This window comes from Mus caroli, unplaced genomic scaffold, assembly GCF_978045245.1.
Source record: "Mus caroli unplaced genomic scaffold, Mus_caroli_1 scaffold_17, whole genome shotgun sequence".
NCBI classification, from domain to species: Eukaryota; Metazoa; Chordata; class Mammalia; order Rodentia; family Muridae; genus Mus; species Mus caroli.
Genome location: NW_028227272.1, coordinates 90,269,959 through 90,342,047, shown reverse-complemented (window position 1 = coordinate 90,342,047; position 72,089 = coordinate 90,269,959). Strand labels below are relative to the sequence as shown.

At 46.2% G+C, this 72,089-nt stretch overlaps 2 long non-coding RNA genes across 2 annotated transcripts; one reads left to right on the top strand and one right to left on the bottom strand.

Annotated features, from left to right (window-relative positions):
• Positions 1–2,272: 2,272 nt before the first annotated feature.
• LOC110311855 (uncharacterized) lies at positions 2,273–4,636 on the bottom strand. Its single transcript, XR_003835163.2, has 2 exons — positions 4,385–4,636; positions 2,273–4,129 (listed from the first exon to the last, which is right to left on the bottom strand). It is a non-coding gene; the product is annotated as an uncharacterized LOC110311855 (long non-coding RNA).
• Positions 4,637–18,810: 14,174 nt separating this feature from the next.
• LOC110311805 (uncharacterized) lies at positions 18,811–57,762 on the top strand. Its single transcript, XR_002379996.3, has 4 exons — positions 18,811–19,055; positions 37,413–37,553; positions 55,604–55,695; positions 57,658–57,762. It is a non-coding gene; the product is annotated as an uncharacterized LOC110311805 (long non-coding RNA).
• Positions 57,763–72,089: the final 14,327 nt, after the last annotated feature.

Genomic DNA, 72,089 nt, shown 5'->3' with positions numbered 1-72,089 from the left:
ATTCTTACAAAGTTGACATTTTAGGTAAAAATTGATTATGTAGGACTAATTTCATATTCTTCAGCCTAAAACACATACAGTGTGATTATGTTTTTCCTTCACAAACAGCAATAGCATGCCACTGTACCATTATATGAAATGTATCATGAATAAAAATACCTACGCTAAATGCCTGGCAAGCTAACTTGTAGAGCAGTCAAGTCCATGAAAGTCATTTTGCTGTGTAGAGAGTGGGTTAATTCTCTGAGGGGACTGAGATATAGGTTGCCGTGGACTAAGTTGATTTCTCCCAAAACTTTATATCAAAGCCCCAGCTCTTGCATGGCAGGGCCTACGGATGAGGCTTTCAGGGGTTTATTGGCTTAGTGAGTGGTAAGGGCTTAATGAGTCCTAGAGAGATGTGTCTTTACAGGAAGAACAGTCTCTACGTGGGTGTGTCCTGAAGAAAGGACCCGAAAGGACACAACAAGAAAGTGACCCTTCACACAGCAGGAGAAACCCTGCTGGATCGTGACCCTGGGTGACAGCCCGCAGAGCTGCAAGAAAGCAAACATCTGTGGTTTAAGTCCATAGTATTTTGTAATACAGCTAGAGCTGACTAAGGCGTGAGACGGAAAGATGTCGCCACCGTGGTAACGCCTGGGATTTGTGAATCCATGGCCTCCAGATGAGTAACTGCAAAGGCATTATAGCTGAGAGGCTGGAATGAGCGTCCTGTTAGAACACAGAGCAAAGGCTGCTGGGTTTAGTGGCTCGTGAACAGTCGTCCCAGCTGTGACGGTCACTTTCCTGCTGCTATGAGAAAACACCTGACCGACTAAAGCAACTTCAGGCTGGAAGGGTTTCTTCTGCTCAGGGTCTGAGGTGCAGACTGTGACAGTGGGGAAGCCATGGAGCAGGCACACCAGGTCTCTGCTCACAGTGCACCTGGCGTCAGGATGCAGAGGGGACTGAAGTCTGGCTCTCAGTTTACCCTCTCCTTTTCACATAGCCTGCGACCCTGGCTCCCATTCGGGGTGGACCTTGCCTGTTCACGCAAAGCATTCAGGAAACACATTATAGACACAGCTGGGGATGTGTTTTGTGGTGATTCTAAATCCGGTCTGGCTGACAGTGAAGTTATCCGTCACCACACAGCGCCCATGTTGACCGATGAGAGTGCAAAGCCAGACTTTGGCCAAGCTCAAAAGCTACTTTAGGAATGTGATTTGGCTTCTGCTGTTATCCTAACAACTCTGTTTGTTGTATAGAATCTACCACAAAATGGCACCAGCCTCCAGTGTTTGTATTCAGGCAGAGAGCAGGAGAACTAGGCCACTGGGAATGGAGACTCTGGGGTGTCCCAGATCCATCTGTCCAGCCTAGTGCTCAGCGCAGGTGTATAGTGTAGGCAGCAGAGAGGTAGTGAACGTTTTTAAACAACCAAGGAACACTGGGCAAAGGCATTACTCTCAGTGGATTTAGAGAGAGAATGCCATGTGGTACCGTTCAAGCATGGCCTTGAAGAGGACATATTTGGAATGGTGAGACAGCCTAAGTGACTTCATGCGGTCCCTTCAGCAGCATCTGCTCTGACTGTGATGATGTGAACGACCTAAGATGGGTCTCAGATTTACCTGGTTCCCTGCAGAGAAGAGGCAAAGAACTTGGCCTCAAGTAGTCACGTGTATGTGCATGTGTGTGCATGCGTAGTATGTGTGTGTGTGTGTGTGTTTGTGTGTGTGCTTGCGTCTATTCTCAGTCACAGTAATCTACATTGTCCTCAAGATTAATCCGTGGTGTGGTCTGGAGAAGTAGGTTAAGTGGAAACTGCTTGCCACTCAAGCATGCAGGCTTTAGTGCAGATGCCCTGAACTTGTCCATGCCATGATAACCTCCCTATAATTCTAGCTCCCAGAAAGAAAAGACAGAGTCCTTGGAGCAAACTGGCTAGCTAGAACAACCATACTAACTAGCCCTGTGGTCAATGGAGAGACCCTGCCTTGAAGAATAAGGTAAAGAGGTCAAAGGAGACTCCCACATCAGCACTGGCCTCCACATATGTGTGCTCCCATGTGTACACACACACCTGCACACCTGTGTGCACGCACACACAAATGAACATGTTTACATATACACAGAGACCTGCACACTCGGATAGTAAGCAACAGTACCGTGTCAGAAAGCGCTTGGGGTGGAGGGATGCGGACACTTACTCTCTTAAACACTTAGGACTCTGTCAGCTAAAAATGGTGTGCCAGGAGGAGGAGTTAAAGTCATACTTGCAAATAAGTACACAATGAATCCTCTTTAATAAAATGGCATATTTGTCATGAAGCACATAGCCCAAGTTGGAGTAAATTGTAAAGTTGTCCCAGGCTATGGTTGCCTGCATCAAAAGGAAATCTCAGTGAGGGAGTGCTCAGCTCGGACTGGCCTTGGACATGTCTGTAGGGGATTGTCTTAATTATTGACTGGCACAACAACTGTGTAAGGGACACCACTCCTCGGCCCTTCAAGCCTGTGCTCAGTGCTGTCTATTTGAAGTCTGAGCCTATTACCTTTCTCTGGCAGGTTCCTGAGTGAATAGGTAGCATGGTTTGCAGTAGGCCCTTGTAGAGGCTACACTTTCAGTGCATGAGTGTTCATATGTGCACGTTAGTGTGTGGACAGGCAAACGTATGTGTGTGCACACATGCATTTGTGCATGTGGAGGTTAGAGGTCAACCTTGGGTATTATTCCTCAGGCTCTGTCCACTGCCTTTGAGATGGGGTTTTCACTGGTCTAGAGCTTGCTGATTTAGCAAGGCTGGTCAGTCAGCCCCAGGGATCTGTCTCCTTTCTCTCCAGTGCTTGGATCACATGTATGCCTTTTAATGTGGGTTCCAGAGACAGAGCTCAGGGCCTCAATGAGCACTTGCTGACTGGGCTCCCTGCCCAGCCTCCCCAAACACACTCAGCTTACCTCACCTCCACCCCCCACCACGACCTCCCCACTGCAGCTGGAGTTCCATTGGCTTACTATGTTGGAAGGCAGCGCTTATCCACGAGAAGCACCCTCCAAGGACACCCCAGCATGTGTGAACAGCGTCCTTCTCTCATCTTCCCTTGCGAGGCGAAGGCTATTAATTACACTAAGTGACAAAGACTCTCCGTGTTGTATGATTGACACAAGGATGAATCTTTGTTACTGATTGCAAATAATAGGACCGCAGTCACGTAGGTTACGTAGAGTCAGGTGAGGAGCGTGTGCTCACAACCAGGTCGTGGGCAGGCAGTATCCTCTTCCATCTCTGCCTGAGCGAGTGGCTGCGGGAGACAGAGCAGGCATTATCTTGCCACATTCCTTCCCTAAAAAACAGCCTCTGTCCTACTTTGCTTGTTCGCTCCTGGCACGGGGACAACCTGTCTCTTTACATTAGTTTAGATCTGTAAAGAAACAGTCATTTAGAAGGAAAATAGTCGGAAAATTCGGGCAACGTTCCATCTTTAAAGTCGTAGCTGAATGATTGCTTTCTTATTGTGTGACTCCAGGGCTGCTAAAATCCCCCGTGTCTGTACACATGTTTCTCTTTTCCTATCTTGGATTTGGGTTTTCCTTCTGCTTAAAACACAGGTATGTGCCAGAATGAAAACTGTTAAAAAGGGAAGGTTTTCAAGGACTCCTAAAAATAGGATCTGCTGCCAAACACACAGCCCCCCAATATGTAAATGGTCAAAAGGGAAGCAATGGAAAGCATATGTTACCGACATTCCCCTTAGAAAAAACAAGAGTCTGAGCTTGGCCTCCCGGCCCTGGCACCCTTGAACCTGTGGTTTCCATTTAAGCCTTATCCCAAGTCTGCAGCAATCATTCTCGGCATAGCTGACTTCTATCTTTTAATCGAGGCCGTAAAAAGCTACCAGGAATAGTTTTATTCTCCAAATGGGAACGAGTTATTTCATCACATCAGGCTGGGATTTGACACAAACCTTTCAAATAATTATCAAGGCTCAAAGGGGATCAAACACCCACAGCGCCCAGGCCTAGGTGGCTGCCTTGTAGACCCAGGGCAAAGGAGTGGGCTGGGAAGGTAGTCCAGGACGGATGAAGTAAGAAGCTATTTTTTGTTTGCCTTCTGTGGCAATGAGGAATCACCCCATCTTCTTCCTGGAAATAGAGCTCAGAGTGTACATACATTCATTAAACTCAAAGTGCTCAACGGTAGTGAGGTTTTGCTAGGAACTCCTTCCGTGGCTATCCTAGGATGGACTGTGTCCTCTAGTCTTACAATTTCGAAAAGGCATCCTATGAAGAACCCACGAGAGAGTGAGCCTCTCCAATGCCTCCTTTTGTTTTCTGAAGAAAAGCTTTTCTGACTAGCAGGACTTATATTATTCATCTTGTTGACAAAGGTCCACAAACCTGCTGAGAGAGTGCATCCGTGGAGCGGAGTGCTCCTGTGGGGCTGAAGTCCTGTCCCTTGTCCCCTGGAGACCTCTCCTCCTTCCAGCAGGCTGTGGAACAGAGCTGGTCCCCCAGAGAGATGTCTAATCTTTCAGCTGTGGAGCTATCTTGCTTTCCCAGTTCTGGTTAAATTTTGTCTTCCGTATCTTGGTATTTCCATGATAGGCCACGGAAAAAGAAACTTGGAGAATGTTTCCCCTTTGCTGTTAAAAGTTGTGACCTTTGCTCACATTTGCCAGAGAAAGTGCTTATAGCACCAATTAACATGAATTATTAACTCTCGGATTAATAATTGATTAGCAAGCTAAAGGCCCGGGGCACCTGCCACATCACACTATCGAGAGAGGAACCTACGAAACAATTTAGATACAATTAGAACAGTTCAGGCAGGGCTTGGCTTAAGTAATGACATTTTGGCTTTTTAAAGGATTGCTTATTTCTCCTCTACTGTCATGTGGCCGGAGAGTCAAAAGTCACAAATAATTCATAGACTGACTCATGTGGATGTTGCCTTTAAAATTTTCATTTAACAAGTATCTCTGTACCTCTTTCACTGTATTAACCTCTGTTTAAAAGGGCTCATATGGATTCTGCTTCATGATTATTGCTGGAACTAGTGTGTGTATGCACATGTGTGTGTCTGGCGTGGTGTGTGTGCACATGTGTATGTGTGTATGGTATGTGCAGGTTCATATGTGTGTGTGTAGCAGCCGTGAATCTCAGCTATTCCTCAGGAAACATGTAGCTGGTTTTATAAAGACAGACTCCATCATTGGCCTGGAGCAGCATACCTCAGAGATCTGTCAGTCTCTGCCTTCCCAGTACTGGGATACAAGCATGTGTACCCCACCGCACCCAGGGTTTTGACATGGGTTCCGAGCATGGAATGCAGTTGCTCATGCTTGCTGGGCGAGGACTTTACTGACCAAGCCTCCAGAACCATGTCTACAAAGGCATTCTTTTAATGAGTCTTAACAACTTCAGAGGCCCCAGCGTATACTTTGCTGGACGGACCCAGGGACCATGGACCGAACTGTCTAAACTGCAGGCATTTCTTCTCGGTTCTGGAGGCCAGATGCAGATTTTGGTTACTTTTGGTCTGTGAGGGAGGGGTCAGCCATGGACCTCTCTGCCCATGGGTGATCTGCTCATGGCCTCTCCTTCAGGCTCTCTCCAACCTTTTAAAAAGACCATGTTAAACATTTGTATTAATTGTTTCGGAATCTTATACAATGTATCTTGGTCATAGTCACTCCCCTCTCTCAGCTCCTCCCAGATCCACCCTTAATTTCCCCCAGTTTCCAGTCAGCTCCTGACCCACAGCAGTATAGGACTGGTCAGAGGCTGTGGCTGAGGGTGGCAGTACCAGGGAGAACCTGTGGGGAGGGTAGATGCTGAGTTCCCCCATCACATGCCTCACTCATAGGATCCACTGCAGCATTCCAAACACAGCTCTGTAGGGAGTTTGATGCTAGCCTCTGTGTGTGTGTGTGCGCGCGCGTGTGTGTGCACGCACACGTGTGCACACGTGCACACGAGTCTAAGGTCAGGGTTTCATCAGCACTGGCTCCATTGAGGGATAGGAGCAGGAACATGTTCCAGGCTTCGCCCTTGGCTTCTGGAGCTGCTGCCAGTCTCACAGAGGGTTTGGCCCACAGTATAAGCCACTCCATTGCGCATGGTCCTTGGGTACATCCAACCAAGTACAAGCAGAGTCCTCTGAAGTTTTTATCATTTCCTGACAGACACACCCTCCCTGTGACGTAAAGGCTGAGGCAGGTGAGCCACTCCAGTCCCCTTTCTGTTTGTGATGGAGGTAAGTGTCAAGGCTACAACCTTTGTGAGTTGTCCTTATGGCACCAAAAGCCAAGAGGGACTGGTGAAGCCCAGCAGCCCCACCCAGGGACGAAGGTCATTGAGGAGCCATTTGTTACAGCAGAGAGTTTCTGAGAAGAGGAATTAAACCACCTAATCCCATTTCCTCTGATGACAAGTAATGATCACAGGGCCCCAACTTCTGGAAAGTGTGATCCCTCAGCATGTTCCCACAGAGATAAACAAAGTTAAGGAAGAGGTTATAAATGGAGCCTGAGCCCGGAGGCCATGACTAGTGACTCAGGTTCTGCCCCTCTCTCTAAGCAGGTCCCCAGCCCTCCCTGATTCTGCCTCAGCAGCTCTGGAAGGCAGATGGTGGTAAAGCAAGGGTTTCCTCCCCTTTGTCCCTGAAGTGTTGTAGGAAGCTGAGATTAATGGATGCCAAAAAAAGTTTACAAAAAATGCACTCCTGGGTAATGGCATTGCTTGGTGGCAGAATGTGTGCCTGGTGTGACTGAGGCCTTAGGTCTGAATCTTAGCATCAAACAGAAAAAGATGAAAAAAAAAAAAAAAAGATCATTCTTGGGGGCTGACACGTGATGTGCTGTTTCCTTAGAAGAAAGGTTTTGTTTTTATTTCTGACATCTTTTATTGATGTCTGCTGATGACATAGCCTATGGAGTTTGGCCTACAGGTAGCTCAGTTGTGTGTCTCGCCTTGGCCTGTATTTAGGGAGAACCATTCTCTGTAAAATGTCAGAGGAGTTTGTTTCCATTCATAAAGGCCCCCGGGCATCTCCTGTTGCCTCCTTCCCCGTGTGGGTGAATGCTGCTGCTTAAGACTCAGGAGTTAGAGCCCAGAACCAGACACACCCTCACAAGAGGTATTCTAGGTATTGTATGGTAGACAGTTGTGAGGTCCCTGGGTTGGGTCAGAGAGGAATGAGGCCAGAGGGCACACATTTGAGAGAGGTGGGAACCACTATCCCCAGTAGACTTAAAGGGTTCAGGGGTAATAAGGTAAAATAAGACAAACTCCTTCACATCTCATGTACTGAGGAAGCTGAAGTCATAATGAGTAAGGAGGGACACTGCCAAGGTTAAGGCCAGGCAAACTGGAGTTGGGGGACTATGAAGCCATCTGCCAAGCTCACCGCTTGGGCTCCTCAGTGTGGCTGATGATACAGAGATTCCTGGAAACCTGGCCCCTAAGGATGTATCTGCATTTCACACTCACATGTTTAGAGCTTTGAGATAACATTTTCGAAGAGTCAGGAGGTGAGAGAAGATATAAATTTCCTGCCTCTGTATACACTTACACAGGGCTCTAGGCAAGAGTTGCTTTGGGCTGTGGGGACATCAGATGGAGCTGTTACTGATGGGGGTTGACTGGAGATCTCTCTGGTTGCTCTATGGAAGGCTGACAGTAGAAGGAGGATTCTGGAGGTCTGCTGTGTGTGGGGAGGGGGTTCCATCCATGCCCCGAATTTATTCAGTGGCTACAGGGTCTTGGGAAGTCACCTTCCCCAGTTTGCTTTCTTCTGCTCATGTTTAGCTTAAGAGACTATGATTGCTCTCAGGGTAAATATGATCAGTGAACTTTGGAATAGTTTATAGGTGACTTTAAAAATAATTATTGTTTGGTATTTTAAAAGGAAGAAGACAGGAGCGGGGAGGAAGAGAGTTCTGAATTACTTCAGTGAAAATTTACTTTGACACGGAGATCTTTTAAAAATTATTTGGAGCCGGGTGTGGTGGCACACGCCTTTAATCCCAGCACTTGGGAGGTAGAGGCAGGCGGATTTCTGAGTTCGAGACCAGCCTGGTCTACAGCGTGAGTTCCAGGACAGCCAAGGCTATACAGAGAAACCCTGTCTCGAAAAACCAAAATAAATAAATAAATAAATAAATAAAAATTATTTGGGCGAATTTTGAGCACTCTGGAAAAACAGGTAATATTCATTTTTAAATGACATTTATTTTTATTTTCTGTGTTGCATGTATGTCTGCATAGCATGTGCCTTCCTGGTACCTCTGGAAGCCAAAAGAAGGCCTCAGCTATCCTGGAACTTGAGTTACAGATGGTTGTGAGCCACCACATACGAATGTTGGGAACTGAACCTGGGTCCTCAGGAAGACTGGCCAGTGTCTTAACTGCTGAGTCATCTCTCCAGCCTTGCGCAGGTAGATCTTATAATCTGTTTCTCAAACACAGAGGATAGAGACACAGTGACCACACAATCGCCGACTTGACTTCTGTCTGACAAGCCAGGTTCCTATCCCGGGAGACTTAAGTCTTGGTGTTGGCTGAGTCCCTCCTCAGAAGTGTCGACATTCACTTTAAAACTGCAGAACTGTGCAATATGCTTTAACCACAAACCATCACAGAGCCTGGCAGAGCAGATGCTCCGGGAGAGGATGTCTTTGAAAGACTAAGACAAACATTAAATTAATCAGCCAATGATCTTGGGGGGGAAATGGTCACTAATTTCAAATTTTTCATCTCTGGAAAAATCAATTATTATTCTGTTTATTTGTCACTGTTTCCAGCCATTTCACCGGATGACAGGGGTTCAAACAAGAACATTGTTATAAAAGAGGTTAGGCATGCTGGATTCTGTCCCTGGACTTTCCACCTCGCAGCTACCTGGGGTTTAGGAGACAGATTAACGGCTGTGGGGGCAAAGGCTGGGCTTGTGTTTCTTTGTTCTTCCCTCTGCTGATTGCTTTGGACTCTGTAAGATTTTGAATATTTAGTTAAGTACCAGTTAATGCCTGTTATTCCCTGGGCAGGATTTTGGAGGCATGTATATGAAGTGAATACTCTCCTGAAGCAAGTTGGGGCTTGGAACTTTTTTCCTTACCCCCCCCCCCCAAAGATCCTCAGAATGTTGCTTCACTCTCAGGTAAAGCTCTCCGAGATCAGAGAAGAAGATTAAAGACATTCTGCTGATATGTTTAATGGCCCCAGTGGCCCTGACTCACAGTCAAAGCTCTGTACGAACATTGTTCCCCGCTCCGCTCCCTGTTGGATGACTCTTGTCCTTTTGAAACACTTGGTGATTTGGGGTTCCCATGACAGAGATCTAGACAGGTTTAGCAATAATAGCCCACACAGACTGCTCTCCCATTTGGTTGCATGCATTTATAATGTGTGTGAATATGCAAACTACTGTAAAATGTAAGGCTTATGTACATCCTTACATAAATTATTATAAAGTCACAGGCATTGTTCCATTATGTTCATTACCTGGGGATATTGTCTTTAAAGTATGTATGTAAAATTACACGTATAAATATGTATCATATATAGCCTAATATACACAGTGTTAAGCAAGGCAGTCTGGGAAAATGTGAAGATAAATTTACTATAGACTGCAGTCTGTAAGTATACCATATGGCAAGTACATTTGTATTGTAAAACATCTAGTATATCACAAATAAATGATTTCTAAATGAAGCCTCAGATGACACATGCATTTGTAAATCCTTACTTCATTTAGATATTTACAAAGTCATACCTATTTACTACCACACATTTAAATAACACAGAATCTTATTTAAAAAATAGCAAAATAATTAAAAAAACAAAAACAAAAACAAAAACCCAAACCAAACCCTTTCTTCCATAGATTTTACCTTACAGGGGACACAAGTTTTAAACGTGGGTGAGTTCTCTTCCTAAATTTGTTGTTTCCCGGACAGCACGGAGGCAAGGCCCATGCGTCAGCTGCTCTAGCATCCCTGTGATCAAACCCCTGGGAAAATTTATTTTGCCCATGGCTCTGGGGACTGTATTGTGTCCCATGGACTTGGGCAGGATGTCATGATGGTGGGAATAGTGGCAGAGAAGGATTTTAATCCCATAGTACACAGGAAAAAAAAAAGGCCAACTAGAAAGGGGACATAGTTAATGCTCTGAGACACCCCTCCCACTAGTGTTCTGTTCCTTCCAACTAGGTTCTACTCCCATCTTGTATTCATACCACAACAACATGCATATAAATGTATATGTGTATATGGACATATATGTATATGCTCATATACACATATATATGTGTATACACATATATGTGTATATATATATATATGTATATGTATATATATGTGTATAGTGGGTATCTTGTATCATTACTTTATTCTTCTAAATGATTTCAAATGATTCCTATTATCCCACATTATGAATGAGTTAGAATTTATTGCCCATTCATTTCTTGGTGGCATTTGCCAGTTGGTTGGATGCTCATTTTTGCATTATCCTTTAAACGGATTCCCAGTGGGTAAGAATCTGTGTTGGTGGGCATGTTCACCTTGTAAGCGAGGTTCTGTGACTGGCCTTTGAAGCTTTCAGTATAGAGGCATCAGGCAGGGCTCACTTGGACTGGGAAGTTTCTGGAAGCAGACTGTAGGGAGCTTCTTTACCATCTAGAAGAGAGATGCTTGGGACTTGAACTAGGACTACTGTAGAGTTCAGCGTACAAAGGCAAAGTTTGTTTTGGACTTCTGGTTTTGAGGGAATGGGCCCTGTCGAAGCCCATCATGGTTTTAGTGTTGGGTCCAGTAAACCTTTCCACAATGTGACCAGGGAGCAAATGAGAGAAAGAGGAAGAAACAGAGACCAGAGTTTGCTCAAGGACCTCCTCCAATGACCTATGAACCTCCCCAATGACCTATGAACCTCCCCCAATGACCTATGAACCTCTCCTCAATGACCTATGAACCTCCCCCAATGACCTATGAACCTCTCCCCAATGACCTATGAACCTCCCCCCAATGACCTGAGGGCAGATGCAGAACTGCACATCCAAGGCCAGCCTGGGCTACAAAGTGAAATCCTGCTGAAGCAACAGTAATCAGTTATTAGAAATCTCCCATTCTAACAGCTCAGAAATCAGACGGGTAATTTCTTGTTCTCGGTGAGTCCCATGGTACACCAAGAAAGCGAAAACACACATGCTTTGAGTTCAGTGAGAGAAACTGAGACTGAGCACTCTATAGAGAGGCTCTACTTGTGAGTGTGATCATCTTTTTAAAATGTGTTGGATTATTTGGCAAATGCTGACGTGGCTTCAAGATGGAGTGATGCCACGTCATGATCCGACAAGACTTCTCTGTGCTCTGCTTTTGAAAAGATGAACCACAAACCAAGGTTTGGAGACTTTAGACACATAACATTGCCAGGTAATTAGAATTGACTGGCCCTCCTGAGTGTCTATAACACCAAGGTCAGAAATCTTGTCAGCCAGCTAGCTACTTCTCTAAACCCCTCCAAATCATTTGTCAGACACACCTGGGGCACTCTCACGCCTTCAATACTGAACCTTGTACTCCCAGTTGAACAGAGCCTGCAGATGTGGTGGCCTCATGGCAGCTGCTGTTCCATGCTTAAGTATCCACAGATCCTAAGAATTAAAAATTCCAGCACTGAGTGGGGAAAGGCTCCAAACACCCCAGCCACAGCAGAGAGCAATAATGAGAACTGATGTTACTGAGGGAGGGAGAGCCACTTTGCTTTGAGGAGGTGGCCATTTTATATTACCCATGATCCCTTGCATTCACATGGGCAACACTAATGGGACTTAGTACGTTATTAAGAGACTTGAAGTTGGGAGGGAGATGGGGATGCTGTGGGAAGGGAGTGGAGAGATGAAGATGGCCAAGATATATTCTAAACATGTTTTGAAAAGAAATCCCCCTTCCCACTAGATAAACAGACTTGGTAATATGTTCTACCAAGCAGGGTTTTACCACTTTGCTGTCTGGAAGGGTCATGTCTGTTTCATGCATGTGCACTGGTCAGGTCATGTTAGCCCATGGTCACTAGCTTTTCCAACCAGCCTTGTTCCTCCAGGGGAGGGTTCTGGAAATTCTGCATTTGAGGAGTCCAGATTTAAGAAGGCAAAAGTGCCCCAGTCATAATAGATTTATCTCCTCTAAGTTTATTATTTTGGGGACAGTGACACTGTCAGAAGATCGACAGCCCTCTGATTCCATTTGTCCCGTAGCTGCGCATTGGTGACCAGCCAGCTTGGCAGTAAGTCGGCAATGTTTAATAAGATTGTACTCTGTGATTGAAACAAATGCCTCTCCTTTTGTCATCAGAAGTGGGAGCGCTACGCATTTGTTTTAGTAATACACGAGCTGACATCATTAATAATCCGGGCTTGTGACTGGCGCTTGTTGAATACAATAGATGAATGAAAAATTTAATTTTTTAGTAGATCATAAGAGATGTGCCAATATATCAAAAATAATTTAGGCCGACTACCTTCGAGGTGGCAGGCATCCCATTGTCTCTGCTTTTTAAGGCTGGCTCACTTTCTCCAGCAATCAAGGGAATCTTCATCAGCCCCTGAAGATGAATTACAGACTCCTGCCTTCCTGTTCTTCCACTAGGCCACAGGTGAAGAGCACTTTCTCTTATTTGATTATCTACAGTCTTTTCTTCCCAGGACTGTAGTAATGCTGACTGGGTGTGCTTTGGGTTTCTCTCTCAAACTCAACACTGAAATCTCAGGCTCATAGCAGTGAGCTTCTCGCTGGTGTTAGGTCTGGGTGGCGCTTCTAAGAACTTCATCTGTCCTTGACCTTGAATGGAAAATCACCTTCATAAAGGTCAGAGAGCATGTTTGACCTCTGCCCTTTGGTCCCCATCAATTGGTGTAGCTGGAGTTCATAGATGTATCTAAGGGGCTCCTTTAACTTCCAACAGTCATGGAATAATTGAACGTATGAGTAGGGTACAGTGGGATAACACTGTACGTGCTTACAACGTGCCATGACCCTGTTGGAGCAATTAGCATTTGTTCATGCCGAGGACCTTGGACCTTGTTTACTTGCAGTTCCAGATGTGCGTTTTTCCTGTTCCAGGTCTGTATTGACCTTCTTATTTATGTTCCCCTAAATGCCACTCAAGGACACCTTTGACAAAGAACAGACGATAACTCAAGGGCCCCCACATCTCGCTTCTTGCACCTTCTTCTTCTTCTTGCACAGTCTGAAGAGCTCTACTTATTCCAACAGATTTTTCCTCAATCATACTTACATTTCTTTTCTTAGCATTCATCTCTGCTTGGGGTATTTGAACACCTGCTCTCAGTGTTTATTTTCTTTGGATACATTAATTATGCTTGAGAGGAGATACTATACCTCTGCCCACCTGAAGCACAGAAATACCTGTCCAGGCTGTCTGGACAGACCCAATAAGTAGGGAGAGGAAGCTTGGCCCGTTGTACTGCAGGCTTCAGCTGACCTGGACTTTCCAGAGTGTCTTTTGGTGAGAGACATTCGGTGTCCCATGTGTTGTAACCTTTTCTTACATGAGTTGTCTCTGGAATGACAGAACAGTGCTAAGGACACTTCTGGGGTCACAGCATAAGGAAAAGGTTGCTTATGGGTTTTGCTATAAAAGGGATGCTAGAAAAAAAACGCATAAAAAGATGGACACTTCTGTCTACTGTGCCTGGAGAGCAGGTGTCTCTAAGTGTCAGGAAGACAGTGCACATGAACAGTCGTGATGCAGAACTGTCAGAGTGTCTGTTCATTACTCTTGGCTGAAGTTTATTTTTCCCTTAGAAAATATTTCTTTTACCCTGAAATCTCTACATGGAATCCCACCATCTAGAGATGATCTACAATCCATAGGGCCAACCATCTGTCTCTGCCCCATCCTCAGCAGGGTCTAAGGATACATTCTGTTTCTCTCTTCTAGGGGAACAGCTGGAGGTTGCAAACATGGCTGAGAAGGAACTGGCAGCTGAGACCCATCTCAGGAGGTAGCCTCAGATCTGCAGTCGCCTCCCTCTCTCTCCTGGGTGATGCTCTTGTTTCTGTGGGACCTGCAGTTAGCCTGGAGACAGCGGATTCTGATGATGGGTCCTTATGCTTTGCTTCACTATTGGCTGGGCAACTCTTGGCAAACCATAGAAGGTCTGCCCCTGCTTGGGAGTTTGCCTGGCAGTGGGTCATGGGAGATAAGGTTTGCCTCAAGGGAGGTGGTGAGAGGCAAAAATATCATTAGATAAACACATTAAAAACAGGGTGCCTGATTTAGAATGCCCAGAGGAACCACATGCTGAAAAAGAAAGAAATGGAGCTTGTTAATGCAGGAGGAACACATGGGCATCACCGGTGCCCTTAAGCAAAGCGGTAAGGAAGACGGGGAACTTCAGAGACCTTTGCGGTTCAGTCTGTTCTTGGCCTGAGGTGTTCTTGACTGACATAAATGAGAAAATTGTTACAGAGTCAAAACAGGACAGACAGTGTGGGTGGGTGGGGACCCCCCCGCAATGATGACAAGATGAAATAGTTTCAAGGTCCTCTAAGGACTTCCAAGATACAGGAACAGAGGTAGGGGTGGGGTCAGGTGATAAAAGGCACAGAGAGGATGAGCCCAGGATGGTTTGTCACTCACAGTGAGGACTGTGCTCTGGTATGGTTCAGCCATCTCTCTCAGTCTGGTCATGAAGGAGCGTCACCCTCTGAGGTGGGTGAGGGAGCTACACAGAGCAGGACAGGGTCATGGCTGAGTGGCTTTGGGTTGCGTTGCCATCCACCGACAGCAAATGACAGAGCTTTAGAAAGGAAACTTCTCCTGCATGACCTCTACAGAGGACGCAGCATCAGACATTCAGCCCCAAGCCCTGCAGGGTGGAAGGAAATGAGCTCTGGGAGGGAGGCTTCCCAGCTAAAGACTTCAGTGGGGAGAGGGAAGAGTCAGAGAGGCCACTTATAGATTTGCCCAGATGTGAACTTACAGAAATGCCCTGCCAGGCAAGATGTCCCAACTGATATAATGGCATGACTATTTATATTATATTTACATCATATTATGTCATATTAGTTATATCTAATATATACAATTATAATATTATATTGTGAGAGTAACCAATTGATTTCTGATTGGAGTTGAGCCTGCTCAAGAAGAGTGATCCTATCCCTGGTACAGAAAACTAGGTCAAGAGCTCATGGCCAGGAAGGTCATAGGCCTTAGTGGGGGACCAATTATTTTTGTTTTAATAAATGAATGCTTCCTAAACAGGAAGTTACTTCTTTCACATTGTCTGACTTCTAACTCAAAGGGCAGATGGGAAATAAACCACCCAGTGTGATGTGGTGGAAGAGCTCAGAGCCAAGAACTGTGGACAGAGCTGTAAGCTGGGCCATCTGGGGCTTGAACCAGTACCTCATGGTGACTCTCATATGGCTGATTCTGATGGTCAGAAATGCCCAGAGGTCTAAACACACCCTTAGGAATATCAGGTTGCATATCTAGAGATGATTATGAGGGTTCTGATCAAGTGAAAGGATTATTCATTGACGAATTCAAAATTTGGGAGGTGCGGATCTGTGGATGATGGGGCCTGGGGGCAGGAGGTGCATCTCAGGAATCAGGGCATGGGCTCCCTCGAGCTCTTTAATGTCAGCATCTCAGAATCTCTTTCTGCCACAGACACATGATCACCACAGTCCCCTTCTGCCTGCATGTCAGCACCACAGAAGGCCTGCTCTCTTGCCCACCTGTCATGGAGTCTTTGGAAAGAGCCATCAAGCCACGGTGTCTCTGGTAGGAGAAATCATCATCGGAAATGTCTGGACAATAACTTCTCTTGGAGAAGGGAAGGGAAGGTCTAGCCCAAAGTGATTTTTAGGAGTTTGACCTGTTCCTAGTATCTAGCCTCTGTTGGCTCCAAAATCACGTGTCTTACCTGCCTGTGTTGCTATAAAAACAGAACACCACAGACTGGGAAATCCACAAGGAAAGAAATTAACCTTACAGTACTTAGATCTGGGAGTTCAAAACCAAGACACCTCCAATATCTGCCTAGTATCTTATCCACTCCTGCAAGATGGCTGTAGAGGGAGGGCAGTTACCTCAGGACAGCAGGTGCCAGGTGAGGCAGAGCTCATTTTGTGTGAGATGCCTGAGGCAGTAGAAATCAATTTGCAACAGTGTTCTTTTCTAAAACCCCAGGATCCTACTGCCTGGTACTAGGTTCTGCTTTCCAGTGGTCAGAGTGAGATTATGTTTCCAATAGACCATGTTTGAAGGGAAAGTTCCAACCATCACACCATGCAACACTGACCTAATAGTCAAAGGTGCATGGGAGTTTGTTTTAGTTAAGAATCACAGCATGAAACAAATCACATGTATCCAATATGGCAGCCCCTCTGCTTCTTCTATAAAAAGCCCTTTGTATTGGTATAAGGAGGAGATGGGTCTCGGGCTCATGGTGATGAGAAGTTTCTCTGTCAGTATAACAGTGAGTCGTCTTCCTTCCTGTACTTGGCAAAGCCAATTTTGGTGACAACCAACAGGTACAGCTGGTTCAAATAGGCTTCTCTGTAGGGGGTTGGCTTGATGCTGCTCTGTATTCAAAGGCAAATGCTGGCACCCAAGATCTGGTTGCCCCTGACTAAGATCCTCACTTATTATCACAAAAGATACAATGCAGCTGTCTTAGTCAGGGTTTCTACTCCTGCACAAACATCATGACCAAGAAGCAAGTTGGGGAGGAAAGGGTATATTCAGCTTACACTTCCACATTGCTGTTCATCACCAAAGGAAGTCAGGATTGGAACTCAAGCAGGTCAGGAAGCAGGAGCTGATGCAGAGGCCATGGAGGGATGTTCCTTACTGGCTTGCTTCCCCTGGCTTGCTCAGCCTGCTCTCTTATAGAACCTAGAACTACCAGCCCAGAGATGGCACCACCCACAAGGGACCCTCCCCACTTGATCACTAATTGAGAAAAATGCCTTAAAGCTGGCTCTCATGGAAGCATTTACTCACCTGAAGCTCCTTTCTCTGTGATAACTCCAGCCTGTGTCAAGTTGACACACAATACTAGCCAGTACCCTAACCTTGTTCCCCAAGTTAATTGGTCAATAAGAGGCTAAATGCCATAATTGGGCAGGATTGGGCAGTAGATGGAGGTAGGCAGATTTTCAGTTACCTGGCTGGGGGTTGGGGTGGGGTCGCAGGTAGAGTTGGGAGAAAAAGAAGATAGGAGAGGATGAGAATAGGAAGCCGCCATGAGAGGAGATGCATAGTGGGCATGTGGCTAGGAGAAACAGCAAGTAGCAAGGGTCATGTGGCTGGGACGTAAGATAGAATAGCTTAAAACCTGCCCAATCAGGTTATAGCATGTAAATAAAATTTACATTTTATTTAAATTACATTTTATTTATACTGGATTGTGTATCTTTTATATTGACTAGCTAGAATATTCAATTTATTTTGCACTTCTCTGCCTCAGTTGGTCCTTTCTATTAGAGAGTGAGAGTTGAGGGAAGGGGAAGATGTTCTCAGAGGCCTAAAGTTACTACGGAGGAAAGGGTGTCATGTTGGTAGGGGCCAGCCCGGGCAGAGGGCATGACCCAGCAGTTCAGATGGGAGGGTGCCATCAGAGGGTGGCCACAGAGCTCCTTGCAGAGCTTGCCCAGAACACAACACATGTTCAGAGAAGGCGCATGGGTTTCTGAGTCAGAGGTGCTCATTTTCCCCCCGAGGACTTGAAAGCGTTCCTGTTCTTTGCTTGCTTATTTTTTTCCTAGATTCTGTTGGGTATAAAGGGGTCAGGAATGTGGCCAGTGTGATGTTGGTCCCTTTTTCAGATCTGAAGGAATGGGGAGACTAGCGAGGAGGACCCTGGATGGAGGCTGTGGCTGCAGGGAGAGGAGGAGAGCCTGACAACTGAAGACACGGAGGAAACAAGCATCCTGGCCTTTGCCTCCAATTCTCCAATCTCTACATGGCACATGGGTTGAAGGAAACTGCATTAGCACTAACCTTTCACAGTTAGGAGAGCGTCTGCTGGCAGGCCCTTGGTGGCAACTGTGTGATTGACAGTTTCGTAAGTGATGGCTGCTTTCTTCTTGGTTTTAAAGTAATCAAGTATACAAGTGTCTTAGTTATTCTGTCTGAAAGTCCTTCCTATTTCTTTTCCTCCACGTGAATGACCTGGTAGGGTAGGAGCCCTGGGAATCCGTCAGCTGCGTCTATGTACACAGGCCAGTGGTTATTTCTCACTACTGTTTAAGGCAGACTTTTTATGGACAGAACAGGAAATATATTGATCTCTTCCCCCAGAGCCATATATTTTAATATAGTTTAACATACTGAGTTGCTAAGGTTTTGTCTCCTGGGTCAGAGTTCAAATCCTAATTCCATTGCTTGCATTTCTAAATTTCTTGGGCAATTTTTAGCACAAGCCAATTAAAAAAAAAAAAAAAAAGCTTTGTGCTGAGGTTGACAGCTGTTCAGGTGTTCCCCTTCAGTGATATGAAAATGGTTGGTGCCCTTACCCCATGTGTCAGAGAATTAAACTGTGTACACATGTTTAAAAAAAATCATAGCAATCTTTGTATGGTTGATGGCTGTTATGGTTGACCTTACCAGACAGGTGGCCGTGTGTGGGGTCAAACACTAGTCCAGATGTTGGGTCTATTCCTGATGAAGGTTCTGGGCCTGCAGGTCACTAAGCAATAACTTTGGAGGACACTGGAGTAATTTAGAATGCTAATTTCATTTGGTTCCCTTTAAAGCAGCCAAGTGGCAGCCCTGGAATTGTAATGTTTGTTGAAATTATCTGAGCGCTGTGTCCTGTGTCCGTGGCAGTGTTTATTTGACCGCTGGTCATGTTATTGATTTTTGATTAAGCCCAGAAGGCCACCTCTGTACAAACAAACATGTTCTGGAGGCAAGAGAAGTTGAGTACTTGTGGAGAATCTTCTCGAGGGAGGATTCTCGTTAATTCCAGGTCAGGAAGAGACCAGAACAACCCCAGCGTTCTGGGCATGAACAGAGAGCCAAGGTGGTAAGCAGATAGCATGGGGGGGAATATGACAGAGGTATGTATAGAGGGACAGAGTCACCACAGACCAGAAGAGGAATGTTCTGGGGGAACATGGCTTAAAATTAGCTCCATGTGTAGGGATCACTGAAGGAGCCTTCTGGAAAGACAGGTAGTGATGAGACATGTCTGGGTGGGAGACAAGGATGAGCAGATTCTGGTGGCCTGCATTATAGTCGGGGCCTCATGCATCCTGGGGGGACCAGAAAGCCTCCCTATAGGAAGGAGATGTTATAGGATTTTAGTGGGGAGCAGACAGAATGTGAGCAGAGATTAAAGAATAAATAAGAGGCAGATAAGGGAATTCGTCAAGGAAGGATAAAAAGAACCTGAACTAATGTCAGGTTCATGGAATGAGAGGGCTGGGGAAGGGGCATGGCAGAATGATATTTCTGAGCTATGTGAGCAGGTTTTGATCCACGGTGAGAGTGCCCCATAGTATCAACGCGACCAACAGGACAGATCAGCAACACATCCAAGACGGAGGGGACTGAGTGGGGAACGAGAAAGGTCATCTGGTGGACCATCTTGGAGGCCTTTAGTGGAGGTGGGCAGAGGCAGGAGGGTCCAGAGACTGAAGGTGGGCAGGAAAATCAAGGACCCTATCAGGAGGATGAGCTTCAGACAGTGGGCGGGGCCACAGTGGGCGGGGCCACAAAGGGCAAGTGTATCACAGGGTTCAATAAACAGCTTTCTCTGGGCTTTCCAAGATTACAATTTACCATGCACCTTTATAAAAAGGAGTTACTGGAAGAAGGTGATATCATTTCGTGGAAAATACAAGCTGGGGGTCCGTAGACTGTAAATTTGACAAGGTTGGGAATCTGTGATCATGATGAACGAGATGGAGCTTGTGGTTGGATTCGAAGGTTCTCTGGCCTCGGGAACTTTGGCCAAGGCAGTTTCATGGGTTGGTAATGGTGATTTAGGAGAAGGAGGGGAGGGAGAGCTGGAGGGGAGCCTAAGTTACAGCTTCAAGACAATGCACTGGGAAGGGAAGGCTAAGCGGTTACCTTAGGCTAGGTGGGTGGGAGTAGTCTAGGGAGCCATATTTTTTAGAGTAGGCAGATTGCTCATATGTGATCATTTAGGGAGCAGAGCTGGGGTGGGGGTAAGGAAAGATCTGGATGTCTGTTGATGGTATGGAGGAGTCCTTGCATAGGTAGGGAGGACTCTCCCTTAGAGGAGGAATTATGGGAGCAGAAGACCTAAGCAGAGTCACAGTGTCCCAGGTGCTGTGGACAAGCTGGCTCCTCCAGGTCCCCTGCTCCTTCCACATGGGACTGTCCCCTGAGGACCCTCTCAGCCTACAAAGGAGAGTGAGAAAGGTCCCGAAATGCAAATACAGCAGGGTCCTGGAGCCGGCTTGTCCACAGGATTGCCCAAAGAGCATAAAGTTATGTGGATGGTGGTGTGAGAGATAGCAGGTAAAGAGGCTCTGAAGTCAGCTTGAGGGCCATGGAGCCTCAGGGTCGGGCAAAGGTCAAGTCCAGCTCTTCACTGGGGAGGCGGCTCTTAGCTGCAGGGTGGGTGCCACTCCCACCCAGCCAGTTCTCACAGGGATAGAGGTGGACCACAGGAGACCCCAGTGTTGGCTAAGGCAGGGGTGGGAGTTGCTTTTGGCCCATAGTCATGGACACTGATGGTTTAAGATTTGGTAGACGGAACACAGGAAGGGTCCCAAGAAAAACAGGCCCCAAGTGAGCAATGAGACCACAGTGCTCTGTAAGGAGACGGGGATAACGAATGGCTGGGGTTGCAGTCTAGAGCCTTCTTTCTCATTAGAGTAGAACATTCCCAGGGACCGTACTGTAGGTGTGCGACAGGTCCCCAGAAGCACAGGACGTGAGTGGTGGCGAAACTGTATCATAATGTTCAACATGCAGAAAGACATCATTAAGTTGGTCTTTCAAAAGCATAGTGAGATGGTGGTTAGTTCATTGGAATTTAAACAATCTTATTTAATTCATTGATATGTATAAGTAAACATATGTATTCTGTACTGTATAATATTCTATTTAATATGTGGCTCAATGGCATTCTAGTGACATGCATTACACTCTCAGTGGTTGGCTTTTGTGTGTGCAAATGTATGAGTGTGTGTGTGTGTGTGTGTGTGCAAATGTGTGTGTGTGTGTGTATAGGTGCATATATACCTATGGATGTATATATAGGGACAGTGGGGTGGCTCAGTGGGTTAAGGTGCTTGCTGCTAAGTTCCATCCCCAGGACCCACATGGTAGAAGCAGAGAACTGACACTCTCACAGGTTGTCCTCGCATGCACAACACCATGGCTATGTGTGTGTGTGTGTGTGCGTGTGTAATTTTACAATTAAAAAAAAAACCTATACTTTGTATCATTACTTACCTATCTCTACTTAATAGCTTCAGTTTTCATGATAAGAGGAAAAAACTTTCTTGAAATGTGTGTTAAGATATTATGGGATGGATCTTCACATAAAGCTAGATTATCTCAAGAACTATCATTTTAAAGTAAAAGTTTGGGTAGAAGTTTATTTGCAATCCATTATATGCAATCACTAAGTCAGAAGTTTTTTTTTTTTTTAACCTGAACTCTAAGACTATGTTATTATGCAAAGACCTTGAAAGACCAAGAAATGACATAAAATTGATGATATAATTTCCTAAATGACCAGCCATCACTTCTCTAAGAAATGCTATCTTCATTTGTAACTCTCAGGATACTCTGAAATTTATAATACAAATAAGATTTCTGCGGTATCAAGTCCACAACCCACACATAACAGCCCAGTATATCTTCATTAACAAGAAACATTCCTATTGATTTCATTTTGCGATGTTTCATATTACACATAACAAATATGTATGGTCACCTAAACGAATTATTGCAATCCAATTTGAAATGATTGCAGGACATTATTGTGTTATCTTGAGGGTGCTTTAGTCTCTGGGTGTCAAAACTGTTTTTATTTAATGGGATAACATGGCAAAGTTAATCAGAGGAGGTGAACCTCCGTGGAGCTGAAGGTCACATGCATTTACTCTCGCTTGGAAATGGAGGAGCTTCGAGCCTGAACCCTGGCGGGGGAGGGTGAAGGGTGAAGGAGGAGCAGTGCGGGTTTAATGACTGCCTTTCCTCGGTCTCGGCAGCATCACTTGGCTCGTGGGCCTTTTCAATAACTGGATTTTTGATTAAAAAATTTCCTGCAAAGAAAATAAAATTAAACAGGCAATACAAACATAATCAGAAATCAATAATGCAGTTAACATTTCTATTGTGTGTTATTGAGCGGCTTGGCCCGGCCAGCTTTGCATCCAGACAAGAACATGCCCAGAGTTCCTGAACATCTACAGGGCGAGTGTGAGGAACTGTGAGGACAGAGTCCTCTTCGCAAAATTGTGTTTCCAAGAAAAACAGTGCTTCTCATAAAGTGAGCTGTGTCCCTGCGGGGAGGGAAGCAGGGGTAGCGACTTCTCTTTGGCTGAACTAACCTGCTTGCTTTTGATGAACACACCAAAGATGCAGAAAGATGCAGGGAGTGGAGTTCCAAACTCACTCTCCCAGTGATTTCCTGTTGCAGAAGCTTCTGTGAGGCTAGGCCTTTCCTTGCCTTACGGAGTTTGCTGGCCCACTGGGGGTTTGTTTCTTGGTTTCTTTTTCTTGTTTTGATCAATCTTTGACTCTGAGGCACAGGAGAGCAGAGTGAAAGGTACTCAGGTGAGAGGAAGTGTTGGCCATAAGTTTATCTCTCTCTGCTTCCAACATTCTTCCACAGTGTCAGGTCAACATGAACTGAGATCACTGGAAAGCCCCTTCTGTGATTCCAAGTTCTGAAATCATGAAAATCTACTTATGAGTTCAAACACAGGGAAGGAAGAGATCCGGGGGCCAGAGGCAAGAATTCAGAGCTGGGTCAGAACTAGATCAAATAAGGAATTTGGCATACACAAAGCAGTAGGGCAGTGTCCAATCAAAAGGTTTAAGGAGACCATTAAGGATTAAGTAAAGGCCATTATTGTGTCACATTCAATCTTAGGTAAGAAAGAATTAATGCACAGGCCTCTACAGTCTGTGGCTTCAAGACAAAATGCACCAGCCAGACACAAACCAAGGCCCCACATCAAGCAACAGTATAGTATAGAAACAAATGAAAAATAGCCTAGAGCTGGTGGATTCCCTGGGATCAGCAGAAGCCGAGGTTGAACTTCCTTCAGAGGGGTCACTTCAAGGGCCAACACAAGCTACAGGCAGGTTCGCATCTTACTTACTGTGCACAGACATGCTTATGACAGAAATATAGGAGGGTGTCTTAGTTAAGTTCTGTTGCTGTGAAGAGACACCATGACCCAAGCAACCCTTATAAAAGACAACATTTAATTGGGGCTGGCTTACCATTGTTAGAGGTTTAGTCCATTATAATCATGGCAAAAGACATGGCAGCATGCAGGCAGATATGGCACTGGAGAAGGAGCTGAGAGTTCTATATCTTGATCCACAGGTAACAGAAGGAGGCTGTGTCTCACTGGGCCATTCTTCTATGTGGGAGTCTTCCTCAAAGACCACTCCCACAGTGACACACTTCCTCCAACAAGGCCACACCTACTCCAACAAGGCCATACCTCCTAATAGTGCAACTCCTTATGGCCAAGCATTCAAACACATGAATCTTTGGGGGCCATGCCTAGTCACACAACCACAGAGTAAATTACAGCCCTCAAGAAAGATAGGTAAATCCTGCACCAAGTGAGAGGAGAATTCACAAGAACTGTAGATGAAGGTTATGTCCAAGGAATCTGAAAATGGGAGTGTTTAGATGTTCAACATGATCAAATGAGGAATATAGTTCACTATGCAAAGTGAAGGGAAACAGGTAGACTTGGAAACAGAGAAGCTATGACTGCAACAGGGAAGGGCAGGCTTGGAAATGAAGCTGAGAATCCCACTGAAGATGTAACTCAGAGGGGTAAAAGGGACAGAGAGGAGTTCCAGAGGGGCACCAAGGGAAAAACAGGAGGAAAACAATATTTAAAAAATATTACTGAAGAACTTCCATAATTGAAAAACAAAAATCAATGTTCAGTTGAGCCCTAAACTCAGACAGGGACACAGGCCATTGACCCCTGACACAGTCCTGTGAAGCCGTGACATGAGAAGTCTTTAATCCCAGCATTCAGGAAGCAGAGGCAGGTGGATTTCTCTGAATTCAAGGTCAGTCTGGTCTACAGAGTGGATTCTAGAACAGCCATGGCTGTTACACAGAACAATTCTATCTCATAAAAATTATTATTATTATTAATAGATTAATTTTAAAAATACCTGAGTATTTTTAAACAGTAGCAACATTACACTTATGAAATAGTAATGAAAACAATTTTATGGTTAGAATGGCCACAACATGAACTGTATTAAAGAGTCACAGCACTCAGAAGGTTGAGAACCGTTAGTGTAGGCTCTGGGAGGGGGAGAGGAGTGTGCTGTGTTTGATACTTTGTTATTACAGTGGTAAAATAACAGACAGAAGCAACTTAAGGGAAAAAGAGCACATTCTGGCTCAAGGTTCGAGGGGCTACAGTTCACCATGACAGGAAGCTGCTGCGCTAGCTGGTAACATTGTGTCTGCAATCAGGACTGCTGGTGCTCGGCTCACTCTGCTTTTTATTTGGTTCAGGATCCCAGTGCATGGCCTGGTGCTGTCCACATTCAGTGTGGCTCTTTCTACCTCTGTAAACCCAATCTATAACTTCCCTTACATATATGTCCAAATGTGTGCCTCCTAGGTGAACCTATATCCTACCAAGTTGACCTCATTCTGTGTTCATGTCAATGTGTCTATGTGTATGTGTGTTGGTATGTGTACGTATATCAGTTCATGTGTGTATGTCAGGGTATGTGTACATTAGCATGCTTATATGCCATAATGTGTATATGTCAGTTCATACCTTAGTGTGTATGTTTGAGTGTATGCATGTCAGCATGTGTTTGTATTTGTGTGTGTGTATGCGTGCACATATTTCAGTTTGTATGTGTTAAAGTCTGTACACATGTATGTGCATGTCAGGATGTATGTATTTGGGTAGGTACATGCTATCATGAGTACATGTCAGTTCATGTGTTAGTGTGTGGGCATGTCAACATGTTTGGGTGTGTACACGAGTTACATATACATGCCAGTTAATACATTGGTGTGTGTGCACATCAGCTCCTGGAGGACACTGTGCCAGAAGAGCTGCAGTCACAGTCCACTCCGTTGGACAGCAGAGGCTCAGCTGAGGATGCATGTGGACAGCCACACCTTCCTGTAGTTGCTTTGGACTTTGACTGGCACCCTACACTCAGAGGCCCTGGCATTTTGAACATCATGAGTACGGTGAGGCATTACAGGTTCTGTAGAGTACTTGCATTGTACTCTCTTCCATTGGACTGACGAGGTTTCTATAGCCTTTACCAGAAAGCATAGTCCAGCCTCTCCCTTCTTCAAGGTTTTCCTTGGCGTAGATGAGGAGACTATTTCCAGACAGTGGAGACAACAGAGGTGTGTTCTTGGGTGCCCAGACACCTTTCTGACAGCTGTTGATGGTGCAGTGTGGACCCAGAATGCAAACTACACACACACACACACACACACACACACACACACACACACACACGGAAAGGATACAGCCCTCTTTTGTGTGGGTTCCTGGTATTAGTCTCAGTGCTGGCTCCCTGTCTAGCAGTTGAGTTGGTGGCTGTTGGAGCAGCCATAGCCTTCACAGCTACCACTGCTGATTGCAGACAGCTGCTGCCAGGTGAGTGAGCCCTCTGCCCCACAGCCGGTTCTATGGGGCAGAACAGAGTTGGGCTATGTACATGGACTAAACTGCCTCCACATCTCTGGACTTAAAGAAGAATGAATCTTGCTCATGTCATTGTCACAGGAGGTAAAGATTTCCATTAACCCAAAGGCCTGATGAGATTTTAGTCCCAGACCACGAGGCCATGCACTTTGTGTTGGCTTCCTCTAGGGAGAGGTATGGTGTCTGTTGCATAACAAAGGTCAGACAAGGTCATCAACATTACCAAAAGGTAACATGGAGGTGATACCCTGAGTGCTGCATCACTCCTCCAGGGCAATTGTGGTGACCTAAAGGGAGGGGTCCAGGGCTCCTCAGGAGGTTCCCATGGCAACCCGATGCATGACTGAGGCTGGATGCTCTCATTCTGCTGTAGGAATACATTCTGTTTTTTTTCCTCTTGTCTTCTCTGAACAGGTGCCTGTCTCCTCCAGGGCCACTCAACACATCCAAGACTGTGACACAGATAGGCTAGCCTCCTTCTCCCTCTTTCCACCCTGTCTTTAGGACCATCTCCAGACATCGAAGGGCATTATTATCACGGATAAGAACACAGATGCTGGGGCTGGAGAGATGGCACAGAGGTTAAGAGCTGGCACTAATCTTTCAGAGGACTGGAGTTTGGTTCCCATTCCCATGTTGGGCAGATCATGACAGCCTGTGACTACAGCTTCAGAGGGCCTAGAACCTTCTTCTGGAGACCCTGCATGCACTGCCTTCATGTGCTCCTTTCCCTAAGACACAGACGTAAGCACACAATCAAAAATTAATAACGAAAAAAAAAAAAAACACAGTCACTGGTTCTGTGTGGCTTCCCAGGGGAGGAGCCTCTGGGCTTCAGTCCATATCTGTGAAATGGGTTAATGAGAACACCTTTGTCCTGGACACTGAAAAGGTCAGAATAATGAAGCTAGCCTGCACAGTGTCAACCTCAAGCATTGTGGCTGTCACCACTAATGACCGATTGATTACATAATCTCATGGGGGAAGACCAAAGGGGCTATCTTAGTCCACCTTTCTCACGCCACGATGGGAGAGTCTAGTTGATCTAAGTGAGAACGATGTTCCACTTTGTTTTTGAAAGACTCTCAGCGAGTGCCAGGCTGAGGTGCCATGGAAGCCCCAGACTCCAGACTCCCAACTGGTTATTCCTGTGTCAAGATTAGGAAGTTGTGACCCTTTATCTAAACAAAGTTGGGTCTGAAAGCATCTACTATGTTACCATGTTGTTCCCAGAAACCAAGATCAATAATTGTGAACTGCAGCAAAATGCCACAAGAAAGCAGATTCCACAATCCCAACCACAGGCCGTGGGAGGCCCTGGCTCTCCCTGCCTAGCACAGCCAGGGCTGGGAAAAGATACCTCAGGGGTTTTCCCCCTCATCCCTCAGATAAGGGAGAGAAAGATAACAGATCTTCAGTCAAACCAGAATGGTAAATCCACATGTACTGCTCACACACCGTTCTGAGATGTTTATATGTTTTTAAGTTCATTCAATTACTAGGTAACACTTTGTAGGTAGGTTGAATTATTAAACCCATTTTTTTATGGAATGCTGAGACATGGAGGTTTTTTTAATTTTAAAAAAGTTTTAAATTTATTTTTACTCCATGCACATTGGTGTTTTGCCTGCATGTATGTCTGTGTGAGGGTGTGGGATCCTCTGGAACTGGACTTACAGACAGTTGTGAACCATCCTGTGGGTGCTGGGAACTAAACTTAGATCCTCTCAAAGAGGAGCCAGTGTGCTTGGCTGTAGAGCTGTTTCTCCAGTCCCGAGACCTGGAGTTTTTCTTTATAAGTTCTGACCAGGCAGGAAAGGGGAACTTGTCGACTTTGGACTTTCACACGCAGCATCTTTAGCTAGAGATGTTAGAACTCTGGGTTCTAATTGTCTTAATGTTGGCACATTTAGCTTCTTGATGCTGTGTGCTTAAGGTAGAGACCCTAAGCTAGCCGTCCCGGCAAGCTTCAGACGTGTGCTGGGTGGTCTTAGATGTCTGGTTACCACAGCCAAGAGTGACCTGAGCAGAGAGACTGAGGGATTACCTAGATTCGACTGCCCGGTGGGCACATGTGTGGGGATTGCCTTGACTGCTAATTGATGCAGGAGGAGGGGTCATCCCGCTGGGGCAGCGGTGGGCCTGGGCATATGAGCTTTATAAGGAAACAGGCCAAGCATGTGCCTGGGGGCAGCCAGCAAGCAGTGGTTCCGGATGGTTCCTTCTGTACTTCCTTGGCTGAGAGCGAGCTTCCTGCTTGGAGGCGATGGTACACAGAGCACAGTAGCAAGGGATCCTGCCTTCAAGTTCCACTTGAGTTCCTGCCCTCACTCCTGTCAGTGATGGATTGTGACCCGGAAGGGTACGCCAAATAAATCCCCTTGTCTTCCTTCGGGTCGTAATATTTACCAAGTCACAGAAACGAATCTAGGACAGCAAGCAAGACCAGTATGTCACCCTCTGCCAGGCAAGATGTAGAACGCCAGCCGAGACTCTCCCCCTCCCCCTGGCTCACCGGGAGATGTTAGTGTTCTTTACCTATCTTTCTCTTTCTCAGGCCTTCCTAACAGTCTCTGGTGACAACAGGACAGGAACATCACAGCTGTTTATGTGCTATGATTTCCTGTGTGTGCACACAGGAATAAGACCCTCTTGCCTTGCCCACAAACCACTCTTCACTCTTGGGATGACCTTGCTCCAGCTGGGATCAGAAGTTCTAGAGCATTCTGGGTATGAAATCAAGGCCTGTGGGGGAAATTTCAGCACCCAGTGTCTGCCCAGGTGTGCTTAGTGTCATCCCCATAAGCGCTGACGTCACGGTCCCCCGCGTCCTGACTCCTATAAAGATGTTGAATAAGCTCTGAGGTTTCCTACCCACTGAAATTTGGTTCTCTCCTTCCACCATGTGGGGTCTGGGGTTGAGCTCAGGTCATCAGGATTTGGTGTAGTTAGCTTTACCCACTGAGCCATCTTGCCACTCCTATTGGTATTTATTCATTTATGTTATTAATGACAAGTCATTTATATACCCAAGGTATCAAATGCTGGATGCAATGTCCATGGTTAATCATGAGACATTATAAATTATTTTTCAATAATTTGGGCAAAAGTAGAAACTGAGATTTAATATTTTTTTCATATATATTTTTAAATGTCTTATATGTTTGTAAAATATATAAGGAACTTGTGGAACTGAAGAGTAAAGGGGGGTTAAATATGAACTTTCCTACAGAAGACAAAATGGGTAGCAAGCACAGGCGAAAGCTCCCAACTTCATCACCACCGGGAAAATGCAAACTGCGACCATCAGATGCCACCTCTCAAACATAAGGATGATGAAATGCAGAAGTCAAGTGGGTGAAGCTGTGCCCTCTTACAGAATTAGATAAAGACATTGTGAACACCGGGTGTGGGGGCTTCTTAGAAAGCTAAAAGTAGGATTGCCGAATGATCCAGCAAGCTCACTTCTGGATAGAGCAAAGGAAGTGAAGTCACAGGCAACGGCTTTATGCTTGTAGGTTGCAGTGTTATAATTGGTAGCAATTTGCCTGAGATGTACCAACTGATCCAGATGAAGAAATCAGGCTACACACGTACAATAGAAGGGAATGTGCTTCAGCCTTGTAAGAGGCAGTCCTGACGTCGAAGAGTGAACAAGGAAGACAAATGTGCCCCTTAGGGAAAGAGACACATACAGGTTTGTCTAGGGGACTAGAATATTCTTTCTTGTGGAAAGAAAGGCCATATCCCAGGAGAGCTGATGACCAGGATGTGAAACGACATCTGGTGACCCCGCAGCTGTGCATTGTCCAATCCAAAGCAATAAAAGGATCGAGAAATGTGAGCCAGTACTCTTTAAAATAAAAATAAAAACAAAACCATTCTACTATAATGAACTCACAAATGAAACATCACACAGCTAGGTTAAAATAGACAGACTCGGGCCTCGTCCCCGACTCTGCCTTTTAATGAGCTTCTCCACAGCTAGAAGGGTTTTCTGTGCCAGGGAGTGTTTCTTAGGGCTTTGCACTTTTACGATTAATTACATTTTTATACATGGGTATACCACAAAAAACAGTCAAGATAGAAAAAAATTAGCTCTCTTCAAGGACATGTGTGTCCTTTGCCTGAATTCTGTCCCTTTGGTTGTCCTTTATACATGCTATATGTACCCATATGTACATTCATTTACATGTATGGATATATATTATAGTCTAGGATCTTCATATGAGGGAGATTTTTTTCTTTCTGAGGTTGGGTCACCTTGCTTATATAGATTCTAAGTCCATTCATATTTTTGCAAATAAATTTCCTTGCATATCTCACTGTTCTCTTTGTGCATTCTAAGAACAGGGTAGGGATTACAGAAGGTACATCCAGTTGACTGCCACACCCCTAGGCTTGTGCATCCTCAGCTGTCCCGCCTATTCTGGACCCCAACTCTTGATTCACCTGGAAATAGTTTCTTTTAGAAGTTCACAGGAGTGGTGGTGCACGCCTTTAATCCCGGCAGTTGGGAGGCAGAGGCAGGCGGATTTTTGAGTTCAAGGCCAGCCTGGTCTACAAAGTGAGTTCCAGGACAGCCAGGGCTACACAGAGAAACCCTGTCTCGAAAAACAAAACAAAACAAAACAAAACAAAACAAAAGCTCACTGTTCTATCTTCTGTGAACACTTTAGAGGAAAGACTTCTGGCAATGGCTGTGTTGTGGGTGAGTGCCAAGCTCCCCAGAATGTCAGACATATGGCACATAGTCAATGGAACAGCACAGAAACAGTGAATGTCATAACGGATAGCTGGTTCTATCAGAGACTCCAAATAGGACATCTTTGCTTACTGCCAGAGAGACTTTTGCTGGTGTCTTGAGGACATGAAGGAACCACGAAGATGGTCTTCAATGCATGGATAACAAGGGATGGTGTGTTGTGTGTTCCTATGCCGGTACTTATTAAAAGAAGAAAGATGACTGCTTCCTGGGGAAGAGAAGGAAGATTAGTCAACATGACATGGTTCATTTCATCCTTTGTATGGGAAGACAGGAGGAGGAAGCTGGCCTGAAGGACTGCATCAGACCCCCCACTTCGAAGCTTCCACTGCTCTTCAGCTTGAAGACATTCAATTGCCCATCTTCGGAATATGCAGAGTGCCTGACTTGCAACTGATCCTGAGTTTCAAATCAATAGGGTTTAATATTTCCCCAGCAGCCGTAGGCTGAAATCAATGCCGCTGCTGCTCTCCAGGAGAATAGACGGGTAGGAAACAAAGGAATTGGAGGCGGCCTTCCAAGGTTGAAGTAAGTATGCTGTGCAAACGCTTGTGTACAGGGAAGTAGACGGCAGTTCAGCCTGTCTCCCAAAGCCTTTCCTCCAACTTTAGGCTTAGGTCTTTGGGGCTCCAGGGAATGGTTTCAGGTGGCCACAGAAGGAAGAGATAGATGAGCATCTGAGCATAAACTAGAAGCCTGTATTGGTCAGTTCTCACAGAATAACAAACACCCCATGTTTGCATAGTTTAAACATCTAGCCATTTTTTTGTCTCACCCTTGAGTCTATAGGTCTGGGCCAGCCTTGGGTGTCACTACTCACCTCAGATGAGTTTATTTCTGTGTGTAGTCAGATACCGGGTCAGCCTGGGACTGACAGGCTGGCATCATCTAGGATGGTGAGTGTCTGCTCCACATGGTCTCTCATACTCCATCCGAGTAGCCTGGGGGTGTTGCCATGGAGACTGAGTTGGCTGGAAGAGTTAGAGGTAGAACCATGCAGAGACTTTTAGTGCCTAGGTTCCAACTTGACACACTGACTCTTAGTGCATAAGTGTGTGTGTGTGTGTGTGTGTGTGTGTGTGTGTGTGCATGTGTATGCATGTGCATGTATGCACACCTGTGTGCATGTGTGCACACCTGTGTACATGTGTGTGCCTGTGTGTAGGTGCATGTGTGTGTATATGTGTGCGCGTATATGTGTGCATGCATAAGAGAAAGAGAGACAGACTGACAGACAGACAGACACAGACAAAGACACTGAGACAGGAACAGAGACAGAGGCAGAGAGGACTAGGACAGAGAGAGAGAGAGAGGGAGAGAGAGAGAGGGAGGGATGGAGGGAGGGAGAGAGAGAGAGAGAGAGAGAGAGAGAGAGAGAGAGAGAGAGAGAAAGAGAGAGCAGATACCGTATACCTGCATGCACATGTGTGTCTATGACCTCAGCTGTTTGCTCCAGAGATGAAGAGCTGACAACACAGTCCCGTTGTGATGGGTGTGTGTGTGTGTGTGTGTGTGAATATTTGGAGGAGGGGAGGAGCCCAGCTGCTTTGTGGCCTGTCACTCATTATCTCACCATCAATCAACTTCCCCGTGGGCATCAGGCATATGGAAGTCATTCACTTTTGAAGCATTTATCTGATTTATTTAGCGGTGTCCCATTGGTTTGGAGGACATGGCTTGGAATAGAGGTGCCCAGTGGTGAACCTTTCGGGGCTGTGGGTGTGGGTGAAGAGGGGAGTGGGAGAGAGTGCCTGCATCCCAATACAGTTCTGGAGGACTGCCAGACACATTCCACATGGCTCTGGGTGGGCATCTGGCTGTGTGAAGCCACTGACCCCACTCGGCAGGGATGGACAAGGGGCAGCCCCCTGTAGCAGGTTCTCAGTCTCCGGCCTCCCATGCTGGATATGGTGGAGGAGCTGAGAACACAAGAGGGGCCCTGGGGTGACTCTTGGCCCCGGAGATATGGGAAGAGAGGGCAGGGAAAGAGGGGGCACTGGGTGGTTCCCACGCAGGTAAGAGTGTTTTGTCTGGTCTGTGGCTGGAGCACAGGAAGGCCTGATGCGAGGTTAGAAGTGGCTCGTTAGAAGAAGGCCTATCCCACTGTCCAAGTATGGTGGGCCTTGATGAACAGAGACAGTCTATGGTTTTAGAGCTTTATTGTAGAAAGGCAGGGGGAAAGAGAGAAGATAGAAAAGAGAGAGACTGGCCATGGCCATGTGGAGAGAGGGGGGAAGGGAAAGTGGAGAGAGGAGGAGCTAGAGAGTAAGAAAGGTGAAAGCTTAGAGAGAGAGAGAGAGAGAGAGAGAGAGAGAGAGAGAGAGAGAGGAGAGAGCGATGTGGGGCCAAGCAGCCCCTCTTACAGTGGGCTTGTTATCTTGCTTTTGCTAGGTAACTGTGTGGAGGAGTCTAGCCAGAATGCCAGAAGCTTGGGACATTGTCTGTGTGACTGATAGCCACAGACCTCCCCTGTGGGGGCTGTGGGGGCAGTGACTTCGACAGGAGCCAGGGGTCCAGGAGACATGATCGAACACCTTCTGTTCCATGTAGGTGGAAATCACCACCCACTGGGTCCCACTGGGTCCCACCAGGGTTCAAGGCCTCAGCTGGACTGGAGACCAGGCTGTCTGTGCATTAGTCCATTGCCCCACAGAACCTTACAAAAGAGGTTCATTTTAAGTCATGCAAATATGTGTATGTGTACAAAGGATAACATGTGTCTATGGAGTCTAGAGGAGGGTGTCAGGTTCCTGGGCATGCATGCGTGAACAGAACTCTGCAGGTGATCCTAATGCCAAGAGCTGTCTTCCGAATCCCTTTCCCACCCTTTCACAAGAAGGGAACAAGAAAATATAAAGTCCTTCCTGCCCCTCCCACCTCCCTGCCCACTTCTGCCCTCTGAGACAAGGTCTGAAGAAGAAACTCAGAGCTGCACATCTTCTGTGTGACATGACATACCACTGAGTGAGTTCGTAAGCTCGTCACCTCAGGTTAAGGGGTACCTTACATTATGACAAGGCTGAGGGTTGGGTCATGCCACAGCTCTGCGCCCTGGAAGCTGATACTACTGAATATGAACAGTATGTTTAAGAGTTGCCTAGGGATTCCCCTGCTTATGGATACTGTGGGGGGACAAGTCTGCTTAACTAATGGCTCTAGGTCTGGGGGTTAGCCCACACTAACCAATCAATCCAGCAGGGTTAGCCACACCGCCTGGTGGACTCATGAGCTTCAGGGGCATACTGGCTGGTTTTGTGTGTCATCTTGACACAGGCTGGCGATTTCACAGAGAAAGGAGCTTCAGTTGGGGAAGGGCCTCCATGAGATCCAGCTGTAAGGCATTTTCTCAATTAGTGATCAATGGGGGCGGGCCCCTTGTGGGTGGTGCCATCCCTGGGCTGGTAGTCCTGGATTCTATAAGAGAGCAGGCTGAGCAAGCCAGTAAGTAACATCCCTTCATGGCCTCTGCATCAGCTCCTGCTTCCTGACCTGCTTGAGTTCCAGTCCTGACTTCCAATGGTGATGAACAGCAATGTGGAAGTGTAAGCCGAATAGTCCCTTTCCTCCCCAACTTGCTTTTTTGGTCATGATGTTTGTGCAGGAATAGCAACCCTGACTAAGACAAGGGGTATGAGCTGGGTTTTCCTCAGAGAGATGAGGAGTTCTAGGTGGCCACCACATAGCTTTACCTCACCTTGCTGTGTGGATTATGAACCCATGCCAGACCTGAGCTTCCTCCAGTCACTCTTCAGAGTACCTGGGACCCAAAGTGTCCTTGACCTAGCTGGGCAGTGAGCAGAGAGAAGCACAAAGACATCCTGGAGCTCTCCAGGGCAGAGCCCACTCTGACCTACCTACCTCCCTTCTCAGTCGCTGACATTGCTGACTCTGAATCTAGGTGGCTGGCTGAGGTCTGTTCGGCAGATAGACCTTAAAATGACTTCATGCCATATCCTGTGCCGTATCCTCTTTTTCAACCCTGATTTGCCTCTAAGAAGTAAACGAAGATGACAGCGAATACAGCACCCTCTCGATTAGGCTGTGGTCAAGCTACCATATGTGAGCCAAGACTCTGGACATGTGACAGTGAGCAGGGCTGTGCCACAGAAAACTGGGGTCAACAAGGAAGGAGGAGGGCAGAGATTCAGCTGTCAGATGTGGCATGCGCGTGACGTCACCAGGGCTGTGCCTGAGCTCCCGAGGGACTGACTGGATGCCCAGCCTCCAGCAATGCAGGATGCTAACTGCTTTGAGAGTCCTTCCTTGACCAGCCTCCAAAACAACGAATCCAGTTGTCCTCCTCCATTCTGTGGCATCTACTACAACCTGTTTAATGCATTTTACTTAAAGTCTCTCATGTCCCGATCAAGCTCCTTTGTGAAGCCCAGTATTAGATGGTCAATCCCATTGTCTCAGTACAGCTCCTCCATATATATGTATATGTATATTTATATACATATAAATTATATATTTATATATATAGTATATATAATATATATTATATATATATATAATATTTATATAGTATCTTGAAATTATAATTGGACAAGGCCTCTATTGAGGTCTATTAAGGTCTTAGCTCTTTTTATTGTTGTTGTGACCAAATGCCTGATAAGAAGTGACCAAGCCAGCTCAGTCAGTCAACAGGGTCTCAAGGGAAGGAGTGAGGATTGAAAAAGAAGAAAAACAATTAGACAAAATTATAACCTGACTCCAGCCAGCACTGAGACTGAAACGGCTTTATTTCTCTCTAGCCTGCTTTTATATCATTCTAGGTATACCCAAAAAAACCATGGTCAGTTTTTAGATCAAAGACAAAGTAATCAAGCGAAGTAGTAAACAAGGAGATCACACAGGCAGTAATTCAGCAAAGCAGTAAACAAAGCCCCATGGTCTCTGTTTCTGATATCTGAGCCTACTTCCTTGTCCAAGCCCAGTGACAAATGCCAATGCCCTCAGCAAAGAAACAACTCAATGGAGGGGTCTTTGGGGTTCAGTAGGAAGGATACAGTCCATTATGGTGGGGAAATCGTGCAGCAGGAGGGGAGGCAGCTGGCCATGTTGTATGCCCAGTCTGGAAGCAGAGTGAGCCCTAGGCCTGGCCATGCTATACAACCTTAGTGCTTGCACTCAGTGACCCACTTCCTCCAGGAAGGCTCCATCTTCTAATTTTCCCCAGCTCTAGCTAAGGACTATGCTTTCAGGAGCACAATCCCTGGAGGATATTTCACATTCAAACCCTAATGGCACATATTCCAGATTTATGAGTAGCAGTCCCATGGCCAACACATGTCGACGCAGAAAAATACGTCCACCCCATACTCACACAAAACCAGGTCTCACTTTGTTAAGGAATGCACTTCCAAACACTCCAGCCTGGGTGCCCGTCAGTACTTCACGAAGCAGAACTCTGTCATCCACGTGAGGTCACACTGCTGCTCTTGAACTTTCTCTGTGCTTCTGGAGTGCCCACCATCTTCACAGAGCAATGATTGCGTTTCCTCATTCCTCAGGTCTTAGCTCTCTCAGTGCTCCATGGTGGGCACTGGCCTTTCCTGCGTGCATCTGTTTCTGGTTATTTCATGACAATAGGTGAGCACACTTCCTTATAAAAAGGGGGAGGCTCATTTGGGTTCACGTTTCCAGAGGCTAAGGTCTAGAAGTGTGTCCATGGCCACCTTGCTGACAGAGTCCTAGTGATACCATGTCACTTGTTTAGAAGCAAGAACACTTGTGTCTATGTGAGTCACTTTGAGCTCCTCTCTGCCCTCCTCGCTCCAGCTGTCTTTCCACTTACCTAAACCTGATCACCTCCCAGAGGGAATACATTTTTTTTCAATGCTTAGAGATGACACCCAGGGGTTGTAAATGCCAGACAAGCACTTACCACTGGGCTACACTCCCAGCTGTGCTGGCTGGTCTCATCAACTTAACGCAACCGGGGGTGGCCTAGGAAGAGGAACTCTTGAGCGATTGCCTCCGTCAGATTGGCACATGGACATGTGGATGGGCAGCTTTTTGTGTGATAAGATTGACTTGGGAAGGCTGAGACCCTGTGGGCAGTGCCTCTGCTGGGCAGGTTGTTCTGGATGGTGCAAGAGAGCAGGGTAAGCGAGGCCTGCAAGCTGTGTCCCTCCATGATCTCTGTGACAGTTCCTGCTTCTAGGATCCCGCCTTAAGCTCCTGCTTGGACTTCTCTTCATGGACAGTGATGTCAGGAATAAATCAAATACACCCTTCCTTTTGGGTCAGTGTCCCATCACAGCAACAGGACACTAACTACTCCTCATGAGATTACCTTTCTACCCTCTGATACCAGGATGGGCTTGAACTTCAGTATACAGAGCCTTGGGTAGAGGAAGCTGTTCAAACGATGTACGAATCATTGCTGTCAGTGTCTATTCTCACCGCATCTCGCCCTGCTCTCTGGACACATCTTTCTCCAGCATTGTTCCCATGTCCAGAATTCTCTCTGCTTTGTTTTATAGTCCAGCTCCTGCCCTTCCCTGACCCTGAAGGGGAAACTTAAGGGTTCTTTGGAAAGGCAGTTAGTTGTGGTGGATGGTGGGGGCAGACGAGTGAAGGAATGTTTTCCTGAAGTGGACACAGATGAAAGGATGTCCCCATAAAGCAAGCACGTGGAAGGACACGTGATGAATAATTCCTCTCTAACGTCACACATGTATTGGTCCGTCGTACATTGTGTGGTTGAACTCCATTTGTTCTGACTCCACAGAGAGAAATGTATCCAAAAACTTCTGGTGGCGTGATGGCGGCTTCTTGCGGCTTCTCCAGACTCAGGCCGATTGGCAGAGTGACGGCAGCTGAGACAGACTCACGTGGAACTTTGCCAAGACATGCTGAGTCAAGACACATGGTAAGGCAAGACCCGTGGAGGACACGTGACGTTTGGAGGGAGTATAACTAGGACTCAATGGACTGTGAGAGGGCCTTGCTTGTAGAGTGAGCTGTGCAACACTTCTTGGTCTTGTGTCTTCGCTGATCCTTGCTTCTCTAAGAGAGGCACAGGAAAGAACTCCTGGTGCTCCTGTTGGTCTTCGTCCCTCTTGGGCCTGGTCCCTCCTTCTGACTCAGGTTAGTTCAGCGGAGGCCTGGCTGTCTCTGCTAAGTCATGCCACTGCTGCTGCCTCGTGCTTGCTATCTTGGCTCTACCGATCGGTACTGCTGATATAGTCGTGAAGTCCTTGGGAGTGGATTGAGCTGCTGCTGCTGCTGCTGATCTGTGAGCTGAACTGCTGAATTCCTGATAACGCAGATGGGATTTGATCCAAGGAATGGTTTCTAAACAGGTTCACTTCCCCCATCGCCTTTCCTTTCCTTACCTCTGCTGGGTGCTGGGCTAGAAGGGAAGTTAAAGCCTTTAAGAACCATCATTAAAAGTAGGCTTTGAAAAAAATTAAACTTACAATGGCCACTGCCTTTTAAGTGGCTCTGAATTTCAGCTAATGCAGTCCCATTTCCCTTAGGGTTTGTTTGTTGGCAACCATGTAACATGGGGACACAATGTGCCTGAACCAGGTGTTCCTTCAATAAACTGTTCCATGGCCAAGGATCTTGGCCTCTCTTCTTCATTATTGATTTTAGAATCAATGAAGGGATTTTGTATTCACTCATTGCATTTCTTCTGGACAGTTTGGGGCCACTGGACTAGCAGAATGGGACCGTTCAGGATCCTGATTCTTTTGTGTAGCATGATAACCACATCTCCTGCAATGATGTCATTCAATTTTCCAACAAGTGTCCTTTAGTGATCATGCTCACAGGGCTGGGCCCATCTCAAATGAATAGCCTGGCTGGCCAGGGCTCACTCCTCTCACATTGTTATGCCTCTGTCCATCAGCACTTTGGCTGTCTTTGCTCACCAGTTACAAATTCATTTAGAACTCTACCCCAGCCCCTTTCTCCATCTTGTCCACAGGAATATCCTGAGAAGCTCTGTCAAGTGCCTCGCTGAAGGCCAGACATACTGATCACCCTGCCTAACAACCCTACAGGGAGAGGAAACAAGATTAGCCAAGGGCGACTGGCCGTGGCTGCTGGCCTCTTGGCAGTCACTGCCTTCTTGTCCCTGAGCTCACAGATCACCTCGCCATGATTAGTTCTGCCAAAGATCAATATAATCCGTAATTCAGGAAGCAACTCCTCCTAGTCCACCCTCCTCCCTCTCCTTAGCCCCACCGCCTTCAAAAATGGACCCTTTGCCCTCGATCGCTTCTCAGCGTGTTCCTCTTGCTTTTGTTATCAATCCTTTCATCTCTCCCCCCTCCCCTACCATCCATGTCTGCAGAGAATCATGGGGTGCTTTCTTCCTTCCATGGTTTCATTCTGGGGGCAACAGCATACCTCCCAAGCTCACCATGAGACCCACGGGAGAAACAAAACTTGTGTATGAAAGTCCCTTACCTAACACCTAGATATCACGGAGAGTTGTCAAAGAAACTAAAAGAACAAAACCAGTGAGAAAAATTTATTCTCGCGGCAAGCGACATAGGTATGCAGGTAAGTACCTGTGAAGTAGTTATCTACACAGCCAAGCTAACTAAGTACCTTGAAATCTGTTTCCTTACATTTATTTGTTTGCCTATTTATTTATTTAGTGTGCGTGTGTGCACACACATATGCCACAGTGCATGTGTCTGTGATGGTCAGAATACAAAGTGCAGGCATTGGCTCTCTCTATCGTCTGGGTTCCAGGGCTCAAACTCAGGTCTTTAGGCTTTGTGGCAAGCACCCTTTACCCACAGAGCCATCTTGCCAGCCCTAAATAACCTTCCGAGTTGTGTTTTGTGATGTTAGGAGAAAAATTATTCCAAGAATTTGAATATTTGGCCTGATTATGGCTCTGAATGCAGCTTACTTATCTAGAATCAGATTTAACAGAATCTCAAAGTTTACCTCACACCCCATGGGCTAAGTTGTACCAAAGGAAATGGATAATCATTGGCATAAGTGCCCTTTGCTGCTTTAAACATGTAAATGGGCTGCCAGGGTTCTGGGTTAAATGACTTGGTATTTGAAACCTGAATGTTTCAGTTACAAAGAAGACACCTGGGCTGTAAAGAGCCAGGGCTTAAAAAGCCCTTTGTCATGAGAACTGAGTTCTCCTGTTGATAAGTGTTAATTGGGATGTTTCTACTGCTAATTGGCAGATTGCCCAGACATCCGATCAGAGTCAAGCCAATGGTATCATCACCCAGACTACAGTGAGTGCGAGGTTCCCTGCTCTAGAAGCAAAACGAATTGCACATTGAACAACACAGGCCAGAATTCTTACTTACAGAATGGGAGGGGAAACTGAGGCAAATGGCAATTCCTAAGCAGCTAGGGTCCCACTACGTACTGCTGTCTGAGCCTTGCACCTACAGTTATGGATTTGGGGCTTTCCGTATTCTCATCTTAAATGTTTATTTTGAGGGGGGGGACCCATGTGGGTCCCCTGCTCCTCACTCCATCAGACAGTGTCACATGTGGCTGTGGTCCAGGCTGTTCCTGTCATTTACCATAGTTGCTGGAAGCATGAAGCATCAGCTCTGCGCTGTCTGGTACCTTGGCAATGCAGATGCTGAGATGACAGCCTGCATCTCCGGGATGCACAAATTAGAACTGATGGATGGGAGGCTACTAATAAAATGTCACATCTCATAGATGCGGATGGGCCGCGGGGCCAGTGATAAAGTGAGACCGTAGGGCTCTGACATACACGCCTTCCCGCCATATTATTGACAGTGGGGGGAGAGTATTGATCAAGCTGCCAAGATTATCCTATTATGCAATTAGAATATTAGATTTGCATTTTTAATTCCTTTAGAAGAAATTGGCCTGGGGCAATTATGGTGGTGAAATATTAAGAGAGATCCAGCTTTGTGGAAAGTAGGAACTCGGGAGAGGCTTTTAGGGGTATGTAGCCACCATCAGAGAGATGTTCTCCTCAGGAAAGGAACAATAGCAAAGCAAGGAGAACACAGCCCGCAAGGTAGAAGTGCTTCTGGAAACAGAATGTTCCAGAAAGGATGGGGGTAAACTGGGCCCAACGCATGGCGTGGAACGTAAACTCAGTCCATGGGTGCCCTGTGACCACACACATTCAAGTGTGTCACTTTGTTCTTCTTCTCCTGTGGACAATACATCCCCTCTTTCCTGACTGCTTAGCCAGTGCTGCCCTTAGGCTACAGAGCTGTGTCTTGCCCAGCCAGCCTGCTTTCTCTCAGAGAGACTTGCTCTCTGCAGAGGTTTGGGCTGGGGGCTGAGTTCCTGGACAAAGTGAAGGTCCCCTCTCTTCGCTCTGCTCTTTGCTCTTCCTTTCAGGTACTGTTGTGTGTTCCTTACACCAGACAGCAGAGCTCTGCAGGGAGTCCCCTCAGCAGCAGCAGCCACCAGAGGCTTCCTCCCTTTCAGAGCCATTGAACCCCTTTTCTTTTTAACTCCTCATCTCTGGTATTCTGCTTACAGCAGCAGAAAACGAAGTAGGGTAACCCAGTCTGTGCCGGCCCTGGGTGCTAAGGCCATTTGTCAGCATGGTCCTTGTTGTGCCAAGACTTACAAGGTGACTAGAGACTGGAGAGATGGCTCGGTGGTTAAATGCACTGGCTGTTCTTCCAGAGTATCTGAGTTCATTTCTAAGCTCCACTATACTGACAGCTCGCAACCATCTATCTGTCACTCCAGTTCTGGGGGATCAACACCCTCTTCTGGTCTCTGAGGGATACATGCACACACACACACACACACACGATGCACAGAGATACATGTGCATACATGAGCAAAATACCATGCATATCAAATAGTTTTTAAAAAGACACACAAGGAAGCCCAAAGGTAGATACTGGTGAAGGAGGAGGTGGTGGTGTTTGTTCATATAGAACGTATGTATGTTTGCATGTGTGTGCATGTATGTACATGTGTGTGCATGTATGTACATGCGTGTACATGCATGTACATGCGTGTTAAGCCTGACAGCAGGATTCTAAAAACAGATGGAACCACACTGGATAAATCCCCCCATTTCTTCTTCAAGAATGTAATTTTTCTTTTCCAGATCTGACAAAATTCACAATATCACAAGTTATCACGAGTGACATATTTGGGAGGGCCATGGTGACTTGGAGGAGCTGAGCAGCTCTGCTCTCTTAGACGCTCTGTTTAGAAAGGCCTGTGCTCCTGTCCATGCAGAGATAGCTTTGCTGTTGGGTTGTACCTTGCTCCCTGACAGTTTCATTTGCTTCCCGGGCTCTGCTGGGCTTTGCCACCTGTTGTATAATTGTGTCAGGGCTGCAATAACAAACACCGGCACTTCGGTGACTCCACACAGCAGAAATGTGTTCTCCACTACCTCTGGACACCAGATGTTTGAAATCCAGGTCTCCACAAAGCTGATTTGTTCTGGAGCCTCTGAATCCACTCTATACTTCCTTAGTCTCGGAGGCTGCTGGGAACCCTAGCTCTTCTTGGCTTGAAGATGCCTCGGTTCATTCTCTGCTTCCATCCTTCTGTGTGCTGTGTGTGCAGTGAACATGTGTCTCTGTGTGCAGTGAACATGTGTCTGTGTGTGCAGTGAACAGTCTGTGTGTCTGTGTGTGCAGTGAACAGTCTGTGTGTCTGTGTGTGCAGTGAACATGTGTCTGTGTGTCTGTGTGTGCTGCAGTGAACATGTGTCTGTGTGTGCTGCAGTGAACAGTCTGTGTCTGTGTGTGCAGTGAACATGTGTCTGTGTGTGCTGCAGTGAACAGTCTGTGTCTGTGTGTGCAGTGAACATGTGTCTGTGTGTGCTGCAGTGAACAGTCTGTGTGTGCTGCAGTGAACATGTGTGTGTGTGTGCTGCAGTGAACATGTGTGTGTGTGTGCTGCAGTGAACATGAGTCTGTGTGTGCTGCAGTGAACATGTGTGTGTGTGTGCTGCAGTGAACATGTGTGTGTGTGTGTGCTGCAGTGAACATGTGTGTGTGTGTGCTGCAGTGAACATGTGTGTGTGTGTGCTGCAGTGAACATGAGTCTGTGTGTGCTGCAGTGAACATGTGTGTGTGTGTGCTGCAGTGAACATGTGTGTGTGTGTGCTGCAGTGAACATGTGTGTGTGTGTGTGTGCTGCAGTGAACATGTGTCTGTGTGTGCAGTGGACATGTGTCTGTGTGTGCAGTGGACATGTGTCTGTGTGTGCAGCAGTGAACACGTGTCTGTGTGTGCAGTGAACATGTGTCTGTGTGCTGTAGTGAACACGTGTCTGTGTGTGCAGTGAACATGTGTCTGTGTGTGCTGCAGTGAACATGTGTGTGTGTGTGTGTGTGTGTGTGCTGCAGTGAACATGTGTCTGTGTGCTGTAGTGAACACGTGTCTGTGTGTGCAGTGAACATGTGTCTGTTCTCTGCTGCAGCTTGGAAGTGGGAGACCCTTCTGAAGTGGGAGAAGTGGATTTGCTTCATCCTTGTTTCTGTTTTTCTCACAAGTTTTACAACACGCCTTTTCTCAGCAATCCCCTCTTAGCAAGAAGCACTCTGCTCACTGCTAGTCCATAGTCAGTAGCATGGGTTAGATTCCCTAAAAACTGTGAGCAATGGTAGGTATAGTAACTCTTTGCTCTTTAAAGCTAATAATGTCCCGTGTTTTGTTATAGTGATGGGAAGCTGACTCACAGAGTGTGGTCAACCTTCTCTTGTTTCTCATCTTTAAAGACATGCATTCCTGGACTAAAGATTGTTCTGGATTTAGAGAGAACCCACCTTGAGGTCTTTACTTTATAGATGGAAAAAATACCTATTCCAGGTAAGATCGCATTCCCAAATGCTAACTTCTCTAGCGGTGGATGAAGATGGAAGGATGGAGCTGATCGATGAGGCAGATTGAAGTCTCAGGTCATAGCAGACTTTATTCGGAGTATCAGACAATTTATTCCCTAAGGATTAAGAGAGGTCATAGGAGTAAATAGCTCTTGAGTTCAAGCTGTTTACAGTCTCAAGGACAAGCTACACGTGGCAAAGACCATGGTTTTCTATAGAGGCATATAAACAAGTAATAATAGCCAATTGTAACAAATAAGCTGAACTAAACACCACAGCTACTCACCACCCTAGGGAGGAGTTCCCAGGTACAGATGCCTCAAAACACATTCTAAGAACGATTCCCTGTTTTGTAGAAACTGAGATCATAAAACTTTTGTCTTGTTTCCTTGGAATTTTCTCACAAGCACTCAGAATCCCCCTCACACGACTCCATTCTTGGACCACGTTCTGACACCAAGCACAGGGGAGCTAGCATTTAAACACATCCTTTTCGGAGGGTGTGTGGGGCCACTGTTTAGCCGACCACATATAATGACTAGCAGGCTCTGGGAGTTTCAAAGGTCAGGCTGCTTGTGTCTATGTTCCATGCTGGGTGAGAGGGATTCCCCTGAGCTTGGGGGTCTGTCTTTGGGACTCAGCAGGGGAAATGAGAACTGCTCTGTGTTAGTTTCCAAGTCCTGTCAGCCAGGAGGGCAGCCCCACAGGAGCTGTAGTACTGAGCGTGGGGAATGGCGGCACTTGTCTTATAAGCATCTCTGAGCCAAGGACCCACGTGGCTCAGGACAGCACTGAGCCACCGACCCCTTAGTACCCCAAAGACAAAGATGAGTGGGAGTAGAAATGCCATAGTCTTGATCTGTCAGATGACACCACCTAAGGAATCCATCGCATTCGATACAACCACATTAGTAATTCATGTTGCTGACCCTCCCAGTTCCCCGAGTCCACTTCGACCCCGTGCATAGCGAGGCAGGGAGGTCCATAGAGAATTTTTCATCCTTGTAAGGGAACAGTGCTGGGATCACACAGCATGGAGCAACATTTACTTACACCAAATTCACAATCACTGTGGTGCCAGGAGGTGCCAGGCAGAGAGATGAGGTATGGCTGAAATGTCCACAGTCATGTGCCGACCACACACATGTTCCCTATGGCATTATTCTGGTCTGTTCCAGTTTGATCCTGAGATGTCAGAAACTCTGGTTTGGGGTTGAAAGCCATAGCCTCCTATTTCTTGGCCAATAAATACTTTCCATTTAGGACTTCAGTTGTATTTTTTTTTTCACACTGGAGACCCACTGAGGGTTGTACCACCGGTACTGGATAAATCTGAATGAAGGGACAGGCTGGCCTAAGGTGGGGATTTTAATTTAGTTTTGGTCATGGGAAACACAATGCACTGTGAGTGGGAAGTACATGTGTTGTAGCACCCATGTTTGTGCACCCATCATACACACATGCTGGCAGAAGGAGGGCACGGAGGGCTTCCCTCCATTGCTGAGACAGGTTCTCCAGAGCCTGAAGCTCTCCCTGTAGACTAGCCTGCCTTATCATGCTCCCAGGCCAGGATTGACCTGTCTCTGGTAGGGTGACAGGCATGCTTAGCCACAGCTGGACTTATTTTAGCAAGTGTGGAAGGCTTGAACTTAGAGGCTCATGCTGGTACAGCAAGCGCTTGCACTGTCTGAGTCTTCGCTCCAGTCTCCACCCTGCATTTTTTTAGAAACCAGTTTGAGCCTTTGATCATGCATTGGTAGGAAAGAATTAAATTATTCCAGCCCCAGTGAAGAGTCACTGAGGCACAGGGAACCCTTAGCTGATTTTGTGGGTTTACTCTGCACCCTTTAACTTGTTTCATTTGCATCATCAAGCTCCGCCCAGAAGCCACCATATCCCCAGTCATTAGGTATAGATAAGGACAGTAGGTAGCCTGACGTGCTAGCTAGCTTCTTGACAGCTGCAATGCTGTGCATGGTATCAAGGAAGCTTGGCTCTTGAGTCTGCATTGGTAACCACTCCTCTGTGAGTCCATCTGACCTATGAGATCTGGTTGGATATTGGCTTTGGGAATCCCCAGGGCCCTATCCTGAGGTAGAGAGCCGTGATACCCAGAGGCTGGTGGTGTGGGTGGGGAAGCCTCCGTGATGAGCTGTGAGCACCGTGTTATTGCAGACCACTTAGTTACTAATTGGCATTTAATCGTAAACTGAATGCAGCGATTTCTTTTCCCTCCCTGCCCTAGCCAGGACTGGTTAGATGGTAATTACTTTTGAACTGAGAGCTGAGGCTGTGGCTTTGCAGGGGGCTGGGGCTACAAGCTGTGACTCTCATTCAGGCTGTGCATTCCTGGCAGGGCATCTTTACCCCAAACACCCACTCAAAGCAGATGTGCATTCCAAGTTTCACATTACATGACAACACTCACACCCTTGGAAATGTGATCCTAAAAGTTACAAAATTCAAACTTCATATCTGAAAAGTGAAAAAAAAAAAAAACCGAAAGTTTGGTAGACGTGAAGTTACAGTTAAGCCAGCAGTTAACATAGAAATCTTGACGTTTTCATAGCTGTAAATAGGAAGCAAGGTAACAATTCTTTTCATGTATTCTATAAACAGCTGTGTGTGTGTGTGTGTGTGTGTGTGCATGTGTGTGTGTGATGTGTATATGGTGTTTATGTGAAGTGTTTGTATGGTGTGGTATGTGTATGTGTGTGCATGTGTGTGTGTGGTGCATATGTGGTGTGTATGTGTGGTGTGGTGTGGTATGTGTGTGTGTGTGGTATGTGTGGTGTGTGTGGTATGTATGTGGTGTGGTGTGGTGTGTGTATGTGTGTGTGTGTGGTGTGTGTGGTGTGCATATGGTGTGTATGTGTGGTGTGTATGTGTGTGTGTGTGGTGCGTGTGTGGTGTGGTATGTGTGTGTGTGTGTGATGTGTATATGGTAGGTATGTGTGGTGTGGTGTGTGTATGTGTGTATTGTGCATATGTGGTGTGTATTTGGTGTGTATGTGTGATGTGTGTGTGCATGTATATGTGTGGTGCATATGTGGTGTGTATTTGGTGTGTATGTGTGATGTGTGTGTGCATGTATATGTGTGGTGCATATGTGGTGTGTATTTGGTGTGTATGTGTGGTGTGTGCGTGCGTGTATGTGTGTGGTGCATATGGGGTGTGTATGTATGGTGTGGTATGTGTGTGTGTGGTGTGGTGTGTTTATGTGTGTGTGGTATGTGTGTGTGTGTCTGTGGTGTGGTGTGTATGTGAGGACACCGTGCCTCCTACTTTGTTTGAGACAGGGTTTCTTGTTCGCTCCTGCATCCATCAGGCTGTTTAACCCACAAGAATCTGTGGATCGTTTTGTCTCCTCTGCCCATCTCTTTTGAGGAGTGATAGACTACAAACCAGGCTGCTGCTTCCAGCTCTACGTTCATTCTGGGGATTTGAACTCAGATCCTTACTATGCATGGCAAGTGCTTTGGCTGCTGAGTCACCCGGCAGTCCTGTTTAAAGTTTGATGGGTAGGAAATGTTGTTTGGGATTTGTTTGAACAGGGAAATGGTTTCCATCAGTTGGCCTATCTCTATGGAAAGGTGTTTTACAGATGGCTTTTGAATGAGCTTGTCTGGAATTCAGCTGCTTCCCAATGATAGCAGCGATCATGAGCAGGTAAAGAAAAGGATTGACTACGGTCCTTTTTGCCTTGGTGTTGCTGGGAACTGCACTGTCTTCAAGCTTTGGAAGGTTTAGGCAGCTCTATACAGGGTTGAGACACACATATAGGTCTATATAGGTCCCTCAAAGAGGACACGGAGTGACAAAGTATTCAAATATCTGAGCTGAAGTCTGCAGCTGGTATGGCCTCTCAGAATCCCATAAAGATTAGAGAGGTGGCAGCCAGATTTCAAATGGTCTTTGAAGTCTTAGTGAAGGATTTGTAAGTTGGGACTTCTTGGGGTCATTATCTAAGTGGCCAAAGAGTCCCCTTAGTAAGACAGGGATGCTCAACCTGTAGGGCATTTGACGCCTTTGATTTTAACAAAACCTAGGGAAGGGGTGATGGGTTCCTTAAGTGCTTCCCTGTGTGGTGATTCTAATGAGAATGGCTTTCATAGACTCATTGGTTTGAACATTTGAGTGCAGTGGGTGGAACTGTTTTGGAAGGATTAGGAGGTGTGGCCTTGTTGGAGGAGGTGTGTCACTGGGGATGGGCTTTGAGGTTTCAAAAACCCACATTGATGTGTTTATAAAAAGATCAAGAGAAAGGGGATATGTTTTGGTGGCTGTGTGTTGAGGTCTGGGGGGGGGAGGGGGTGCCTCTGTGGGCCCATTCTGAGGCATCCCTTCCCCCTGAGGGACCAGCCACAAAACATATAGAATAGAGTTTATTCAGGGCATGGGGAAAGAGAGTTAAGAGGGTAGTAGAGACAAAGAAAGGCAGAGAGAGAGAGAGAGAGAGAGAGAGAGAGAGAGAGCATGAGCAGTCATGAGCATGTGGGCATGTGGGGAAGGGGAAGGGAATGGGCAGAGAGGGGGAAGAGGCAAGAGGACAGAGTGAGAGCAGGAAGGCAAGAGCAAGAGAGAGTGGAGGGGGCACATAGCCCCCTTTATAGTGAGTCAGGCATACCTGGCTGTTGCCAGGTAACTATAGGTCGGAGCTTAGACAAAATGCTAGCACACACCATTCCAAGTTAGCTTTCTTTCTCTGCCTCATGCTTGTGGGTCAGATGTAAGCTCTCAGCTACTGCTTCAGCACCATGCCTGCCTACCTGCCTGCCTGCCAGCCTGCCTGCCACACTTCACAGCATAATGGTCATGTGCCAACCCTCTGAAAGTGTGAGCCAGCCCCCAATGAACTCTTTCTTCTAGAGATGTCTCTGTTTTGGTCACCGTGTCTCTTTACAGCAATATGAAAGTAACTAAGACATCTTGAAACGCAAGGACCTGAGTTCTCACCTCAGCTCCCAGAGAAAAGAATTAGTGGTGGGATCTCACCACCCTGACAACAGGGAGGTGGAGACTGGCTGATCCAGGGACCTCACTCTCAGTCAACCTAGTCCACTTGGCAAGCTTCAGGCCAGTGAGAGACCCCATCACAAACACAAGATGGATAGAATCTCAGGGAATGACAGCTAAGGTTGTCCTGTGGTCTTACATGCCTGGCTATATCCATGTGCAAACACATCCATACTCATTGACACATACATGAACACCCACACACACACACACTCACACAAATGGATATACATGCATACACGAACTTGCACACACACATGAACACAAACACAAATATAAGAACATACACACAAACATATGCACACTGAGAAACACACACAAAGACATACTTACATATTAGATTGAACACAGGAAACACAGGAATGCATACCCGTTTGAACATACGCATATGAAGACATACATGTATGCATTGGCTTTCAAAAACTTAATTATGCTCAACTGTCCTGCATATGTTCTTTTCTTTTCTTTTCTTTTTTTAATTAGGTATTTATTTCATTTACATTTCCAATGCTATCCCAAAAGTCCCCCACACATCCCCCCCCACTCCCACTTCTTGGCCCTGGCGTTCCCCTTTACTGAGGCATATAAAGTTTGCACAACCAATGGGCCTCTCTTTCCAATGATGGCCGACTAGGCCATCTTCTGATACATATGCAGCTAGAGACACGAGCTCCAGGGGGTACTGGTTAGTTCATATTGTTGTTCCACCTATAGGGTTGCAGATCCCCCCAGCTTCTTGGGTACTTTCTCCAGATCCTCCATTGGGGGCCCTGTGATCCATCCAATAGCTGACTGTGAGCATCCACTTCTGTGTTTGCTAGGCCCCGGCATAGTCTCACAAGAGACAGCTCTATCTGGGTCCTTTCAGCAAAATCTTGCTAGTGTATGCAATGGTGTCAGCGTTTGGAAGCTCATTATGGGATGGATCCCCGGATATGGCCATCTCTAGATGGTCCATCCTTTCGTCTCAGCTCCAAACTTTGTCTCTGTAACTCCTTCCATGGGTGTTTTGTTCCTAATTCTAAGAAAGGGCAAAGTGTCCACACTTTGGTCTTCGTTCTTCTTGAGTCTCATGTGTTTCGCAAATTGTATCTTATATCTTGGGTATTCTAAGTTTCTGGGCTAATATCCACCTATCAGTGAGTACATATTGTGTGACTTCTTTTGTGACTGGGTTACCTCACTCAGGATGATGCCCTCCAGGAGCACGAGAAGCACCTGCATATGTTCTTAAATGTTAGTAGTTAGAACTGAGTGGAGCATGCTGTCTGCTTTCCCTGGGTAAAGACATTGTGATAACAAGCTGCTGACATTAAAGTCAGACCAGATCTACAGTGAGTGCTCCATCCAGGCCAAGTCTCTATATACTGCTTCTAGGCTCCCAAGCCACTCTTCTCTGCCTTGCTCTGTATACAGGAGTTTGGCCCTGCAGATGGTTCTCCCTTGCCAGCCTGTAGAGTTGGTATTGTCACTAGATGGTACTAGACTGCCAGTGTGTGGTGACCCCAGGCCCTGCTCTTAACACTGAGGGTCACTTCCTGCTCACATTCTCTTACTGTGCTTGGCTAACTTCTATAGCCCATCCTTGCTATTTGCCTTCCAGAGACTTCCCCTCACTAGGAGCAGGTTCAGTTCCTCTAGTACCATCTCTGAATAACCTTGACCTTCAGCCATGGCAAGGTCATCAGTGGCTTCTTTCTGGCCCCTGGTTCTTGTTTTCTTTCTCCTTTATCCCCCAAATAGTAGCTGCTCTTCTGATAGTTCTTAGGGTCTTTAAAAAAGTCTATTTTAGATTTTTTTTGACTGTTCATAATAATTCTTCACACTTCACCGAAGTGAGTGATTTCTGTCTGTTGGCTCCAACTATTTCCCCCCTCCTGGTAACTTTTGTGTTAACAACACAAAATAGTATCTATATCTTGTAAAAATTAAAACCAAACCCAGTAAACCTAAACAGACTCCAAGTTCATCTTGTGTATTTCTTATATCTTGATGCTGGTTTTCTGCCTAGGAAGGAGATGGTATCTTCTCACACACAGTGAAGAATGAGCGAGATTGTCCAAGCCTCGGAATCTTCTGGAGCTCCGGGTAGGATGCCGGAGTCAGCTGAGGGCAGGAGAAAGTCAGAGACCAGAAACCAAAGTTTCCTCAGCTGTGTGCAAGGTGAAATCATGAAGTCAGCGGCATGCTCTGTGCCACCACAGTGTTAGGAAATCAATACAGTCTAACAAATTCCACATGAGAGCTAAATAAACAACACACCATCTAATTTTAGGCCACAGAAAATAAAAGGTCAGCACCAAAAATGGATAATAACAATAATAATTCCAGTAAGGATTTTGCTAGCTGTATCTTTCTCTTCACAGTGAATGAATCTGTGCCAGTTAAAAGCAGAGGCTGATTTGGCTTGAGTTCCTTCAAACAAACCCTTGCTTCCCAGAAGGGCCTATGTGGAGGGAGCATCCTGATTCTGGTCTCTGTGAGACCCTACGAAAGCTGCCTGCAGGAAACCTCCCCCTCTTCCTCGACACCAATGTAGCTGAAGTTTTCCCGGTGAAAACTTCATACAAAGTATCTGGAGTCTCCTCCATCCAGGCATTCAAAACTGAGGCAAGGGAGTGGGCAAGATAGCTCAGTGATTAGGAACACTTGCTTTTCTTGCTGAGGACCTGGGTACAATTCCCAGCATCCATGTAGAGTAAGTAGTTCACAACCACCTGTTCCAGGCCATTGAATGTCCTCTCTGGACTCTGCCATACTGCCTGAGCACTAAGTATGCATGCAGTGATTTCTCTCTGCTCTTGGACGTGATGTTCTTGCTGTCTGAGTTCCTCTGTTCACTTCCCTTGAATGATAGATTATTACCTCTACTTCCCCCACTAAGGCTCTTTGGTCAGGATGGTCAATCATGACAGAAATGACATCCAACAGTCACTAGGGTCTCCCACCAGACCTTGGCAACCTCCCTCTTGCTCTGCCTCTGTAATTCTGGGCATTTCATGGTACTGGAAGCATGTGACAATGAGGGCTTCTCTATTTTTATTCCTCAGTAGTATGTTGTTGAAGTCACACATATTAGTTCTTTCCTGTTAGGCTGACTCCCCTTGCTATTTGCATACAATTTGCTAGACTGTGGTGTATGCATCCAAATGAACTTGGAATAATTTTAAAACGCTCTCCACACATGAAGACAATGTTCAGCATCTTAGCCTAAGCTAGGTTGATGGCAAATTTTCTTTGAATCAAAAAGAACTGAGGACGCTTACAGATATTGAGTATGCAGAAACCAGAGTAAGGCCTCATCTCGACCCTTCACCCTCCCTCCACTGCCTCACTGCAGTGTCTGGTCACTTCAGTGGGACAGATCTAACAAAAACACATGGTTATAGACCCAAAAACACATGCACACTTTACTCTTAAGGATCTGTGTGCCAGGGCTGAGGAGATAACAGTAACATGGTTGCCGTACAAGTGCAAGTACATGAGTTTGATTTCTAGAACTCAATAGAAAAGCTAAGCATGACTGGACAGGCTTCCAATTCCAGCTCTTGAGAGGCAGAAATGTGAGGATGCTACCAGCAGTGAGAGATTTCACTCTTGTCAAATGTCAGATGCTAAACAGGCAGGCAGAGCTGGAGGAGTAACGCCGAGGATGGTCGTCCAAGTTGCACGTGCACACCTGTGCACCTGCAAGTACAGGGGTGCTTCCTGCACCTTTACACCTCAGTGTGCCAGAGAGAGTGTGTGGGAGAGGAGACTTGCTTTCTCATAACCAAGCAATCCTGCATAGCTCCACACCAGTCTCCTGGGAAGGCCTGTAGCTTCAGCACAGAAAGATGCAGCAGCCCCACGTGGGGTTCACAAAGCTGACTGAAGCCTCCTAGGGGGCTGCCGTGAACACTGCAGAAGGATGGTCCCTCCAGAGCTGAGCTCTCCCCTCCTCGTGCTAAAACCCCTTTGGAAGGAAATGGTGCCAGAGTCAAAAGAGATGGATTTCCCTCTCTGCCTTCATTGGGAGTTAATTTGCTGGCAATTACTGTGTCTTTACCATACACTTAGAATCTCATTCATTTACACTCCAGGAAGGAGGGCCACTCTTTATGACTCGTTTATTTAAATTATTGATGCTTCCAGCCATGGGACTTTCATTTCCTGCTTTCTCAACACTGATAATTGACTAGCTTGGGGCAGGTGTGGGCTCCAGAAAGCCAATTTGTTGGCACAGGACTGATGGCCTCGGGGACCGTGCTGTTAATGTCACCCACAGCTGATTATCAATCTCAGAACTGTTTGCTTTAGGAGCCAACAGGTGATTCCCTTTGCACAGCTGTGCTCTCCTGGGACGCAGGACAAACCCAGGTTTAAAAGTAAGTACCGAGGAGCCTTCAGGTCCTGAATTCCACCTGCCTTTTCCCTCTGAGCTCTCATAGGGCCCTGGCTTTGGTGAAATACCCATTCTAAATGTAAGCAACCTGTTCTTAAGAAGAACAAATGGACCCACGTGGGCAAAAGCAATGTTAGTGAGCCACAAAAACTTCATGCCCAAAGTGCAAATGAACATACTTCTGATCATCTATGTTGCTTTGTCATTAGTTCTTTCTAGCTTATTAGCATAAGTTGTGTAAATGCATCTGAACAATGCTGTGTGCTTCAAGAGACACCACAGGCCCGAGAGTCAGAGATGAGAGGCCAGCAGTGGCTAGGACTTGAAGAAATACACAAAGTGGGAGACTGTAAAGAATGGAACTATAGTGAAACCAGATAAGTCTGAGGATGAAGACTGAACAGATGGCCCATGGCTGGAGAGGAGGGTTCTCTGTGGAGGGATGTGGGAGAGGATGAGGGTACAGAGGAGGGGCCTTTGGGGCTACAGCTAGAAGATAAGGGACTCCATTGAGCAGGGGTGAGGCAGGGGAAGAGGAGTCTTGAGTCAAAATGAGAAGACGTCAGATGGCTGTAGAAGTCTTCAGCAAGAGGCCATTTTGGACACAGTTGAAGCCTCTGAGAAGTGTGGGAAAATGTCTTGATGCTAGGAATGCTGGCGGGCTGATGTAGGCAATCACAGGAAGGTTAGAAGGAGGAGTCTGAGGAGATGGCTCAGCCAGTGAATTGAAAGCATGAGGACCCTAGGTCAGTCCCCATGATCCATGTAGAAAGAAAGCTGAACATGGTTGTGTGTACCTGGAATCCAAAACTCTCAGGAGATAAACAGGAGGATCACAGGGCTTGTGGGCCAGCCACTGTAGCTAAAACAGTGAACTCCAGGTTCTGTGGGCTCCCTGTCTCAAAATACAAGGTGGAGGGTGACTGAGGAGGCCAACCAATGTCAACTTCTGGCCTTCATCCACGAGGACTCACGTGCATGTATGCTCACACATGTACATGTGCCTGCACACATACAAACACACAATGATGGCCATGGAGGAGCCAATGGCAGCAGGGCTCGTGGAGAGGATGAGAGGGTGTTATGGTCATGGCTGGGGAAAGGGATGGGCAAGAATGCTCTCAGGAAAGCAGAGGTTTGGATAGGACATTACTGTGTTCAACATGGCCACAGTGAGTTTGCGCTGCCTGAGGGTCATCCTGAAGGTAACGATGAAAAGTCTGTATTCTAGAATGTGCCTTGATGGTCAGGATGGGCAAATGTGGCCCTCTAAAGGACCAGAACACCGGATTCTAGTCTAAGGCAACTTACTTTATTTGAGAGTTGGATTTAGATGTCCAGCCTCATTTAGATATCTGACATCTCATTAATGCATTCTTTATCTTATTTCAACTTTTTTTTAATGAAAACAATCCACTAATACCTTGGACTTTTATGGCCTATTGTGCTCTACTTTGTATGTTTTTAGCCTCTGGAAAAAAGGGTGAGCGCACTGAGGTTGTAGAGACAGGGCATTTGTGTTTGCAAAGCCAATGTCCAAGGGAAGCACTAAAAATGTTAATATGTCTTCCTTTTCTCCCCTAAGTAAAGGTAATGAGGGTGGTTACTAGCAGTAATGACTGGTAGCTCGACGGTCTGAGTAAGGTGTGTGTGGTTCAGAATAGACTTGGATTTTTTTTTTTATATTTTTATTACATATTTTCCTCAATTACATTTCCAATACTATCCCAAAAGTCCCCCATAGCGCCCTCCACTTCCCTACCCACCCATTCCCATTCTTTTGGCCCTGGCATTCCCCTATATTGGGGCATATAAAGTTTGCAAGTCCAATGGGCCTCTCTTTCCATTGATGGCCGACTAGGCCATCTTTCGATACATATGCAGCTAGAGACAAGAGCTCCAGGGTTCTGGTTAGTACATCATGTTGTTCCAACAATAGGGTTGCAGATCCCTTTAGCTCCTTGGGTACTTTCTCTAGCTTCTCCATTGGGAGACTTGGATTTTATCTGATGTGTGTTTTGCTCACTAAGGTTCTGTGGCTTCCATAGGCTGGGGTGGGAGTAGGGTGCTAATGTGGCTTCCATAGGACTGGGTGATGGAGAAGTCTCAGGTAGATACTTGCAAAAATCCATTGTCATGAATCCCTAACCTGCTGTCCTAGTGAGCATCAGTTGTCCACCTGACATAGCTTAGAGTCATCATCAGAAGGAGTCTCAATTGAAGGATTACCTAGATAAGCTTGCCCAGTGGCCAAGTCTTGGAGAAATTCTTGACTGATTGTTGTAGGAGGGCCCAGCCCACTGTGAGTAGCACCATTCCCTAGGCCTGAGTTGTATAGGAAAGCAGGCTAAACCTGAGACTGAGAGTGAACCAGTAAGCAGCATTTCTTCATCATCTCTATTTTTCCTGCTTGATTAAATTCCCGCCTCGAGTTCCCTCAGTGATAGATTATAACCTGGACGCACACGCCACATAAACCCTTTCCTCTCCGAGGTTGCTCTTAGTCAGAGTAGTTCATCTCAGCAACAGAAAGCAGACTGGATCACCGTCCATCCCTTGAACAACTGGGTTCCAGGAAGTCAGTCTTTCTACCATGACCCTGCCCTGGTTCCTGGCTGGACTCTCTGGCCCCATGTATTGAGCAGCACGATGCAGAATGTAGCATTTCCTTGACCACCGAGGTCAGCCCCGCAGCAGTTCTCCATATGATTTGATGTGGCATGTCTTGGTTCCTCAGGAGGACCCTCCTGGTAGCAGATGAGAAGCAGAGATGCAGTGGTCCTTCAAGGGCAACAGACAGCAGTCAGAGCCCAGAGAAGAGAAGGCAAGGTAGGCATTCCCTGTGCAATGTCTTTGGCCATGCTTCTGGATTGTTCTTTAGATAACAGAGGAGATGAAAACTCCTTTAGTGTCAAGTTGGAAATCAGGAAGGGGCGTGGTAAACAGAGACCCCAGCATCCTTTTCACTCAGAACATTCATGGCTGGTTGGCAGTCGAGAGTCCCATCTTCACCAGGAAACAGAGACAGAGTAGATAATAACTACAAAATACACTGTGAGTATTTTTAGGTTAAAAATTGTCTGAATTCTTCTAAAATCTTCTAAAAAGACTTACAAACAGTGTGATTTTTTTTTTACATATTTTCCACATTATTCTTGATATCTTATTTTGAAAACACCGTTTGTAGTATCTAGGAAGAACGTGTTGTTTTGCAAAATCCAACCCCTCGTACTGTTTCAAATTCCAAATTTATGGCATCAGAATTGAAAAGGAGTTTTATGGACATAATTAGAAGAAGATTCCAGTTTTCGGTTCACTGCCTCTCAGCCATGTCCCAGCCTTGTTATATTTGATAATGACATACCAGCATTCTATCATAACTCGGATATATGGAGAGGTTCCAGAATGCTTCAGTTCTCCCAGAAATCAGAAGCAGCTGTTCTCTCTCTCTCTCTCTCTCTCTCTCTCTCTCTCTGAAAAGAAAAGCTCGAGTCTGGATAGTTCCAAAGACAATGTGACTTGCATTCTTAAATATCAAATTATGAGGGCTTTTTTTTATTTGATTGGTGGGTGTGTCATAGATATCCTCTCCTGTTTGTCTTCACTGGTTTTATTTCTTTAGATTGTTCTCGAACTGAAATTTGCCTTTGAGTGGTGAATTTTATGATGTCTACTTTATAACTGAGGCTAAGTGATACCCGGAGACTTTTCCACCCCAATAAAAACAGATCACCAAGGAAGTGAGGCTCAAACATAGCTCCTTCCAGATGGTGACTAATGAGGGCCAGAGATGCTCCTTCTCTTCCGCCAGCCCAGGTCTCCCAGCCCCGAGCATTCACTTTGTACAGGTTCTACGGTGACATGAGACTGCTTCGGTAGAAACTAAAACTAACGAGGATGTTAGCTCCATTGATTTTTCTGAAAATGGGAAAGGGGAGGAAAAATGCTCAGCCAAGTCCAGGAAAGAGGCTTAATACATCTGTCTTTTAATAATATTAAGTTTCCCAGGATCAATATCTTCTCCCCCTCCTACCAAACTACGCGTTGCTACACACCAGTTGCTATGTAGGCAGACTGGAATCAATAGAAGGCTTACCTTCTTCAGAGACTATTTCCAAGGCCTGCATAATGGGGCCTAGATTAAAAAGAATGCAGTTGAATTTTAAGTACATGGACATTATGCTATCATCTTCAACCTGGGGGATATGGATTGGTGCATAGCCCATGAGACTGGACTGGGAGGTGCTAGCTGCGGATTGGCCCATAGAACTTCAGTGGTGGGGACCCCTATAGGATTGATTAACAAACGCTGAACAGTTTCTGGAGCACACCCATGATGCTCTTCACCTGTTGTCAGGCGCTCGGGAGCACGCCCTGGGAGAGGATGCGCCATGTTACCATTAAAGTGTAGTATGTGGCCTTTCCATTTCAAGACCTTGTTCATGCAAGGCTCTCATGACCAGGCCCCCTTCTACATAGCTGTTATATTTTTATCTTTGGAAAGCTAAGTAAACATTCCCCGAACATTTCAATAGACCCACTAAAATGCTTTTACATCTGCCGGAGTAATGGCTTTTGGTTAATATTTTTTTGAAAATATTTAATTATATCGCAAAAATATCAAATACCACTAAAGATATCAGAACTACTCAAACATTGTAGAATGTACGTTGCATTAGTTTAATCTGCACTGACTGACAGGGCTTCTCTCTATAGAAGTTAGTTTGAGACTATATGAGATATGAACACACACTGCCATGTTGATATCGACGGGTTGTTTTTTATCTTCAGGCAAAGAAGACGCATGTTCACATGGCAACCTATACTTGGATGCTCAGAATTCTAATTACAGCTGATGAGATGTGAAAATAAATCAGATCTATTCGCTTTGCATGACTACAGTGAAATGCCCGAGGTGACTAACTTATTCAATAGCAAGGGTTCATTTCACTCGTTCTGGATGGCCAGGGGCCTCATCTCCATAGAGGTAGTGCAGTGGTGGTAGCCTGTAATAGAGGAAACCTCCTCACCTGTGGGCCAGAAGGCAGAGATGGACTGACTGACATTAAATGGACAGAATGATTCCTGCTTGAAACCTGTAGAATTACCTGGGGAAGAGAGTTCTAATGAGAATTGTCTAGGACAAGTTGGCCTGCGGACAAACCTGCAAGGGATTTTCTCTCTTGGGTTAACTGAGGTGGGAAGACATGCCCTGGATGTAGGCAGCACCATTTCATGGCCTGGACTCTGGACTGAATGAAAAGCAGAGAGCCTGCTGGGCACTAGCTCTCTGCCCCTGACTGTGGGTGTGCTCTATCTGCCTAGCATACATGTATTAATCCATAGCTCTCTGCCTGTGACTGTGGGTATAGTCTGACTATCTGCTTCAAGTTCCTGCCACTTTGAGTTCCTCAAAATGACGGGTTGTGATCTGGAATTATGACTCTAACAAGCCCCTTCTCTTCTAAGATATTTTTGTTGGGGTCCTTCGCCACAGTGGCAGGAAATCAACCTCAGATTGAGAGCCTGGAGTTCCAAAGTGCACCCAGAAGGCAGTGCAGCCAGTGACCTAAGGCTGGGTACTAGCTACACCTGTCTAAGGGACCTTTAAATATTCCCAGCACTGCCTCACCAGGGATCAAGGCTGTATTGAAGGATCTCTAGAAAATACCCACCAAAGCGATAGATACCACAGGGCTGGAGAGATGGCTCAGCAGTTTGGGGACATGCACTGCTCTTTCAGGGGACATGCGTTCAGCTCACAACCATGGGTCACTACTGCTCTAAAGGATCCAGTGCCATCTTCTGGCCTCTGAGGGCGCCGTACGTGAGGCATCCACTCACATAGTTACACACAAATGCATCAATAATATAAATCTTAGGCAAACAAAAATACTACAGATGTCCTTCAAGGAGGGAATTGTAAAGCAAACAATGGTATTTCTATATCATGGAATGCCACTGAGCAATAAAAGGAAACCAAATATTATTGCTATCACTTGAATGATTCTTCAAATGCTGCTTGAAGAAAGAGTTCAAAAGGCTGCATCGCACAGCCCGAAACTGCGATGTTTTTAGAGAAAAAAAAATCAGAATAGATCTGGAAATAAGTTTGTGGTGGCAAAGGTTGGGCAGAGAAAGAATATGAGTATAAAGAGATAGAAGCATGGAATTATTTTATAATCATCTTTAAACATTTAATGTATATGGGGGCTCATGCTTGACACAGTGCAGGCATGGATTGTGGAGGTCAGAGGACAACCTTTGCAATCTGGGGAGTGGGGGGAGTTGGTTCTCTCCTTCCACCGTGTAGGTTTGGGGATTGGATTAGAGGCAGGCACCTTGACTCACTGAGCCATCTCGTAGGCCCATAGGGTGGGATTCTTTCCACTGACGAAAGGCTCCTGTGTTCTTTTATAGTGGCGCTTGCACAAATGCACGCACACACGTGACAACATTGACAGAACTGTACACTCCAGGGAAAGCCTCTGTTTCACTGTCTCTCCCAGAAACGGTTTTAAAAATCGGAAATTTCCTCTTGTCCCAGGCTTATATTTAACTTGAACAGGGCCCCATACATCTCACCCTCGGTAAAATACCAAAGATAGCTCACCCACAGAGAAGCTACTAGCACATGTGTTTACGTGACAGTTGAAGCTGGTGGATTGGGTCTACGTGTTGTAGTAGACAGATGACTGAAGCCCAACCAGTGAATCTCCAGGAGTTATGGTGGTTTGTCTGTGTTCACAGAAGTAGTCACGAACTCTGGAATTCTCTCTAGTGGCTAACACGTTCTCCGTTTTCTCACTCTGAGATTATGGACGAGGAGGACAGGAGTCCTGATCACAGCTTTATAGGGATAAGAGAGGTAAAGGGCCCGAACTCAGAACGCAAAGGCAGCGAATGGCAGGGACACACTGCATTGGTTTTTTTACTTTCCTATGCATCCACTTACCTCAAAGTGGTGCTCTGTTGATGTGGAGAACACAGAGGCCACTAAAGGAGATTTGAATGTGTAGTCTCATGAGTATGATCACCACAAAATTCTAAACCCTTTGTGGGTTTTAATTTTTGGCTTAGCTGGAGAAACTCCTAAGTATGTTGGACATGAGCTATATCGTTTAAAAATGAGCCATAGGCATCTATCGATGCACACATGAGGAAGGTGGGTGAGCTTCCAGGAGCTCTTCCTGGTGCCAGAGCCCACAAAAACTCAGATTCTACATATAAAGTGGAATGGTGTTTACAAGCTACACACATTGTGTGCTTTCAACCATCCTTGGCTTACTTCTAACGGCTCCTATAGGCAAGGTCAAGTGTTGTACTGGGGTTTCTCCCTGCCTTTGATCATTCAGTTCTGAGATAAAAGTTACACATGACCTTTATATTTATAGTAAGCCTTTACAGCACGAATACTGGGCAGTATCTACCTTCTATGCTATTAAAATCTATTTCCTAATGATACCCCTAAGTTATTACTTACTATGTTTCATCTGGCCTGCTCTTAACTCCAATTGGCCAGCCCTCGTGGCCCCCTTTCTTGATCCTAACCCATGGAATCTTTCTCTTTTCTCCATCCTCTTCTTTCTCACTTCACGGCCTCCTCCAACCCCAAGGCCGGGAACACCTAACACTGCCTATCACAATTCTGCCCAGGTATAGACTGTAGGCATCTTTATTCACCAACCAGAAATAATGTGGGGGCAAGGTCACATAGCATTACTTGGGTCTGCATGCAGACTCTCCTCTCTGGGGTAACCAGGTCTTGGGAGCCACACTTTGCATTACAACACACATCAACAGACCAGACCTCAACAGGCAGATGGAAAGATAGCACAGATGAAGGACTCAGAAGACAAATCCTGACACCAAGACACCTCCATACATCCTGAGATACTCCATCTTACTCAATGAGGGGAATGAAGACGCTGGTGAACGTTAGGCTATGACGGAAGCTCAGCTCATGGTGCACTAATCCTGCCTGCCTTCCTCCAATGCTTCCCCCTGTGCAGGAATTCCCCATAATCCATCAGGGCATCGGAGAGATCTCAGGTGTGTACAGCCTGTGGCCAAGGATAGCTGCAAATACAGACCTACCCAAAAATGAAAATACATTTAAGACAGTTGGAGATTCTTTTTCTGTGATTTAAAAGAAACCAAACTTTTAATTGGTTCTTTGTGAATTTCCCATCGTGCACCCCGATCCTACTCCTCTCCTGGCCCCCCCATATTCACCCTTTGCCCTTGCAACCTCCCCCTACAAAAGAAAACAAACACACAAAAATAATGAGAGCCCCATCTCGCCACGGAAGGCGTGGTGTGTCACGGTGTGTCACACAGTGTGTCACCCTTTTGCCCAAAGAGCCTCACTTGCAAATGTTCATCGCCATGAATCTGGTTCGAAGCCTCTGGCTCCTGCTATACTTTCAATACCGGAATCCACTCCTGTATCCTGTTGCTGCCCTATATAATGGAGCTCCTGCAGCTTTGGATCTATAGGACTGGCTTCTTCGTGTGCTACAACAGATTATAGGTGGGGTAGATGTTGTGGTGAACCAACTCGGAGCCCTGGATTTGGACCTGGGTACTATCTGAGTTGTTAAGTCCTCCAGCTCTCCTGCACCCATGTCACCAGGGACAGCTCTCCAGTACATTTCCAGCGAGGGCCAGGGCCAGCTCTGCCCTGCCCTTAGACAACGATATGGCCCAGATATGGGATGTCAGCAAGGATGTTGATGATAACATGGGCCACTGTCATTGACATAGACTCTCACTGCTGCATGGCCATGAACCCAGACACCATGGTCCTCAGTGGCAGCCCAGACTACTCACATCCGGCTGTTCCTCACTACCCCTGAGTCTCCAGTTCTGCCTCTCTTCATTGTGCCCACACTGGTCTGCTTTCCTTTCTTTCCCGTCTCTCCACAGCTTCCTTGCTCATCATAGTGGGGCCTGGGCCTCTAGGTGTTTTTTGCAGCCGTGTGCACCACGTGGCTGCAAGCAGGAGGTTTATAAACAAGCCATTTGTGCTGTGTTTAATGATGAAGATCATAGATGACAACATTGTGTTGTGATATCAAGAGGCTAACCTCTCCTGGGAGGGCTGAAGTGAGTCTTCCCTTCTCTGGTCTTCTCTGTCTCTGTCCATCTCCCCTTCCTCTCTCTTCCCTTGCTCTTCCTCTTCTGTGACTCTATGGAGTCTCTGATGCCCTGCTCCCGATTTTCATTCCTAGTGAACAGCGAGCCTTCTTGGAATGTCTGCCGGAGGCACACAATGTGACTTTCGTCTTTTGGAATAGCATCTTATGCCCAGGAACATGGTCTAGGACCTCAGATTGCGTGGATTTCCCAATCCTGCCGTCAGCCTTTGCCATCTAGTGGGTGCTCCCACCAAAGAGATAAGTTTGTTTGTTGGAACAATCCATCCTATGAAATTATTATTGCCTGCTACCCCACCATTTCAAAGGCGTCCATTACAGCAGCGGTGAGAGCTAGCCTTGGAAAGTATAGCACTTGTTCCTGGACTCTTGCCGGACCTGTCTGACCTCATGAGGCTTTTCCCTTCTTTAGGTACTGCTGGCCACACATGTGGCTACAGAGTGTTGGCTGCCCTTGGTAGTATTTTTTCTTCCATATAAAGGGCTTTCTCAGTGCAGAGAATTCCTTCTGTGTTACTCCCCTTTCCACCTGTGTTCTGCTAGATGACGTGCTATGGCCAGCCGTGAGAAACTTAACTGCTGATGACCTCATAATCTAAGGCTTCCCTCTCTGATAGCATCTCTCATCTCTTTGTCTTCCCAGTGGTAACGCACCAGGTCACAGGCCCTCGGGGAAGCTCCTATTGTTGTTTTGCTAAGTGGACACTGTCAGACTGCCTTCTAATTATTCATGTGTATTCCCATAGACGATGCTGCTCTCAGCCTTGGTCAGAGATGCTCCTGTTTGCAATGAGCAATGGCTAATGCAAAGACTTATAACAGTCAAATTGACTGCTGAGACTGAGTGACTGTAAGTGTCCACTCAGCCTTAAACATCTATCCTGTCCTGCCCAGGGCTCGGGGAATATCAGAGAAAGTGCCAGAAAGAACCTAAGAGATGGAGTGGGCAGAAGGATGCTATTCGACACCTTTCTGGACAGGATATGGCCTTTGTACTCCTGAACTCACAGCAGCTGTGGATATGTGGATTAGGCATGTCTGAGAGGGAAGGCTATCAGTGCTCCATCATGGGCTGGGGTGGGGCTCATGAGACACTACCCTACCTCAGGAGCTGGCAGTTAATGGTTGCTAGGGAAGGAAGGTTGTTTTCTTCACTGGTGTAGCCACCAGTAAGTTGCTCAAACGCCAGGAAATATACCCCACCCACACTCATGCAAGTGACCCCATTTAGTGGGTCCCCAACAAATCCAAGGAAACTAGGAGAGAGGCATCCTGGGATAAAGGAGTTCAGTGGGAGGGGGAGGGGTGCACAAGAGTCATAGTGGATAAAAAGGACTAGACCAATTCTTTCTCTCTCTCTCTCTCTCTCTATATATATATATATATATGTATATATATACACACACACATATACATATATATATATACACACACATATATAGTCAAAGAATAAACAATATTAAAAGTAAGTAAATAATAAAAATCAATTGAAATTTCATGGTTGGCATTCAGCAATTTTGAGATACAGGATTAAAACTTATTTACTCTGCACATGTGTGCCCGTGTGCTCATGTATGGAAAAAGTAGAGGAAAACTTGCAGGAACTGGTTCTCCTTTCCCCATGTGGGTCCCTAGCAACTCAGGTTGCTAGGCTTTGCAGTGGGGGCTTTTACCACTCACTGGGTGATTTCGCTGGTACTGGGGCGGGATTTTTCCTAAATGAATTTTAATGAAGAAATTCTACTTTTTGTCATCTAAATAGGATCTCTGTAGATGGGTCAGATAATCTTGGGAATCCCCTGTGCTTGGATATCATGACTACCTCGTGTCCATTTTCCCAGCTACAGTCACTGTGTGGCAAGATGTCTTTTTCTGGGCCATTGTTCTCTTTATTGTTCCTCAATTCCTTAGTTGTCTTTAATGTGATGCCCGCCCCCCCCCCCCCCCGTCTCTGCTTCTGAAAGCTGACAACTATGTTTCCTCTATGGTCTGAGTCACATCCCTCACAATTGTGTGATGGGAGGACCTTTGTGAGTGATAAGATCAGTGCCCTAAGAAGGGTAGGTGAAGTATGAGGGTGAGGCCCTTGTCTTAAAATTAGTGCCCTAAGGAGAGTTACCTAGGAACTGAGGACACAACCAGAAGACAGTTATCTTCCTTAGTTGAGGAAATCCTTACAAAACCCTTATCATTCTGGTATTTTAATTTACAGTGGCCAGGACTGAGACAAAAAAAAAAACAACTTTTAAAACCGCCCAGTCTGTGGTATTGTGCACAGTGGCCTGAGCTAAGACACTCCCCACAATGCAAATGCAACCAAAGACTTGTCAGCTATCGTTCTTAGACAGGAAGATTTCAGGAGTCTCACGCACTGAGAAAATAGATGCCTGCAACATTTATGCTTTCCTTCCCGAGACGTTTCTTTACCTGAGAATCATGAGGTCCACAGAAGCTGTGTGAGTGGCTTCTCTCCTGCTGTGATAAAACACTGTGACCAAGGCAATCTGTAGAAGAGCGAGTGTATTTGGGCTTATGGTCCCAGAGCGTTAGAGTCTATCTATAATGGTGGAGCAGAGGCGAGGGTGGAGGTGTCTGCAGAGGTGGCAGCAGGAACTGGATGCTGAGGGCAGAAGCTGAGGACTCACCTGTTGACCTGCAAGCAGGAGGCAGAGAGAACACACTGGGAATTGCGCTAAGCTTTGAGATCTCAAAGCCTTCCCCAGTGACAGTCTTCCTCCAGCAAGGCCACACCTCTTAAATCTGCTTAATCTACTAGTTGGGGACCAAATGTTCAAACACCTGAGCCTATGAGGGGAACATGCTCATTCCAATACCACAGAAGCCGAGAGCACCAGCGTGTCTTTCTGGTTGCAGAGTCCACTATGGGCTTCTAAGATGGAGGACTCTGAGCCTTTTGGTGACTGACACGCCGGCAGCTGCCAGCTCATCATGACGTTCTATGAGAAACACGTCTACTCTTTGTAGTTCCCTCTAGACACAAGCTGCTTTCTGCAGGGCATGCTGTCCCTGTCTGGTTTCTTCTAACAAGTCTCCCGAGGCAAAGGAAAAAAAAATCCCTTTATAAGCTCAGGAAACCAACTTAATGCTGCCCCTCCCAGCCTAGGTGTCACAATGCTGACTTTGCTAACTCAGTGAGCTCCAGGCGCAGTGGAGAAGCCCTCTTTCAGAAAATAGGCAGATGGTGATCGAGGAAGATGCCTGATGGCTTCCACACTCTTGTACAGACAAATGTGTTCCTGTACACACACATAAGCAAGTGCATGTGTGTGCGTGCAGTAGTGCTCAAGTGCACACACACACACACATAGACACACACACATGCACACACATTGTAACCTAGAAAATAGGGAATTTCCTTAAATTATAATTTGGGTGTATTTATGATTCACTAATGGTATCCTCACTGGGATGAGATTATAAAGGCCTTGGAGTTTAGTGCCCAGGGACGAACACGTGGGCTGTGTCTGTCTTGTTACAATGAGTGGCATCATTAGTGCAGCCTACTGATGGGATGGGTTGAGTTTGAAAGATTTAAACAGGCCGGTTGTGTACACCATTTCTACACAACTGAAATTCTACACCCAGAGACATCTCTGTTTCCGTTTTTAAAGAGGGGACACCCTGTTCACCGTAAGGCTTTATCATGGAGTAAAGTATGGGGAGAGCACTTGGTGGTGCTGATGTGGGCTTGTGAGTGTCGTCCAGCCACACGCTAGCCAGCGAGCTCTCCCACTCTGCCTCCAAGTGCGCTGGCACCCAAATCAATGATTAATCGTTGAAAAAGTCTGAAAAATGGATATCCCTCTGACCTTTCTAAGGTTTGTCATCTAGTTGACATACCCATTACCTCAAAAATCAAACGTGTTTGTCTAAACATTATTCTGATGTTTACTTTGGACACTAAAGGGCAGCCAGCTGACCACCGACCCGCTGACAGTGATCAATTCCGTCGCCAATCTTGTCACTTCCCCTGTTTATTCTGCTATCCATCTCTCCTTTGCCTGCCACCACAGCCACTTTCTGCTGCTCAGGCGCTTTTAAAACTAACAATAATCCAATTTAGAATTGATCAATGAGAATGTGTGGTCCGTCAGCAAAATGACAAAGTCCTTGCGCGATGCTGACCACAGCCAGGGGTGTGTTCTATCCTGGGGGCTGCAGGCGAATTTTAATTAATTAATTAATTAAATGTAAATAACACTCAGCCCTTCTCCCTGGGATTGCTGGTGAAGCCATCTAAGTGTTACCGTCGTGGAAATGGGGGACCAGGCTTGTGCACCATTGCTAGAACCCAGAAGAGTGGTGACTTCGAGATCCTTATAAAGTGCCTGAACTGGATTGTAGCTGTATGGTGTGATGTGGAAGCCAATAGTGTGTCGAAGCTTGGGTGTGGCTTATACAACTAAGCACCTAAGTTTTCAACTTTCCTAAGTTTAAAGTTAAATAGCGACCTACCGCACGTGGCTATGGGCTATTGAGCGGAACTGTGAGCTCTACAAGGATGCGGTTTTTGAGAGAAAGTGAATTGTCATGACATTGTTTATCATATTGTCTAGACTCTGGGTGCCGGGAGTCTAGTCTCTCACATGATTCAATGAGGCTACAAAACAGGCAAGAGAAGCTAAATGCTATATTCGACAGCTTACCCACTTGACCTGGGCAGCCTTCCTGGTTCACAGGAACAGGGTTCCCATGGCAGCCAGAAGGGACTGGTTACTGAGCTCTACGCATTGTCCCCGGCCAGCAGTGGATGGAGCTTCTGCATGGCAGAGCACAGAGCAGGGAGAGATGTGGACTAAAAGCCCCTGGTTCCAGGACAGCCAGGGCTACACAGAGAAACTCTGTCTCGAAAAAACCAACCCCCCCCCAAAAGCCCCTGGGGTATGCCCCATTCTCCACCTATCCTCCAGATCTTGTTTCTAAGGCAACAAGTCTTTTGGTTCTCAGGGCCCAGTGGCTCCCCAGGTTCATGGCTTGCCTGGACTCCTCCTAGGCTACTGTGTTCTGGCTCAATGATTGGCTGTGTGTCGGAGCCTGTTCTCCTCACCCCTCTGTCAATCTCAAAAGCCACTTTGGTCAAATCCAATATTTGATGACTTTCTTAGTTGACTGGAAGTATAATTTATCTTTAGAAAAAATGCTCTCTCTGCCTCTCTGTCACTCTCTGTGTTTGTGTGTGTGTGCTAAGGTTACAGATGGGCTGAGCACTACCATATCCAACTTCCAGCAAGTTCTGGGGGCATGAACTCAGATTCTCAGATGTTAGGGCCCTTCAGCCAGCTAAATGTATATATGTAAAAAAAAAAGTGTGTAGGTTTCTTAAAACTGTCATTTTTCATTTGAGCTTCAAAGATTATGGAGAAAATGGAGAACACTTTATGGTGGTTGTAAGATAATCAATGGGGCTTTATTATTTATTTTTAAGATTTACTTTATTTTCTTTTATGAGGTGTTTGCCTATGTTTTTTAGAAGGGCACTGTGTAACTGCAGTTCCGGCATAGGTCAGAAGAGGGCAGCAGATCTCCTGAAACTGGAGCTACAGATGGTTGTGAGCTGCTACGTGGGTGCTGGGAACTGAATCCAGGTCCTTTGCAAGAGCAGCCAGTGCTCTTAAATACTGAGCCATCTCTCCAGCCCCAGTGGAATTTTTAAATGTTACCCCAGAGAACTATTGTGATAAAGGTTAAATTCTTAGGATTTTAAAAAAATGAAATGCTAAAGCTCTTATTTTGTTATTAACACATTGACAGTGTGAATGAAAGTCAAAATAAAACTTGTTCTTATTTATAAACAAGTTTAGAAAAAATTTAGAGGTGAGAATTTATTTCCTGAAAAATTGTAGCCAGGACCTTACTCTTCAATGTGGAGAACATATTAAATTAGTTACTTTTCCTGGTTTTAAAACCAAATACTATGATTAGAAGCACCTTGAGGGGGGAAAGGGTGACTGTGACTCACAGTTCGAAGCGATACATCTCTTCTTGTTTGGGAAAATGTGGTGGCAGGAGGCTGGGTGGTGGCAGGTGTGGCTGGATAGTGTCAGGTGTCAGGTGGCTGGGTGGTGGCAGGTGGCTGGATGGTGGCAGGAGGCTGGGTAGTTGCAGGTGACTGGATGATGGAAGGCAGGTGGCTGGGTGGTGGCAGGTGACTGGGTGGTGGCAGGTGGCTGGATGGTGGCAGGTGGCTGGGTGGTGGCAGGTAGCTGGGTGGTGGCAGGTAGCTGGGTGGCAGGTGGCTGGGTGGCAGGTGGCTGGGTGGTGGCAAGTGGTTGGGCGGTGGCAGGTGGCTGGGTGGCAGGTGGCTGGGTGGCAGGTGGCTGGGTGGCTGGTGGCTGGGTGGTGGCAGGTGGTTGGGCGGTGGCAGATGGCTGGGTGGCAGGTGGCTGGGTGGCTGGTGGCTGGGCGGTGGCAGGTGGCAGGTAGCTGGGTGTCTGGGTGGCAGGTGTCTGGGTGGCAGGTGTCTGGGTGGCAGGTGTCTGGGTGGCAGGTGTCTGGGTGGCAGGTGTCTGGGTGGCAGGTGGCTGGGTGGCAGGTGTCTGGGTGGCAGGTGTCTGGGTAGCAGGTGGCTGGGTGGCAGGTGGCTGGGTGGCAGGTGGCTGGGTGGCAGGTGGTGGCAGGAATGTATAGCCTTGACTCCTCCTTCCCATCTTGGTGAAAACAGGAAGTAGAGATGGAACAGGACGTGAGGCTGGGGTATAAAATGTCAGTGAGAATCCCTAGTGACACACTTTCTCCATTGAGGCCCCGAAGGGATACACAATCTTCCAAACCACTGCCCCCAGCTGGGAACCAAGTGTACAGCAATGAGAGAACAGGGGACATCACACAGCTGGGAACCAAGTGTACAGCAATGAGAGAACAGGGGACGTCACACAGCTAAACCCCAGCAGAGCACTAAAAAAATGATTTATTTTAAAGCTTTAGGTTTAAAAATGACAAGAGTTTGGCAATGACATTAAAGATAGCTTAGAGTGAAAAGGGCTTTGGGTTAAAAAAAATTAAGTTTAGACAGGTATATATGCTATGTTTGTAGATAGTTCATGGTTTAACTACCCAGAGAGAGAGTTGACATTTTCTTATATTTCCTTCTAGTACTTATTCTATTTGCTTGCAATCCAAATGTAACTACTAGGTTTACACTATTTTTACCTTATTTTTATGTTTGCTATTAAATAAATCCATTTTCCATGTTTGCCCAATCTTTTTATACAGCCTAGTGAGTGTGACTCTAGATAACTCACGTAACTGTGTGTTCACGTTTGCTATTTGAGTTCTTTTCTCCCTTCTTGCTGTTGTAGCTAATTTACGTAATGTTATATAATTAATATTTCTCAATATTTTAGATTACTTTCACAGGTTCTTTTCACAAAAGTGGAGTTATCGAGAATAAGCAGTTTAAGGCTTTTTGCCAGATTTCTTTCCAAAGGGATTGTTCCAGAATGCCAGCAATACTGACGCGTAGCCTTTCCTCCTCATCAGTGGGTACCATTAAACAAAACAAACAAACTCGTTGATTTTACAGGGGTCAAGCACTACTCCATGTGAGTTGCCTGCCGGGTGCTATTCGCTGATTACTCTGAAAAGCATTTCCCACACATCGGCTGATTGGCTGTATTTCTATGTCAGTCTGGGTGTGCACACTCTTCATCAATTTATCTGTGGGGACTTTAATATGTTAACATGTGTCTGACGCACGTCTCGTCATACTAAGGGATATTAGCACTTTGTCACTATGGTACTTCCCGTGACAGTATCCCCCAGATGGGACACTTGCTCTTTGTTTCTCTTCTATGCATCTATTTTGGATGAACAAGAACCTAAATTTTTAACAAATAGGTTAATGTTTTTATTCCGAGGGATAAATTGCATCTACTCCAAGCATGATAAATACTTATTTCAATTTTCTTATCTATCAATATTTAACTCTAAAATTCTTTCAGGATTTATTTGGGTGAATGATTTTTAGTGAGATTCTCACCATGTGAACAGTGTGACGCGAGTCTGAAGCAGTGGTTCTCAACCTGTGGGTCATGACCCCCAGAGACGTGACTGTGGCTTGATGAGGTCAACACTAGAGGGAACGTTTATCTCAGTTCTTTAAGAGAACGCGGGAGCGAAATAAACCAGAGCAGTAACTATTGCCCAGGTAGAGACACAGAAGGTGAGGAAGCATCCCGCAGAATGGGCTCCGATGGGCGGAACAATATGGTTTTGCAGAGGGAGCCAAGTAACCCAGGAGATCTCAGCACACACTCGTGTTGGAGATAGGGTTGAAAAAAACAAGAACAAAACCATTTTTATCAGCATCAACTTTAACCCACAACTTAGGAACTGCATGCTAATACTGACTGACCGACTGACCACTGACTGACTGACTGACTTTGAGCACGGCTGTATGCTACCACTCAGGAAAAGCAACTGTATTTGGATATTCTGAAAGAATATACCTGGGGAAACTAACCAGGTACTAGGTAGGCTATTGGGAACAAAAAAGAAGGGGGGCCCTGGGGCTAGAGAAAAAGAGAGAGAAAGAGAGAGGAGAGGAAAAGACAAAGAGAAAGGAAAGAGGAGAGAGAAGTGAGAGGACAAAGGACTGAGAACATAAGAGTAAGAGAGTGAGGTGGGGACCTAACAGCCCTTTTTAAGGTCTTCACTGTTGCTAGGTAACTGGGGAGGAGTTTATCCTGAAGGTCAGAAGCTTGGGCCATTGCTTACGTGACTACTGACCATGCTTCTCTTGTGGGGGCTGTGGGAGGTGGTACCTTAGGCAGGGGCCAGAGTTCCAGGAGCATGAAGGAACCCCTACCGTGTCATGAAGGTGAATTATGACCACCGGGGTTCAAACCTCAGCTCGACTGGAGACCAGCTTGAAATTCCCCACAAGAGGCTTTGTTAGTAGGCTTTCTAACAAATCCTCCAAGATGTACTGGGGGGGGGGGTGAGAAAGAGTGCAGACCAGGGAGAAGGGAGTTACAGAGGTAACCTCTGTAGGGGTTGGTGTGGGGGGCAAGCTAACTAGCTGGTCACTCCCTGATTGGCTGTGTATAGAACAGTTCCAAATAAGGGGGAGGAGCACGTTGTCTCACATGACTAGGTGCAAACTTGCCAATGGGGACGACTTCCTCTTCCGGGTAGGGGCTGTGCCTGTTGGAGGAATCGAGTCCACCCCGGTATTGTATGCACCTGGTGGGGTTGCCTGAGATGCACAGCTTCACTGCTGTTAGCTCTGCCCCTCGAGCTGGCCAGAGGAGGTTTTCTGTGATATTTACTGGGTAGGTCTCCTTGGCTGTCACACAAATGGTCGTAGAGTAGTGGTGGAGTGGATCCCGTAGCTTTCCAATGCTCTTAATGCAATTTACCTTGGAAGCCCATTTAATTGCATTATTTTATCGACTGCTTTCTTTGCCCAATTTCAGTAGTGTGATACAGAGGAAAGTTATTGCTTGAGAAACAGTTGCAAATTAATATAAATAAATGTATATGTCTCAGAGTAAATATTTCAATGGGAAGACACGTTTCTCTTCAGAAAATGTGTACCATTAGACTGTCTGGCTCAAGCCGGCTCTGTCATTGAGGTCAGATTTGAGGGTCCCCTAGCCTTCAATCTCTATTTACATATTTACACCCAACTCAATGGATGTCAGTTTTTTGTTAAGATAATAACCTCTCCTCACGGCTGTGTCCCCCGACGGTCTGGTCAATATATTCATAGAATGTAATTAAACCATATCACATCCATGACAGGAAATTGATGACCTTTTAATTATTTCAAGATAACTGGATATGTAATTATTTTCTCCTTAAAAAAGCTGGAGAACAGTGCGTTTTGAATAAATCGAGGGCAGGATATAAATCTTTACTTATTTCCCTTGCAAGCCACATCCCCATGCTTCTCAGAGGGCTGAGGGAACAATTTGACAATCCAGTGTCAGAGAGAGGAGTCGAGTATTCAGGGCGCAGCGTTCAGTGGCACTTTCTTACCATCCGAGTTAGGGAATAGCCAACGGTGTCACCATAAAACTTTCTCTGTGGAAAAGCCCACAG